Source organism: Tiliqua scincoides, chromosome 10 (genome assembly GCF_035046505.1).
Source record: "Tiliqua scincoides isolate rTilSci1 chromosome 10, rTilSci1.hap2, whole genome shotgun sequence".
In the NCBI taxonomy this organism is placed as follows: domain Eukaryota; kingdom Metazoa; phylum Chordata; class Lepidosauria; order Squamata; family Scincidae; genus Tiliqua; species Tiliqua scincoides.
In genome coordinates, this window is record NC_089830.1 from 8,918,580 (window position 1) to 8,989,056 (window position 70,477).

The 70,477-nt window shown below is 48.8% G+C and overlaps 2 protein-coding genes across 4 annotated transcripts; one reads left to right on the forward strand and one right to left on the reverse strand.

The window, feature by feature from the left end:
* Positions 1-7,073: 7,073 nt before the first annotated feature.
* FHL3 (four and a half LIM domains 3) lies at positions 7,074-30,516 on the reverse strand. Of its 3 annotated transcripts, none has more exons than XM_066638685.1 (6): positions 30,418-30,516; positions 11,626-11,808; positions 9,748-9,922; positions 9,402-9,571; positions 9,076-9,262; positions 7,074-8,491 (listed from the first exon to the last, which is right to left on the reverse strand). In XM_066638685.1, the coding sequence occupies exons 2-6, from the start codon at positions 11,779-11,781 to the stop codon at positions 8,340-8,342; spliced, it is 840 nt and encodes a 279-aa protein (XP_066494782.1). In that variant the 5' UTR covers positions 11,782-11,808; positions 30,418-30,516; the 3' UTR covers positions 7,074-8,339. The 3 variants fall into 3 exon arrangements, with proteins under 3 accessions (XP_066494782.1, XP_066494781.1, XP_066494783.1); XM_066638684.1 differs by having other exon boundaries at positions 30,363-30,505; XM_066638686.1 differs by lacking the exon at positions 30,418-30,516 and adding an exon at positions 17,739-17,973.
* Positions 30,517-41,423: 10,907 nt separating this feature from the next.
* Positions 41,424-54,983, forward strand: UTP11 (UTP11 small subunit processome component). Its single transcript, XM_066638637.1, has 8 exons — positions 41,424-41,516; positions 46,275-46,336; positions 46,985-47,087; positions 47,647-47,760; positions 49,832-49,925; positions 50,209-50,339; positions 52,589-52,699; positions 53,154-54,983. Exons 1-8 carry the CDS (start codon positions 41,454-41,456, stop codon positions 53,235-53,237), a joined length of 762 nt encoding a protein of 253 aa, XP_066494734.1. The 5' UTR covers positions 41,424-41,453; the 3' UTR covers positions 53,238-54,983.
* Positions 54,984-70,477: the final 15,494 nt, after the last annotated feature.

Below are 70,477 nucleotides of genomic sequence, written 5' to 3' on the forward strand. Positions count from 1 at the left end.
TTCTCCAAATGTGGGTCTGGACCTGATTTTTAGTGGGACCTAGAAGAGGGAAGTGTATTATATAACTGTGACCTACAAGAGGGGAGTGCAAACTATATATGCAGTGTATATATACTCCCCTGGGAGTGAGCCCCGTTGACTCTACTGGGGCTGACTTCTGAGTAGACAGGGAGAGGAGCCACTCGCAGGCTGCACTCCTGTCCATGCATCCCTGGGATGAAGCCCCGTTGACTCTACTGGGGCTGACTTACCTTTCCCCCTGTTTTTGCACTGGTATATATGGAGATCTGCCCCCCCCCCCAACTTCCATGTGTTGGTTTTGTGTGCAAGGGGTTTTGCAATGGTCTTGCTGTGATATCTATATAGAGATCTTCCCTCCCCTGCACCTTCTCCCAGTTTTTGCACTGGTCTGTATAGAGATCTGCTCCCCCCCCCACTTATATTGGAAACAGGCGAGCTACCCTGGAGGTGGGGTCCAGCAGGACTGCAGGGCAGAACCAGGGTCATTTGTTGGGGGAAAGGGGAGCTAATTTGCTTAAAGTGGGCATAATTCTCCAGGCAGAGAATGGCCTTGGAATCAGGCAAAACACCATAGAGGACCAGGCGTCTGAAAACACAGGACAAGAATATATGACAAAACTAACTAAAAGCTACAAGAGGGGGCTACATTATAAAAATGGGACCTATAAGAGCATATTGTATTGGCAACCTTCAGTCTCGAAAGACTATGGTATCGCGCTCTGAAAGGTGGTTCTGGCACAGCGTCTAGTGTGGCTGAAAAGGCCAATCCGGGAGTGACAATCCCTTCCACACCGGGAGCAAGTGCAGTCTGTCCCTGGTCTGTCTCCCTGGCTATGGGCCTTCCTTCTTTGCCTCTTAGCCTCAGACTGTTGGCAAAGTGTCTCTTCAAACTGGGAAAGGCCATGCTGCACAGCCTGCCTCCAAGCGGGCCGCTCAGAGGCCAGGGTTTCCCACTTGTTGAGGTCCATCCCTAAGGCCTTCAGATCCCTCTTGCAGATGTCCTTGTATCGCAGCTGTGGTCTACCTGTAGGGCGCTTTCCTTGCATGAGTTCTCCATAGAGGAGATCCTTTGGGATCCGGCCATCATCCATTCTCACGACATGACCGAGCCAACGCAGGCGTCTCTGTTTCAGCAGTGAATACATGCTAGGGATTCCAGCACGTTCCAGGACTGTGTTGTTTGGAACTTTGTCCTGCCAGGTGATGCCGAGGATGCGTCGGAGGCAGCGCATGTGGAAAGCGCTCAGTTTCCTCTCCTGTTGTGGGCGAAGAGTCCATGACTCGCTGCAGTACAGAAGTGTACTCAGGACGCAAGCTCTGTAGACCTGGATCTTGGTATGTTCCGTCAGCTTCTTGTTGGACCAGACTCTATATGCAGTGTTATCTTCATTTTAGGTGTCAAAAGGGTTTTGTGGCTCCTGAGGATTTTTTCCCTCTGGAAAATGGGTCCAAATGGCTCTTTGAGTGTTTAAGGTTGCCCCAGGGGATAAGAATAGGGGGCCATAGCTCAGTGGTAAAGCACTGTGACTTTACTTATTTCTCAAGGATGTGATCCTGAACGTCTACTCCATTACCTGGCCTTCAGTTTGGAGGGCTCCCCAAGGTTCCATCTTGTCCCCTTTATGCTGCTGAACACCTGCATGAAATAATGGAGTGAAATGGTCCAGAGATGTGGGATGCGGAATCATCAATGTACTGATGACACTAATCACTACATGGCACTTTTTCAGCTGATCCAAGGGAGGCACTATAACTTGTATTTGGCAGCTGTATGTGACTGGATGGGGGAGAACAGGTTGGACTGCAATCCTATAAGCCAGTATTTCTCAAATTGTGGGTTATGAGCCAATTTCAGGTGAGTCACATGACACCTAATATAAGAACATAAGAAGAGCCTAGCTGGATCAGGCCAAAGGCCCATGTAGTCCAGCTTCCTGTATCTCACAGTGGCTCACCAAATGCTTCAGGGAACACACAAGATAACACACACCACCTGCATCCTGGTGCCCTCCCCTGCATCTGGCAATCAGAGGCAGCCTACCTCTAAAACCAAGAGCTTGCACATACCTACTATGGTTTGTAACCCATGATGAACTTTTCCTCCAGAAATTTGTCAAATCCCCTCTTAAAGGCATCTAGGCAAGATGCCATCACTACTTCCTATGGCAAGGAGTTCCACAGACTAATTACCCGCTGGGTAAAGAAATATTTTCTTTTGTTTGTCCTAACTCTCCCAACACTCAACTTTAGTAGATGTCCCCTGGTTCTGCTGTTATGTGAGAAGGAAAAGAGCATCTCTCTATCCACTTTATCTTTCCCCTGCATAATTTTGTATGTCTCAATCATGTCCCCCCTCAGGCGCCTCTTTTCTAGGCTGAAGAGGCCCAAACACTGTAACCTTTTCTCATAAGGGAGGTGCCCCAGCCAGCTGCCATTGAAAATACAGAGCTGAAAATACAGGGTACAGAGCTGCTGGTTAAGGCTGGCTCCCAGCTGGAGAGAGGCTGCTTTGCCCTGAATAGGTGGGGAAATGGGATGCTGGAAAGGGGGGAGGGCTGTTTGTTTGGAGAAGGATCCAAGTCTGCCTTCTGTTTGACTTTCAAGCTGGAATGATTGAATTCCAAGCTATGCAAAATAAGTGCAGGAGAATGCTGTGCAATGGGCCCTATGGCTGATTGCGGCCTAGGTCTGAAGCCTGAATCGTTGGTGTCACTTCTGGTCATGACATCACTTTCAGGTTAATGACATCACTTCCAGTGGGTCCTGACAGATTGTCATTTTTAAAAGTGGGACCTGATGCTAAAAGTTTGAGAACCACTTCTATAGGTGCTTACCAGGGAGTAGTTCCCATTGAACCCACTGGGACTAGCTTCTGAATAGTCTTGTGCAGGGTTAGGCTATTAATCCAGGTAAGACATAGGTATTGTTAGTTGGATGTGCCACCAGACCAGGAGGCATTCAGTCTGTTCTTGATAGGCTTGATGGGCGTTCTCCCTGAAAGATCAGGTTCATGGTCCATTGGTACTTCTCAATCAATACCTTCTCCTGCAGGGACAGGTGACTGCAGTGACATCATTTTATCAGCTTGGTCTGATTCACCAGCTACAACCTTACCTGACAAGGGCTGATCTAGCACAGGGCTGGCTGCGAAAAATGATCAGAAACTTGCTTCTGAATCAGCAAGTGTATATCAGTGCAGCTGTCAGGCATTGAGGGTACAATCCTAGCCCCTTATGTCAGTGCTTTCCAGCAATGCAGTTCTGAGGTAAGGGAACAAATATTCCCTTACTTTTTTTTTAATATATTCAGGATTTGAGAGGACCCATTTAATCTGTTACTCATAAAAGCACCAATCAATATGTTCACTCCTACTATAAAAAGTTTACAGCACTGTATAAGAGCTACACCAGGTATGTGGAGCTTTGAGCAGGCTGACTCACCTACAGTAAGATCCCATGTAGATGTTTGTACAAAATTCTTTGTACAAATCCTCCTTACTTTGAGGAGGCCTCCGTGAGTGACACCCAACTGCAGGATGCAGCACATGTCCCATTGGATGCTGAAAAGCACTGACATAAGGGGTTAGGATTGCGCCCTTAATGTGCTTCCAGGCTCAATTGCAGATGCTGGGTATGACCCTTAAAGCCCTAAAATAGGGGTGTTAAGCATAAGGCCCGTGGGTCGAATGCAGCCCCACTGGAAGCAATTTATTCAACTCCTCTTATGATTGAGTTCTCCCAGCATAATTGGGCTCTCATATCTCGAAGATACAAACGAGATTTGCACGTTTTCTTCTGTTCTTTGCAGCTAATTAGTTATGTGAGAATAAAGTGCTTATTTCTGGCCATCATCTGCTTAATGATGTCACCTCACGAATGCTAACCTCTGTATGAAACAAGTTTGAGATCCCTGCCCTAAACAGTTTAGGGCCTGAGTACTTTAAGGACCCACACATGCCCTCCACTGGTCATCATTTGAGGCTTTCCTCTGAGTGCTCCACAAGAACACCATAAGTGGCTGCTTGATGCTGTGCCATTCTGCCCATGTGCTGATGCTATGGGGCTCCCCACAACACTATGCATGCACCAGTCCCTGAGACTGTTCAGTAGTGTAAAAGGTTGGAGACTGAAAAGTTTGAGACCTGCTTTTCTATGGGAAAGCGTCTGCCTAATCTGCAGAATTCCTTCCCCACAGAGCCTGTTTTGTCCCTAAGCTATAATTACAAGTGGTGTGTAGAAACTGGGCCTTGGGAGGGGGGGGCTGCCTAAGTGGTGGGTGGAGGTAATGTCCAGGGTGGCAGTGGCTGTTTTTATTCTGTCTTTTTGATGGTCGTGTATTGATTCTTTCATTTGTTATGTTGTTTTTCTGTTGCTGTTGGCTACCTTGGGTTGCCTTTGGCAAGAGAAGCAGGATATACTGTACATGGTTTGAAATCAAATGGAACCGCAGACCCAGGAGCACACACAGGTTGCAGCCAGTGGGTACTGGATATGCATTTCAGGGCAAAATCCTGCCCTTGGCACAAAAATGGCTGCAAGGTTTTCAGGACTGTGTGTAGACTGGCCTTGGCCGTGCTAGACTCATAGCCACTGCAGGACCAGACTGCACCTGTGGAAGTCACCTTGAATGTATTTTGAGATGGTGGACTCAGAGGCATCCCAAAGGTGTGTGACACCTGGTGTGGCACTTACCTGCATGAGCTCAGCATTCCAGAGGTTCAGGGGTGACATAATGATGCAATCACATCACCCCCGATCTTCCAGGCTCTTTCATTGCTTTTAATGTGATCTGCCTTCCTCCATTCAGCGATCTTCAGGTCCAGTTGCTTTGTTTTCTCATTGTTGAGCAGCAAAAACACAATTGCATTGAGAGTGTGAGGTGGCTGGGCCTGGAGAAGGCTAGAAATTGCCCAATGGAGGCTCAGGCAGTGTGCTATCACCCCATCCTGAGGGTGGCACTTGGTGTGGTCTGAACCAGTTGTACCCCTGTTGTGACACCACTTGGTGGAGTTTATGTATTTATATTTATGCTGCTCCTTTTGAAGGGAAAAATGTTCTTTTGATATTTTTGAATGCTTCTTCAGTGGGGGTACTGTGTTAGAACATGAAGCTCTCACTCCCCCCACCACAAAATAGCCAGAGATCTTTGTAGCCCAATGGAAAAGGAGTACCCCAGTCACCTTGGATGATGGTCTACTTGGACTAGAAGTTCAAGTGAGGCCTTAACAAGAGGTTGTTCAGATTCTGTTTGAGTGCCTGTATTGTAACGGCAGAAGCCAAGTGTCTTTTCTAGCCCCCCCCCTCCAAGCACTGGCTACCCCAAAAGGCTGTTGAGGGAGGAAGGGCTGCAGGACCCCAAGGCTCGCATTAGGTCTGCCCCTGAAACCCATCTGTCTTTTCTGGCAGAACTGCTTCCTGTGCAAGGTACAGAGAAGGCTGGCCTGGCTGGCAGGGCAGGCCGGCAGGGCAGTGACTGCACAGAAAACCAAGCTGCCTTCCCTTGAACCCTCTTTATGAACAGAGGAAGCTGCTGTTGTATGGAGTCAGAGCTTCGGTTCCTCCGGTTCGCCGTCATGGATGCCGAGTGGCAGCAGCAATGCTCCAGGATTCTGGATTGAGGCCTTTCTCAGACAAAGATGCTGCCAGAGATGTGATCTTCTGCATGAAAAGCCCCCCCCCACCCCAGCCCACCCTCTCCCCTGTGGCCTCTCAGCTCTGCTCAATCACTCAAGCTCCAGCGCCATTCCCACTCAGCTCCACCTTCCAGACTGGCCCCATTACATCATTCCCCTCCCCACAAAATAAATCAGGCCGGCCAAGCGAGTCATGACCCATTCAAGTTGGGATCGAATCCAGATGCTGCTGGCCCCATGCAGCTGGGCCGTTTCCTTTTTTGGAGAAGAGCACCACTAACAGGGGATCCCAGGGGCCCAGAGGTAACACAAGCTGGTAACTAATCTCCAGCTAGGGTTGGTGGGAGGGGAAGGGAGAAGAGGCTGGTATTCAGCTGGGTTGAGCGCTCCCCATCCTGCTCTCAGCGTGTGGGTGTGTTGAAAAAGCCCACTGATCAAGGACCACTATCTGGAGGATTAAAAACATGTTTCATGACAAAAGGGCCTAGTAGTTCATAGGAGGGAGGGAACAGGCAACAGGGAAGAACTCATTGCTTCATTGCAACCATTGGCTTTTGGACTGGCCTGAATCAATCTTGCAGCATGGCCCAGTGGGGGTAGGCGTGGGACTTCAAGAAGATCTCAGCTTCTGTTTACAAGAGAGGCCCCAGAGAAGCAGCTGCTATGATTTCAGAAAAGAAGCTGCAGCCACATGTTGAAGCCAGAATGCAGCAGGCAGCACCCGAATGAAACAACTTCTCTTGTTGTTTGAACATAAGAAGAGCCCCACTGGATCAGGCCAAAGGTCCATTTAGTCCAGCCTCCTGGATCTCACAGTGGCCCACCAGATGCCTCAGGGAGTACACACGATACCTGCATCCTGGTGCCCACCCTTGCAGCTGGTGCAGGAAGTTCTAAAACCAGGAAGCTGCATATGTCCAGCATGGCTTGTATCCTGTGATGAACTTTTCCTCCAGAAATTTGTCTAATCCCCTTTTAAAGGCATCTAGCCTGGATGCCATCACCACATCCTGTGGCAAGGAATTCCACAGACTAATTGCACGCTAGGTAAAGAAATATTTCTGTCTGTCCTAACTCTCCCAACACTCAATTTTAGTGGGTGTCCCCTGATTCTGGTGTTGTGGGCAAGGGAAAAGAACACCCTCCTATCCACTATATCCATCCCCTGCATAATTTTGTAACCTTCAGTGTTGACCCAGAGCACACATACACTGCACTGGAATAGGGAGGCATTGGAATGCAGAGAACAGCTTTGAAGCAAAGCCAGCAAGTTCTGAAAAGCCAGTGTTGGGGGTGGGTGGCGAGGGGAAGAAAGATGTCACCAGCTTTGTCCATATTTAGGTTCAGTTCAAGGAAAGAAAAGTCTGCAAATTCTACAGAGACCAAGGAAACCATATTATGCAACCACTCACAACTACAGTTAATGTATCAACAGTCCACTAAAAAGGTTTATTATACAAAGCCAGGAGGGAGGCAAAAAATGAGGGGTGTACCCTGACGAGCTGGTGGCAAGGATAGAAGAGTGCCCCACACAGACACACAAACACACAGCACTCAACTCCCCCACAGCAAAGTATCCACGGGACTGGCAGGTTGGCTACATGGTTCAAGAGGCACATGCATAACATTCGTTCAGGGGAGAAGGGGGAGACCCCCCCACCCGCCCCTGCCGGAAAGGCGAACAAAAGCAAAAAGTCTAAATTCAAGAGAAAGAAGCTGGAGTACAGGTGCAAGGAAACTTCCTGTTGGAGGGGAAGTGGGTCAGCTCTGTACAGTTATAGCAAGACCTGCTTGACAGAACGACTAGGGCTGGGCTGGGGGAAGGAGACCAGGGACAAAACTCCCTCCATGTCCACAATGGGGAAGAAAGGCCAGAAGCTGAAGCCTCGGAGGTCTCTCTCTCTGCACAAGTTCTACTCCTGTCTACCTGGGCCCTGCCCTCCTACACTGGGGAGGCTGAGAGGCAGGAAGGTCAGAGATGACAAGTCCTCCTGGTTTTCTGGCCCCAAAAAAATGAGGGAGGGGGAACGAGTGTCCTTCCTAAATGGCTGCTGGGGTAGTGACAGTGGCCTTTCCTCTTTCTCCATCTCTCTCACAACAGCAGGGGGGAGTATTACTGGCCTGTTGCTATTTAATTACTAGTGAGCAGTGCATGCTCCAGATGGGAAAGCAGGCAGCTTCGAGCTGCTTGCCCCAGCTAACAGGACGCATCGCTCTCCACAACCCCAGCTAGAGGCAAGGTTTAGGTCAGAGAGGGTCACTCTCAGTTAGGCCTGCCATCGCTTCAGCACCAGACACACATGCACACACCCTTGCTCCCTGTGGGACTGCAAAGAATAAGACCCCGCTCCCCTGGAGGGGGGGGCTCTATCTGCCAAGTGCAGTTTGTAGCTGGGGGGTGTGGGGATGGATGGATGTGCCTTTCACCCCACAACAAAACTGCTGAAGGGCAGGGGGGTGAGGACACATGGTCACATGAAAGCATAGGACAGAATGAACCCAAGTTGGCCATGGAGGGAAGGGGGAGCAGGCCAGCTTTGGCTGAGCTGTCTAGGTTTACTCTGGCCTGCCAGGAAGCAGAGGCAGGCTCCTTCATAAAGGGAGGGGGCATTGTTCCTGCCTTGCTGCTTCTTGGGGGGGGGGTAGTCTTTGGCACACAGAAAGCCTTGGTGACTTCAGAAAGACTTCAGAGGTCATTGGCACAGTCGCGACACAGGATCTCCTCGTTGTCAGGGATGAAGCCCTTGCCCACCAGAGAGGTGGCACAGCGGGAACAGGTGAAGCAGTTATGGTGCCAGTGGCGGTCCTCAAAGGAGACATACTTGCCCCCTCCAAAGCCTGGAGAAGAGAGGAGAAGAGTTGGATAAAGAGGGAAGGGCTTTTGTGATCTGAGCAGCAGTGGTGTAGCTGGGGGGCATGAGGAGTCAATTGCACCAGATGCTATGTCTGAGGGGTGTCAGGTGGGTGCCTTTCTGGGGGCTTCTGAGCCTGGGGAGACTGTATAGAGCCTTCTTAAGCCTCAGAAATCCTGCTGCAGTCCTTAGAAAGGCACTGTTCTATGAGAGTTCTATGAACTATGAATTCTGGCAGGCCTGCTAAGGCCTTCCGAGGCTCAGAAAGGCCATGCACAGCCTCCCAGGTTTAGAAGGCCTGCTGGAGGCTATAGAAAGGCACTTGCAGTTTTTGCCAAAAACCAGAAGTGCCTTGAGGAAGTGTTAAAAAAATTGTGCCCCTGGGTACCAGTTGGCATAGCTGTGCCATTGCTTGGCAGCTGCCATGCAGGCTGCTAGCTTAGCGCTCAGACACCTCCTCCACCTGAGGAGGACTGCAGTGACCAGACTTTCTGAGCACCAGGCAAGTCCCAGCTCCTGTTGCTTGTGTGCAACTACCTCCTGCTACCGGCTCAGGCCTGTCCCACTCACCTGTGATGGGCTTGGTGCAAGCGCTGCACTTCTTTGCATAAAGGCTTCCAAAGCACTTGACACAGTACGGCTGGTCGTCCTGAGAGGTGAACTGCTGCCCGGCCAGAGGTGTCCTGCAGCCTGTGCAGACAAAGCACTCCTTGTGCCATGGCTCATCCCGGTAAGTGACTCCACCCTTGGTCAGTGACTGTGGGACACAGGAGCAAGATTGGTACCCAGAGCTCATTGCAGGTTCCCCTCCACACACCCCCAGTTCTCTGAAAGGCCAACTATTTGTGGCTGGAATGTGTGCCACCCATTTGCCCTCCCCTCCCCTAGCACCTGACCTTGTTGCAGCGGGTGCAGCGAGGGGCAAACTTGCTCTCATAGCATGGGACACAGTAATAGTCCTTCTGGTCAGGGATGAAGGAGTGGGCACCGATGGGCTGCTGGCAGCTGCTGCAGAGGAAGCAGTGCTCATGCCACGTCTGTCCGTTGTACTCCAGCTTCCGGGAGCCTGTGGAGCAGGGGGCACTGGGGGTGAGCAGGCCACAGGGACGCAGGAGTAGATACCATGCTGGCCAGGATCACAGTCCTAGGCACTGCTGTACCTTCCCCCCCTCCCTATATCCCCTCCCTTTCCGAGATGCCCAGCTTCAAGTCAGCAGGCTGGGAGGTGGGGAGGCACCACACCTGGCATGACCACCTGCTGGCAAGCCACACACTGGGAGGAGAACTCCCGGCAGTAGCAGTCATTGCAGAGCAGCTCCTCGCCCTGGCACGTGAACGGCTCGTCGGCCAGGGAGCGGTCACAGCGAAAGCACCGAAAGCAGCCTTCGTGGTAATGGCGGTCTTCATAGTACAGCTCCTGGGGAACAGTGAGGGAAAGGACATCAGAGACAAGTTGTTCACCCACCCAACTATGGCAGCCTGTTCTAATGGACAGTAGAGGGTCCTCCTCAATACACTGCCCTCCAGCATTCCCTTTAATTAAGCAGTGTGGCTCAAAACCCTAGGAACCCAAGCTCTGCACAACTTGGAGCTATCAGAAGTCCAGTGATGACATATGATGTCATCGCTGTACATCTGGAAACATCAGAGGGCTCCAGTATGCTGTGGCGTCACTAGGGGTGCACGGACCGTACTGGGTGACACCAGTGGGAGGGGTGACACCAAAGGAAGTGAGCCAAGAATTTGCAGTTGGTCTCTCTCAGTCCCGCTGAGTGGTACCAGGGATTGAGCCTGGAGTCTCCTGCATGCAGAGCAGGTGCTCAACCGCTGAGCCACAGCCTCATTCCGAAAGGAAAAGAGGTGATGAAGAAGTCCTCTCTGGGCACACATGGGTAGCACTGGCCTTTGCAACAGCTTGGGCCTGTTTGCAATGAACACATATAATGTTTAGAAAGTATCAACAGAGCTTTCATGCACGAGGCTGCCCTGTGCAGGTTAGGGCGCAATCCTAACTGGCAGTTATGCCGGCATAGGTGGCCCTGGAGGGTCACAAATGTGCCGTAAAGCACGTTTGTGCCTCTTTGAGCAGGAGCTGCGTGAGCAGATGTGCCGATGCGTGGAGGGAGGCAGAAGCCTCCGTTGCGGCTTCCGCACAGCCGCTTGTGACAGCGCAACTGCGTCGACATAAGCTGCAAAGGTAGGCATGGGGGGCGTGGGGAGGGGGTGGGAGGGGGCATTACTGGGCGGGGGGAGGGCGGGCCCGGGCACACAGGGATCCAGGGGTAGGGCTGGGACCTGGCAGTTATGCCGGATCCCAACTCCCTTCCCCAGGGCGAACGGAGCAGCTTCAAGCCGCCCCGTTCTCCTCGGACTTGCGCCACCTCTGGCGCTGGTCCGAGAAGACCCATAGGGGCGCGCAGCCCTTACCCAGGGGTAAGGGGAAGAGCTTCCCCTTGCCCCTGGCTGAGCCACTGCTCGCTGCAAACCCGCGTTGGATGCGACCAAACAGATGCCTCTGGAATAGCCCACAAGCAGGGCATTTTCCACCATCCAGAGAGAGACTTCTCTTGCACATGGAGGCTCTATTCATCTAACACCATGTGCCAACTATCTTTCTCATTGGTCACTATGTAAAAGGGTCTTCTCAGAAAGCCCTGTTCCTATTTCCTCTCAGAAAGCCACCTGGACATCCCACCTCATCAAGGAGCTTGCGCGTTAGCCTGGTATGTCAGAAATACCAGGAGAGGATTCTGCCTCCTGGACCAAGCAAGCAGATGCCTGGGGGAGGATGTTGGGACAGAGAAGTTCCTGCCTCCCTGTTGCAAAGATCTGATCCTTCTGAGGAAGACCAGCCTTACATGTGCAGGCTTCTCGGGGAACAGAAGGACTTAGTTATGCATTAAACCAGGACTTTTCGATCTCTTTTTGTTGTTGTTGTTGGAAGAACAACTGCGAGGCTGCTTGGGGGTGGCTCCTATGTGCAGGTCTGGTGGCTCACCACATTAAATCATTGCTGCAGCTAGGAAGAGTCTTGTTCAGATACTGCACCCTCCTGGGATTGGGGGAACAACAGCCCACAAAGCCCTTCACAGCTCACTGTCTGATGCAAGCCAGTCTTACCCTGCAGTCATGTCCGATCGGTTCTTTACACTCATCACAGGTATTGGCAAAGTGGGTGTCATAGCAGGGGATGCAAAAGGGGCCCTCGTCCACCTGGATGTACTTGCGCCCATAGAGGGACTCCTTGCAGCTGGCACAGTCAAAACCCTCAGTCATGTTGCTGGCTGGGACTTTGTACACCTCCTGGGGAAAGAGAAGGAACAGTCGTTTGCTGTAGCTGCCAGATATAATTTCTGTCCACCTGCAGGTAACAAGACATAATTTCAGCCCAAATGGGCATTAGGACATCAGGTGCACTTTCACGCGCTCGTATGCACACACTTTCTGGGAGCAGAAACAGAGAGCAGGATTGGAGCAGGGTGGAGAGACATAGGCTATTCCAGTGTTTCTCAAACTGTGGATCAGGACCCATTAGGTGGGTTGCGAGCCACTCTCAGGTGGGTCGCATAACACCTTGCTTAGCCAACATTGATAAAATGGAGCTGAAAATACAGGGTACAGAGCTGTTGGACAGGGCAGGCTTGCAGTGTGAGAGAAGCCTTTTTGCTTTGCCCTGAATAGGTGGGAAGATGGGACATTGAAAAGGGGGGAGGGCTAGTGGTTGAAGAAGGATCCAAGTCTGCCTTCTGCTTTGACTTCCAAGTTGGAATGTTTGAATTGCGAGTTATGCAAAATTACAGCACAAGCACACTGTGTAATGGGACCTTTGGTTGATTGTGGCTTAGGTTTTAAGCCTAAATTGATGATGTCACTTCTGTGCATGATATCACTTCCATTTTAATAACATCACTTCCGGTATGTCCTGACAGATTGCCACTCTAAAAAGTGGGTCCAAAAGCTAAAAGGCTTGAGAACTATCCTCTATTCTCTCCCTTTTCAGGAGCTCTGGGCAGATATTGCCCCAAGATACAGCACATGTAGCAGGGAGAAAAGAGATTCCCTGCCCTCCTTCAACATTTGTGGTTAGGGATTAGGTTCCCAGCTAAGCAATCAGCCTCCCTCCACTGCAAGAAAGCTGAATGAGTCATGAGCCCCCCTGTAGCAGTTAAGCTGCAGCATGGTGCAAAAACAAAGTATTCTTTGGAGAAGCTGCTCAACTCTCCCCACACACCCCCCCCCCGACCCATCCACTGCCCACCTGGCCACCTGACCTCCTGCACCATCACCTTCTTTCAGCATCTTGACAAGGTCAGTGCCTCTTGCACATGAGCTGGCTGTTCAAGCAGGGAGCTCATGTGGCATGCCTGGACTAGCTGACCTGAAACTGGTGGAAGGTGAACCACAAGATACGACCTGCCATTGGGAATTCCAATGTTTCAACCCTTGGTGGGGGGGGGGGGGGCTAATAATAGGAAAGTTTGGGAAGAGGCCAATCTCACCTGCCCCAGTGCACTAGAGTGGTCTGGCATTCAAGGTGTCCTTCCCTCCCACACACTTCACTTGGCTGGCTGAATGCCAAACAGATCTCTCTGTGGCAAGAGAGACAGCTGAGTGTGGTGCAGGAGAAGAGATCCCAGGGCTCCAGATCTGCAAAGCAAGGCCATGACCACAGGGCAACACTGCCTCCCAGTACAAGGACCGTACCATAATTTTCTGCTTGGACTACAGTGCGCACAAACACATGCATGTACAAACAATATCTGGTGGTTGTTCTTGGGGAAAAATCTGTGTAAGGAAAGCCAAACAGCATGGGCTTTAGTGCTGCAACTTCAGAAAACCTACTCCCACTCCATGGGGATGATCCCCAGAGCCAGCAGCTATTTCCAAAGAATGACAGGAGAAAATGACTTCCCGGGCACTGGGACAAGGCATCTCTGTCCCAGCGGGGGCCAAGCCCTTTGCCAATGGAGATCTTGTCCCTCTGCAGCTGCTGAGGCACCGCTCCAAATCAAGGTCACAGGAAGCTTGAACTCCAACCCAGACAAACACGAGTTTTCACTTCTGCATCCACAAGCGCCTTCCCTTCCCTTGGACATAGATGTGACACAGTCCTCCTGGCCAGGCCAGCATCTGAGGGCAGCCTCGCAGTGGGGCTTCCTGTTCTGTTCTGCACACATAGCCACAGAAATGTGGGGAAATCATCCTGGGGAAGAGGTAAGCTCATCTTGCCTCTTCCTGTGTGCAGACCAAGGCAGTGGCGTCCAGTCGAGGACACTTGGCGAGGTGGAGTTTGCAGGTTTTAAGAGTGATTATGCCCAGGCCCCCTAGTAGTAGGGACAGGGCAGGAGGGCACAAAGTCTGCCTGGCCTCCACCCAGTACTCCAATGGTGAAACAACCATCACCCATGATGACACTGTTTCTTAAGCAATCTCACCAAGACAAGCAGGAAGCCAGAATAAAACCTGTTGCTTCCCGTGTCTCCATTTTTGGAAACATTCCCCCAGGCAGGCAGGGGTTGCGACTCGCAGGAGACAAGTTATGCCTGCAGGAATCGGTGTGTTGCAATGGTGGGATCACGCACATGGGTGTGACAAAAACAGCAGCTGCGGAAAATTGAGGGGCACAAGAAACAAGCAGACGCAGTCGCTCTCCGCCTTTCCAGGAGTGGCCTCAAAGGCTGGAGGGCACGATTCTCCCTTAATTTGGTCAAAACAGCTTCTCTTGCTGTGGCCTTTTGTTTTAAGAGCTGCAGCTCAGGAGGGACATAAATCAGACATCCCAAGGCCTTGTGACTTCTGGGCAGCAGATGCCTTCCATTGAGCTGGACAGCACCTCAGCAAGTGACTCAGGGCTTGCCACTGTGCAGTGTGCCATGCATGCAACCAAGATCAATGGGGATGCAATTTCCAGGTCAGAGAACTGAAGCCTTCATCCCCCTTTAAGATCTTGGAAGGTACCCGACACAATGAAACTGAAGGAACTCGGGTTACTATCCCTATTGTTGACTGAGAAATTCAGACCATTTGTTGCATGTGCAACAACACACACCAGCCCTGTTTTTAAAAGGAAAAGGCTCCGTCAGCGTGATCTAAGTGGGCTGCTGCCAGTGAGAGAGGAGACCACAAAGCACCTTTTCCTCTCTCCCCCCCCCATCAGAGCAGAGCTGGATTGGATTTCCATTCGCACAGCTGAGATTTTCCAGACCCAGTTGAGAGCTGGGCTCGCACCATCTGGTATGAATTACACTCCCCACACAAGCCCGAGCCAACTGCAAATCCGTCTCCATCATTGCAACATCTCTCCATGGGGACTCAAGATCCCTTCTTGACAATTCCTTTCCGAGAGATGGTCATGAAGGAGAAAAACAGTTTGTGGTTCCAGGTCCTGGGCATTACCTGATCCCCCAAGGCTGTTCTGAAAGCAGGGAGCAGAGCGTTCCCGTAAAGAATGGGTCCCTGCCTGACGAAGATTTTGACCTTTTGGTGTCATAACAAACGGTTGCTTGGTCCGAGAAATCAATCTGAGGCAAAAACATACCTTTCCTTTGGGAGATCAGGAGGGATGCCCCCAGCACCCGTCTCATTCAGCCAGGCTGAAAAGAGCAACCAGCAAAGATCTACCATGCAAGGCTTAGGCATATCAAGATTGCTCTCTGACAGCTTGTCCAGCTAAGACCCAGCTTGCCACAGCAAGCAAACTGAGTGGTGGTGTGGGGCATGGAGAGAAAAAGAGTTTTAGCCAAACTACTACAGGGCAATGCACTCTCCTCCATTAGGGGGAAAAACCCTTCGACAGAAAGTTCAGGAACTGGTGGAAAAAACATAGGGGGGGGGGAAGAGGAGGAACACAGGCAAGCTCTGTTGCTGCAAGAGCAACAATTGCAAAATCAACATTGCAAGCATTTCCCTAGAGCAGTGATTGCCAATTTTTCCCCAAGGGAGACTGGGGGCTCCCTTGACCCTGGCCAATGGCAATACTGGGCCATTGGCCTTAATGCCCCATCAGTGCTAAAATAATATATTGTATAGGGTAGTGGGGTTTTCATGAGTATTCCGCAGCTCCCCTGGCTGGTTTCCATAGCTCCCTGAGGAGCCACAGCTCAGTTTTAGAACCACTGTCCTAGAGAATATCTTGGGCACTCTGCAAAAGCCCAAAACTGTCTCTCACAATCCCATGGGGCAACCCAGAGCACATTTCCTCCTAGTAGTCAGAGAGGAGTGAGCCAGCCTGCTTGGCACACCCCACACTGCTCCAAAACACCCACCTTGGGTTTCAGGAGCTTAAAGCAAAATACTGTTAATATACTTATATACTACTTTTCAACAAAAAGATCACAGAGCAAAATAAATAAAAAACATGGCTCCTCCTTATCTCAAAAAGCCTCACAAGCTTTAACAAAAAACAAAACAAAACACATGATACTCTAGCAAATAGCTATGGGAGAAGATTCAAAGCCAGGATAAACAGGAACAGCTGTTCTTCCCTGGCAAAAAAAGATGACCACCACTTTTAAAATGTGCCTGAATGTACACTGGTTGAACTTACTCACAAGTAGACCATCTTGCAAGGTAGGCGGGACAAGGACACAGTTTTTAAATGCACTAACTGCTTGGCCTGGAACCCCCCCCCCGGAACCCCCCCATAGTTTCTCACCTATGCATCAGTAAAAAGGCAGGGCTTCCTAACAGAGAATTTTAAAACCCCTGCTCAACATGTGTTGCTTAAATTTCCAGCAACTAAGAAGGGAAGAATGGAACCCTGTACAATTACCTTGTGCAGGCTGCTCTTAGAATAGTCCTTTGCCAACTTCTTCTAGAAAGGAAGATTTTCTTGCACATTCCCTTATCAACCAGGTAACTCCAGTGGTGTGGCTAGAGGGGGTGCAAAGCACTAAGTTTTGCAGGGAGCCTCACCACAGTGTGCAAGGGACCCTTCCTCCTTCCCTTCCAAGCCATTCCAGGCTGGGAGAGCAAAACGGAGGCTCCAAAGGGGAGGAGCCCCTTGCACGCTTCAGTGAGGCTCTCTTCACCCCCTCTAGCTACACTACTGGGTGACTCTGGAAACCAGGTTGCAAAGAAAGTTCCTAGTGCTGGTGGTATAGCCCTTTGTCCGTGAAGAGGCTCTGCACTGTTTGTGGTTAAGTGAGTAATTCATGAAGGTTATAGTTACCTGGAAGGGCCGATTTCCTGAAAAGGGCAGGAATGCCCAACCAAAGGAACAGGCTGGTAGGAAAGCTAGTTACTCATTACGTGGGCATCTCTTTATGTTTACTCTCTATGGCAGTGGTATTCAAATTGGGGCGTTGCGACGTCCCAGCCTGTGGGTCCTGGCAGCCAGGAGACAGGGGGAAGGCAGCAGTGCGATCCGCAGGATTGCGCCACTCAGGGGGGCTGCAGGGGCTTGGGTGCACTTGCCCAAGCCTCCTGCAGCCTCCCGGGGCTGCGGGGAGCTCTGCCCAACCAGCTCCCCAGGTCAGGAAAAGCGAAAGCGGAGCGATCACGCCCCGCTCTGCAAAACCGGAAGCAGAGCACAATCGCTCTGCTTTCCCTTCTGACAGGACTGCAGGGACTGGGGTGCAACCTCCAGTCCCTGCAGCAGCCATCCCTGTGTGCGGGGAGCCCTGCGCGAGCACCTGCAGGGCTCCCCAGGTCAGGGAAAGGGAGAGTGGGGCGATCACACTCTGGATCCGCTTTTGTGGAGGCAGAGCGGATTGCTCCACTCTCCCTTTCCCTGTCCTGGGGCGCCCTGCAGGTGCTCGCGCAGGGCTCCCCGCACACAGGGACGGCTGCTGCAGGGACTGGTGAGTGCATCCCAGTCCCTGCAGCCCCCTGAGCGATGCGATCCTGGGGATTGCGTCGCTGCCTCCCCCCCACCCCCGCAAAGACTTACTGCGGGTTTCAAACAAAACCGCAGCTCTATGGGCTCTGGGCTGTGTATGATACAGGGAGGATACAATTCTGTGAAAGGCCTGCCTCATCAAGTGGCATGGAACAAATGACCTATGTTCTGCTCATGCCCTGAAAATAGCCAACCAACACATCAGATGAGTAAAGTCTACGAAAGTGGGTTATCTCCTGTGAAGGTCCAGGAAGGGCAAAGCACCCCCCCCCCATTCCCTTGTTATCCACCTGCAAGTAGAGAGGTAACCTCTTAAACTAAAGAAACCAACATCTCCCACCCACGCGCACATGCACGGATTGCAACATCTTACAGAACGCATTTGTGCCCATACATGCTAAACTCTTTAGTCACACATGCCATCAACTACAAACGAGTATTTTCAATGGGCCACTGGGATTTGTGTTCCCATAAAATGGCAACAATTGAAGGAGGCTGTTCATTCTGTTGGTTTCAAGAGGGGGTCGCTTAGCTGTTCTGGGAAGCTGACTCCTCCAGCAGATCCACTCCCTTTGCCACCAGGAATTCAAGAACACAGTCACAAGGACAGCAGCAGTCCTGGCACCAGCTGTTTCACTGCAAAGAGAAGGTGCAGCACGTAAAAGCAATCCCACATGCCTTTGCCCACTCTCCCCACTCAGGGCCCAGTCTGCAGGACCCATATGGTGGGTAGAGTTTCCCAGGATGCTCAGCTCTCTGCCATCTGGACAGCTAAATGGGAGTTAAGCTCCTGACATTTTGGTTCCCACCTCATTAGAAATCCCTGACCTTCACCGCTATCAAAAGAGGCTTCTGTCCAACTAGAAAGTGCATGCAAGTTTGAGATTCAACTGGAGTCAAAACCCAGATTAGCTCTCAGTTCTGACCCTGGCTGAATCACCCTCGTTTTTCTCCAAGGTCCCCCCAGCAACTCTGAAAGCAAGAAAAGTTGTGGTTTGTGCCTGTGGTCTCTTTCAGCCTCTGGATTCTCTGCCAGCAAGTCCTTGGCTCTCACTAGCTGAAGGTCCTCAGTCTCCATGGTGCTCCAGCAGCTATGAAATTATCCGTTTGCGGAGGGAAGGCTCTCCAGCCTCCACTGCGCTGCGGTTCAAAGAGACACCAGCCATTCCTTTCAGCCCAGAAAACTTCAGACAGTTTTCATTTTCTTAGCAACAAAGCATTTTTGCAGGGTGAGGTAAGCACTTTCCACTAGGATTGCTTAAGAGCATAGCTGCAGGAACACCGGGGGGGGGGAGCGAGAACAAAGGATGCAGCACGCACAAGGCAGGAAGCTGCACAAGCCGGCAGAGGTTGCCAAGGCATGTGCAAACAGCCAGCCTCAGTGGCTCCTATGTGAGCACAGTTGGGGCAGGAAAGCTTGCTTTCTTGCTGCTGGATTCCCCCTTCTGGCACATACAAAAAGCACTAGATCGGGAGGGGGAGGAAAGTGCAAGCCAGGGAGCATCCCCCAAATGATGCACATTTTATATTTGTCTCACTAGAAGCCAAGCTAGTGGGCTTGTGCACATGTGGGAAGTCCCACGTGAACTGTGCACTCGTGCTGTTTTTACAGTCCATCCTCTAAAATACACACTGTTGACAGCTGGAAAAATATCAGGGCCTCTTTCTCTCATGCTTTAAGTGGATCCCAAACTGTGAGTTTTGACCTGATTTTTGGTGGGCTGCCAAAGGGTAATGGAAAGATCAGATAACGAATTGCCTGAAACCCTGAGGCTACTGAGAAATCAGATACTGCAGCTGCTAATTATCCTGCAAAGAGCTCAGCTCCTGCAGTTTGCAAGACAGCTGCTAACTGCCCTGCAAGTAGCTGAACTCCTGCAGTTTGCAAGCATGACAGAGATAAAAGTTTCAGGGTATATTTTTCTGGTCATTATTACTAATAAATGTATTAAAATATTATTTCTTTCTAGATCTTTTATTTAAAAGGCTGGTAAACCCAGGTGGGTTCCAATAAGGTGTCATTTCAAAAAGTAGGTCCAGGTGCTAAAAAGTTTGGGAACCACATCTTTAAAAGGTGTATGATAAAAACCTGGCTAACTGGGCAAAGAGAGACTTTTTCAAGTGGTGCTCCTCTTACATTTAGGGCGCAATCCTAACTCCTTATGTCAGTGCTTTACAGCACTGGCATAGCAGTGCCAATGGGATGTGTGCTGCATCCTGTAGTTGGGTGGCACTCACACGGTGGCACTCACGGAGTGACCTCCTCAAAGTAAGGGAATGTTCATTCCCTTACCTCAGAGCTGGAAAGCATTGACATAAGGGGTTAGGACTGCACCCTTAGAAAGGGAAAGTAGCTGTCCCTCTTCACCCCATAAAGTTTCTTTTCTAGTGGCTGTTTGCAGGTGCTTCTTCTGCATCTTTTTGGGTTGTGAGCCCTTTTGGGACAGGGAGCCATTGCATAATTTTATTTTCTCTGTAAACCACTTTGTGAAAAGCAGTACATAAATACTGTTAATTAATAATAAAAGTGGCAAAAAAGATATACACATGGACTTTGCTGCTGATATACAACATGCACCCCCAACACACACCCCTTGATTCAGAGCAACCCTTAAGAGACATGAAACTGACACCCAGCAAGACAGGCATTTTATGAACCCGAGAAACAGGGTTCTGACCAGAATGCCAAGGGAAAAGAAGCTGTACTGGTCTGGACAACAGCAACTGAGCAGAGAACATAAGAAAGAGATCAAGATGGTGTATTATGAACTAAGGAGACAAACTCAGTGCTGGAGGACAGCAGGATCCAGCAGCTCCATGTGGAAAAGGAAAGAAGAGTCAATGCATAGGTACCCCCACCTCAGTCACTATGCCTGTTCCCCTACTGATGCCAAGAGGCTGTCATTTCTCCTCCCCCCTCCCACTCTAGGTTTCAGTCACTCATCACTCCAGACTCCAAAGAGCAGTCACATGAACTACGCTCCACAGTGAGAGTCCTTGGCGCCTGGGGAGAGGCTGAAGCAATAGAGGGTTGGGGGGGGGGCGTGCAAGGGCTGCCGAGAAAATTCCCTGGTCTATTTTTTGCAACACAATCCAGGCTTGAAAAAGAATGGGGAGGCATCTCCCAAAGGCCAGCCAAAGCAGCAGGCTAGAAAAGGGCAGCCTGAAACGTGGACAAGACACAAGACACAAAGGCAGAGGCCAGCTGCCTGTGCCATTCAGAGAGGCCATGTGATGGGGCACAAGGAGGACCCCAATTCAAGCATGGCAATTCTGAAGCCTATATTTTTAGTCTGGGAGATGCCAAGCATTCAACAAGGGCAGGGAAGACAGCAGAGACCTGGAGGGAACAGCTGCTCTTTTGCACAAGGCTGCAACGGGGGGGGGGGGTGTCGCCTGGGGTGCACACTGCAAGGAAGGTGTGTAACCTTGGAGAAATGGAACCCCCCAAAAAGAACCACTGCAACTACTGAGAGACCCGGCTGTTAGATCAATCTTGTACTGTTTAGCAAATGTACTGACTGACACCCACAGGGTTACCCTACAGATACCCCCTAATGAGGAATAGCTGTCAAATGCTGCCAAAGTAGCCCCCCCCCCCAAGAATGGGCTGTTACCCCTCCTGGAGGGGCAATACATGCCCTCAGTCACCTTGCCAGGGCACTGGCCGAAGCCACCTTCTGCAGAGACTCAAGCACCCACTGGGTTCAAGATGGCAGCTGTTCCGCACAGAAAGCCATTTGTGTTATTTGTGTCAACCAGCTCTCTGACAACAAGCTGGAAACTGAGAACAGCAAGAGGGTGAACAGTGACAACTGCGCAGTTCACCACAGAGCACAGCAACCATGCAGGGGGTGCTTGGCTGCACAGAGGGGGGCCTTGAGCCCCAAGCACCTTTGATTTGTGAGCACAACATCCTTCCATCAAAAGGGAAACTTCAATCACTCGACAGGGACATGTAGGAGCATTTCGGCAAGTCTGCCTCAGACCTCTGCAAGGGATAAAAGAGACCCAGGGCACACACAGAAACCTTATTGACAGCAAGCTTACCTTTCCTGTCAAGGAATTCTGGAAATTCCCATTCTGCGGGAGGGTAAAGATCTTGCAGAGACACTCCAGCAATGCTAAATTCCCAGGGATCTTCGAGGCAGACAGTTTGGTTTGCTCCATAGGGTAGAGGAGAAATGCACACACACACACACACACAAAGGGAGTTTTCAGCAATACAAAGGGAGTATGGCTTAGACAGGGCTCAGACCTGGGCAGTATGGAAAATTCCCAATTCATTCCCATGCAGGGGGACAGCCAAATTGCCATCTGGGGACCAGGCAACAGGCTGACCTGGAGTTGCTGGGAACACTAGCTTGAGATCCTAATCTCTGATAAGATAGCTCTCTGAAATCAGCAGTTTATGCAGTTGCAAAATCTACGCCCCGCAGCAGGATACTGGTCAAACTATTGCCTCTCAGGGCCACAGCAATCAGTCCCTGCTCCTTACCCGTTCCTCAAGGACACGAGACTGGACAAGGCTGCAAAAGAGAAGCAGAGCAGGCTGGGGCAAAAAATCCCCCAAATGCCCAACTTAATCAATAGCATCCCAAGTTTCTGGTGGAAAAATAAGCCATGCCATCCCCACTGGGGCAGGAGATCCTCTGGGTCATGACCAGGACCTTTGGGGAAAAGGTGGGGGCCAAGCATTTAACCCTGTTGAAGGAACCCCCAATCATGTGGTTCCCTCCCACTTGTCTTAGGTCACAGGAATGATGGCTTCTTCTGGGAAGGCCCTGGGGAAGGGGTGGGTGCTGCAGTTTCCTCACTGCAAAATTGCTTACAACAATTTGCCCAAATTGCTTACAGCACCCTGCTGTGGGCTCAATCAGGAGGCACCCCCAAGATCACAGGAGGACTGGGTGACAAGCTGGCTGGAGCTCACTGAGACATGGTGTCAGGGTCGGGAAGTGGGTCTAAACTTGAGGCCCTGCCTGTGGAATTTTCCAGGCCCTTGGCTGCTCAAAGTCCTTTTCAAGCCAGCAAAGAGAAAGGATTCCCAACCTTTTCATTCTCATTTCCCTAGAGGATGCTTCAAGCAGCTGGAGGAGCCATCATTCATAACTTCAAACCAAGCTAAAGCCAGCCAAACATCAACGCTGTAGCAATCTGCTGTTACAGTGGCAGCTTTTGCAGTACTCTGTGAGAAACTGCCAGAGCAAACAGTGCCTTTTGCAACAGATTTTTAGTCTTTCTAGGTGCAGGGAAAAACCAGCCAATGCGACCCCACCATGACCTGCAGGATGCTGCTGCAGCAGCACCAGAGGACAAGGCTCCCAAGAGGGAGGGCCAAGAAGACTGACTCATTAGTTCAGCAGATCAGATCTGGCCATCTCAACCATAGCTGCATGTTTGGGCAGACCCACAAGCGTTTTCCACCCATCGAGTCAAGGGGGAGTCCCTCTGAGAAATGACAAGGTCTGCGTCATCCCACTGCAGCTGCTGCATTTCCAACTACGGAGCTCAGGACTGTCCAAACTATGCCCATTCTCAGTGGATAAGGGGGGCTGAGGATGCCATGACTTCATCCCAGAGGTAGTGACAGAGTAGGGCTGGCCTTAGGATTTGCAGGGCCCAATGCAAAATATTTGTGTGGGGGGCACCCCTGTAGGACAAGCAGCAACTGCTGGGGGGGAGCAATTTCAAGCCGATCAGACCCAGGGGCAATGTTCTGCTTGCTGTGTTCTGCTTGTGATGCATCGGCATGGAAGATTCCATTCTGGAGTATCAGCTACAGAGCGAGGTGCCATCTGAGGCTGTGGGCGCTCTGCACTCCCAGTGCAGGCCCAATTTGGCCAAATTGCCCTAAGCCCGGCCTTGTGATAGAGCAAGCCTAGCCTGGCTTGCAACAAAAGGGAGAATGCCACTCCCTTCCATGCTGCTCCATTGCTAATGATGACTATTACTTGGAGATGATTAATCTTCTCTGAAGTCTCATCAGCCAATCTGCCAGTCACCCCTCTCCCTGCCTGACCCACCCAAGGATGGCTGGCTATCCTATCGGAGGACGAATCACTGAACTCAAGCTTTTCAGATGGGAAGTGAATTCCTGCATGGGGAAAGAGGTGCCCAGTTCAGGCCAGCAAGCACCAAAGGCACAAGGGGGACTGGGCCGTCAGGAAGCCTTCCTAGAGCCACCACCCCTTCCATTTCTCTTCCAAAAGCATCATGCTTGCCTGAGCAGCCTGTGTGGCCAATTTTCACAAGGTTCTGATTGAGTAGACAGCCAGATAGTTGACTCATAATGGACTTTCTGCACTCCAGAGTCATGGCCTGTGTCTTCCATCTGAAAGGATACACATGCAGGCCAATGGGATCCTTGTAAGAGTTGCTCCAGAAACCAAGTTGGATTTCAATAAAGGGAGCAGTTCTGAGGCTCCAGCATGCCAGGCATATACTCCAATCTGAAAGTGGGACCTGTTCATTGATTTCAGAGTGGCAAGGAGAAGGCAGGCTGTGTGTCCTCTGTGGGGCACTTCCCCTCAACATCATCCATGCCCAGGCAAGGCCCTTCCACAGGAGACAAGTTCCAGTGCTAAGCCCCATCTTGAATAAAGTCCTGCCCAATGGAGAACGGGTGCAGCTTTGTCATCCCAATGCACAATGGCGCTCTTCCAGCTGCAGGTGGTGTGCTGGTCAGCCACAAAGTTGCTCCCTGCACCCAAGCTTCACTTTTCAGGCCTTGCAGCTGCTCCACTTTGGTTATCGCCCCATCTTTATTAGTTCCTGTTTGCTTTGGCTGGACATGTTAGCAGCCATGAAAGCAGAACAAGGGGAGAGCCTGGCCTTGCAACAATGGAAACACAATTGAATTGGCCACCAGAGACAACTGTTTGGCTCTAGGAGGCACTGGCCAGATCATAAAGAGCAAAACAGTGTGTGGGGATAAAAGGCGGGCAGAGCTGCGGCTCCTTGTACAGGAAGGACTGGCCAGCTGCTTCAGCTTCCAGCTCCATGCCTGCCTGCCCGGAAGCTGGTCAAGCTGGCAGCCCTTGGATGGGCAAAACCCTTCCAGTCTGGGAAGTGTGGCAGGCAGTAGGGGTTGTTCAGGTTATTTTGGGATGAACGCCTGGATTTCAAGCGGGAGGAAGAAAAGAGAGACAGTGAGCACTTGGGACTGGAAAGCACTCAATTTGTCCTGCCAAATTATGAAGAATATTTATATACCACTTTTAAACAGGAGTAGTTCACAATAAGATATGCAAAAGTTTCTTCCAGGTGATTCTCAAACCTTTTAGCACCGGGACCCACTTTTTAAAATGACACTCTGTCAGGACCCACCTAGGTTTACCAGACTTTTTAAAAAGGACATCTCGAAAGAAATAATATTTTATTTATAAGTAACGATAACCAGAAACAAGACTCTCAAATATTTATCTCCCTATATTTACGCATGCTTGCAAAACTGCAGGAGCTGAACTCTCTGCAGGGTAATTAGCAGCTACAGTATCTGATTTCTCGATAGCCTCAGGGTTTGAGGCAATTCGTTATCTGATCTTTCCATCACCTTTTGTCACCCACCAAAAATCAGGTCCTGACAGTCCCCAACCCACAGTTTGGGAACCACTGTTCTAAGCAGCTGTTCCAAACACAGCACAGGAACCTTAGGTTTGGCCTGGAGATACCTGAAGAATTTCACTGGGATACAATTCTGAACATTTGATAAGAGAGTGGGGGGGGGGAGGAAGTGCAAAAACTGGGGGAGCCAAGGACCCCGCAAGGTGTGGTCCCAGGAGCATTGCTGGGCTATTTTCTCTTGCCATTTAGATGTGCTTTGGATGTCTTCTGGCACACGAAGTACAGAGTTTGGAACTTCCTCCTTGACATCCCTCCAGGGATGAGGCACCCTTAGAGCATGATGAGTCACTGAGCACGAGTACATTTTAAACACTGGTTGAATAAATATTAATAAAAAATGGGGAAACCAGTGACGCTCTTTTGTGACATCTTTCCCTTCCCTTCCCTCTTTTCCAATCTGATCCCTGACATTTTCTACCACAGGAGGCCTCATTCTGCAGCTGGCTCCTTGCAAATTGCTGAAAGCCACATTCTACATGCAATTAGGTTTGTAGGAAAAAGAAAGACACAGACTCTCAACAGGAACTGTCCCATTCTGCAGAGGGCATGGCCTAATGATTCTCTTACCCAGAGTGACTCTTTCTGGGTCTTGCACCAAGTCTTGGGTGCAAGTGACACCACAAAAGACACACACACATCTGCAAGTAATTTTCATTAGAACATATAAGTACCAAATCATGGAACCCGATTCCCCAAATTGAAATATCACCTGACCCAAACCCCGCCAAGATCACCACAAGTCTACCAAATGCCACTGGGAGAAATACAGGGCCAAACTGTGTGCCCCATGTGAAATATCTCCATTTTGCAGCCAGCACCACTGTTAGAGCTCAAGCACTAAATCAACAGCACAGACAGCTATCACACAGACTTGCCAATCCTCCAATTACAAAGCAGCACTCCCTGTTTCCAAATTAGGGGAGTCCTGTGCCAAAAAGCCACACCTCAGAGAGGGGGGAATCTCACCATAACTCACACATTCTTCATTACAGCATGGACACTTTGTGCAGGTTCCCTTTGATGCCAGTCTCCAAGGCTCAACATATTTACCTGCTCGTCTTCGACAGGTTTGGTTTTCAAGAATTTGCCAACTTCTAGGTGATGCAAGCGGCAGCAAGGAACAAGAAGTGATCTCTATTCTCTCCCAATCTGGGTCTTCTACATCAGATGACTGCTAGCCAGTCTTGGCCCTCTTCAAACCTCTAGAAGCTGACTACTCCAGAGGTAGCATTCACGGAGTCGCTGTCAGAAAGATAGTCAGCAGGCTAGCTGCCAAATTGGTATCTCCAGTATGAGACTGGCACCTGCCCAAATGGATTTGTCAGCCTTATATCATTCACAATGGACTCCTCTGTTGGAGGATCTCTCAGCCTGATAAGGCAACGTTGTGATACAAGACTGATGCAATGGCAGCACCAGGATGGGTATGGCTTCCAGCAAGCCCAAAGAAGTGGCAGGAAGGCAGGAATAGTTCCAGCCCAGACAGAGGGCAGCTTGGCTGGGTGTAGCCAGAGGCTCCCATGCTAATTACAGCAGCACTTTCCTAACCAAAGGAAGAGTCCAAATCCTGCTGTGGTACATCTAACACTACATAGGGAAAGGCTGCTTTAAGTTCTAGCTGTAGGTTGAGTGCACAGCAGGATGCCATAAGCCTCCAGGCAGGGAAGGTTCACACCTTACTTGCCACTTAATTACTCAGCTATCCACTGAAACTCTTATGTTTGATGCTATCACCATAAAACAAGCCCAGAGACAGTGTCTCGGAGTCGAAATGAAAAACGGTTACTCAGGTTCTCTGTAACCTGGTTTCCAGCTTACTTCAGCAACTCCCGAGCAAATGGAGAAGGGAGTTCACGCATTGTAGAAGCGGTTGCAAAAGGTACTCTTTCGATTCAAGCCATAAGAACCTGAGAAGAGCCCTGCTGGATCAGGCCAAGGGCCCACTAGCCCAGCCTCCTGTATCTCACAGTGGCCCACCAGATACTTCTGGGAGCACTCAGGACAACAGGATACTTGCATCTTGTCACACTCCACTGCATCTGTTACAGCTTTGCTCCAGGGTAGACAACCTTTAAACAAGAGCACAGCTTCATTGCTCCTAACTCCTAGGGTTTCCCAGAAGCCAATAAGCAACCCCACAATGAGAGGATGGTCCTTTGGGCAGCTTGTCCATAATGGCCAACATGCTTGTTAAACAAGGCCGGAGTTTCCACAGGGGTTCCTGCAAAGGTTACCTCAATGGTAGGAAGCTTAAATCCTCAGTTCCAAGGTGCAAGGGCACTGGAGTTAAGAGCAGTGACCATCTCATTTCAGATTGAGGGCCAATGCTATTGGACAAAACTTAGCAGGAGCAAGGCCTTCTCTTATGTGGAATGCAACTAAGCCTCTGCAGAGCCCCTTTTCTGGGACCCACCACCAGAAGAAAGGTGGACAGTGACCTTCTCTAGTCTTTTCTGCAGCGGTGTTCTAGTCTTGGAACTCTGTCCCCAGGAGGCTGACTCTGACTCTCTCGGAGATTCTTTTGACATTCAAAGTTTGACAAACCTTTAGTTTTCTGGACAGTTTAGACTTCTCTGTTGTATCCCTTAGTCAGTCTGAAGGCTTTTTTCTATGCTGTGCTGCTTCTACGCTGTGCAGGTTTAACTGTTTTTCTTAAAAATAAAAGCTGTTTGCAGCTTTATTGCTACTTGAAATATTGATATTGTGTTTTAGCTATGTACTGTTGGCTGTCATGCTGAATTGTTTACACGTTGTGCATCACTTTGGCCACAGATCCTTGTGGAAAAGTGGGATAGAAGTTTTAACAACAGTATCAATGTAGGCGGGAGAAAAATCAATTGAAACAACTTTGTGTGACTCAAGATTAAGGACTTCGATGAGGCAGCAGGAAAATGAACCCTTTGAATGTTACACACACACACACACACACACACACACACACACACACACACACACACACACACAACCAGATTTCCTTGTGATTCATTGTGAAAGGCCAGGTTGGTACACAACAATCAAGAGGAAGCCACCTTTTCTCCTCTGAACTGTGCTCAGCTTTTGTGCCTACAATGACTAACCATAGAAGCTTTGTCTCCAGGCAGCAGAAAAAAGCCCAAGAAAATAAAGGGGGAAGACCTCCCCCCTTTCCTCAGGAAGCTAAAATATCCCTTGGAAAAACAAATGTGGAAGGCCAGATAAAAGGATGTCCTGTCAACTGAGCACATCTGCTGACCCTGAAAACCTGAGATAAAGGGCAAGTTTTGAAAGGCATTCTGGCTGATGCACAAAGAATTCATTCATGGGTAGGGGAGAGTGTGGCGGGTTTCTAAACCAAAAATTAGCAGTCAAAACATTTTAAGAGACCAATATCAAGGAGCAAAGCACTGAAATCAATGCAGCAGTGGATCAGTTTATAAAATTGGGGGGGGGGGTGTTATTCAGAAAGCAGGGGTCCAAATATAGAAAGTTGTAGAAATACATTTTCCATCTAGGTAGCAGTGTGGCACTCTGGAGCCCTGTTTGTTCTCATGCTGGAGCCCCTACTTTTCAAGTAGTTCATGGAGGTTGATGGTTCTAGAGATTGCCAGCTGGAGTCCAGTGTGATGGGGGAGGGGTTATAACTACTTTGGAGTTGGGTTTTGCCCAGTCCTATTTAATTTTCCAGCACTGATGCAACTCGGAGGGAAGGGAATAAGTGTTCCCTTACCTTGAGGAGGCCTCTATAACTGCTCTCCCACTACAAGATGCAGCGTACCAACCCACTGCCTTCATGCACACACTCCTCGAGAAACCCCCCCTGCCTTATGAGAAAACCAGAAGAGAAGCATTCCCCCCCCAGCCTAGAGAAGAGAAGGGTGACATTCAGAAACATTTCAAAAAGACAAACCAGTTCAGCGAAGATTGTGACCCTTGGCAAACATGTCCAAAGACAACCAAGAGGGAGAGGCCCATATCACATTCAACTCCTCAGATACAGCAGGATGAGACATCCTAAAAAAGCACAGCCCACACCAACCAGCCTTTGCGAAAAGGGGAAAATTCAGAACTTTTGCTGGAACCAGGAAAGAGAAAGCAAGAGGACAGGGAAGGTGGGGCAGGCAGTTAGCAGCAATTCCTCAGGGAATTTTGAGGGGGGGGGGGAAGGCAATGGCTGGTCCAATCACAGGCAGGGCAAAATAGCTGCCCCAGAGCGTAATCCTAGGAATGGCTACTCAGAAGTAAATGGGGCTTACTCCCAGGTAAGTGTGGATAGGATTGCAGCCCCAGTCAACAGATACTGGGACACTTAGAGGCCACCAGATTGTCAGTTACACTTCCCCATTGTGATTTTCCTTTTTTACCAGCTTGGGAGGATTTTAGCTTCAGGCACAAAAAAATGTGGCGAGGAAAGGGAAGGAACAGACTACAATCCTCTAAATATCCCCCAACAGCCCAATCCTATGCAGGGCTACTCAGAAGTAAGTTCCATTGTATTCAATGGGGCCTAGACCCAGGAAAGTGTGCATAGGATTGTAGCCTTAGGCTGCAATCCTATGCACACTCTCCTGAGAGTAAACTCCATTGAAAACTATGGGGCTTACTTATGAGTAGACAAGCATAAGATTGTGCTCTTAGTCTTTTATACAGAGTCTCAAGGCCCCCCCCCCTTCTCTCCACCGTGCCCACTTTGGGGTCCTCTCACTCCACAGCCGAAGCTACTTGAAAGGTACGCTCGAAGTGCAGGTTCACACGTTTGATGGGGGAGGGCTATACCACCTCACCACACGCGGGGCAAGAAAAAGAGCTGGAAGGCAATTCTCTTCCCATCCCCATTCCCCCCGTCTGGCAATAGATCGCTCTGCCAACAGATCGCTCTGATCCGCGCTTCAGGCGATCCACTGGCTGCTTGGGGCACACTACCGACGCAGGGGATGAGGCTCGGGATGCCAGCGAGGCGGAAGAAGGAAGCGCACAAAGAGCGCAGCGGTCACCCCGAGTCCGGGGGGTTTGTGCTCGGTTCGTGGCCCCGATCCAGCTGCTTCTGCCCACTTTTCCCCAAAGGGGGGCTTCCACATCCGCAGCCTCCCCCTGCCCTCCAAATCCCTCCCCCCCCCGCGATGGATTCCTGCTGGTCCTTCTCTCGACTGGACTTTCCAGCCCCAGAGAAGAGGGGACGCGCGCAGGCTTGGTTGGCCGCCCCCCAGCCGCCCCACTCCCCCTTGGATCCACAGAGAGGATCCACAGAGTGGATGCCTTCCGGAGACCCCACCGTAGCCCCGTCCTGGGGAGCTTGGAGAGGCGGGGAGGGGCGATGTCCAAGACAAAAGGCAGCCCGGAGGCGCCTCCGACCCCCTTCCTCCCCCTGTCCGGGGAGAACCCACCAGCCGTCCCGCCTGTGCCGCGGAGAACCCACCCGCGGGGGGCAGCTGGAGCGCCCGTCGCGCTGCCACCGCTCTCTGGACGCCCACCTGTGCGCGCTCCGCGGCCGCCGCCAGCCAGCGCTCGCTCGAGGCTCTTCTCCTCCCTCGCTGCGGGCAGGCAGCCTGCCCAAGACGGAGTGGCCGCGCCCTCCTCCGCCCCACCGTGGGCGGAGTCGCTGCCCACGAGGGCCGGGGAAAGGGGCAGGAGGGCCGACCAGGCGGGGCTGAGCCACCATCCCCAGAGCCCCCCCTCCAGCTGGCAGGGGGTCCTTTCGAGGCGCACGCCTGGCACGGCTGCTGTGCCACCACGGGGCGGGATCTTCCAGGCAGTTTGGGGAGACTTCTCCCCACTCGCGGGTCTTTGGGGGGTTCACCCCATGGCAGGGCCTCCCAGTGGCATTTGATAGGGGGCGAGACAAAGTTTCTTTGGGGCCTCTTCGCAAAGGAGGGGGTGAAACAGGGCAGGGGGAGGGGGGTGACAAGGGTTAGGAGGGAGAAGGCAAAACAGCAAGGGAGGGGGTGGGCAGAGCAGGGGTGGGAACGGGGCAAAACAGGGCAGGGGGGTCATGACAAGGGTGGGCAAAACAGGGCAGGGGGAGGGTGGTGACAAGGGTGGGCAGAGCAGGGATGGGGAGGGGCAAAACAGGGCAGGGGGGTCATGACAAGAGTGGGCAGAGCAGGGGTAGGGAGGGGGCAAAGCAGGGCAAGGGGAGGGTGGCAACAGTCAGAAAGTTTTTTGGAGTCCAGGTCTACCAGGCTTCCCAGTGCAGCTTTAGCAGCTAGATACAGAAATATGGAAAACCAAACACACTCCTAAGTCACCCTAAACTCTTTTAAATAAAGAAAATTGTTGCAGAAAATTAGTATTGCTGGATTTAGGCTCAGACTAGAATAGAAAGTGTCCTGTGTGTACTAAGACATGCTTCTGCAGCCACTGTAGCTCTGCAGCTGTGTCCCTGAGCTGCCATACAAGGAGCAACTGTAGCAGGCCAGTTTCCTCCCGGATTTGACACAGTGTGAAGGAGTGTCATGTATGCATTCCTTGGCCCAGCACATACGGCTTCTGGTAGCAGCAGAAGCCACACACCCAGCATCCCACATAGGCAGCAAGTTCAGATGAGATAGGAAAATAAAAGTTTGCAAGAAATTTCTGGGTCCCCCTCTTTTGGCTCTTGGGTCCCCTTTTTGACCGTGGGCCCAGATACAAATTACACCCTTTATCCCCCTCTCATGGGGCCTGCCCTCTCTGCATCTGAAATGCGAAGTTGTGCCTTCCTCAACCTCTTCCATCCCCAACAGATGGCCATCACCAACCAACTATTCTGCTCTGTAAATGTCTGCTCCTCCTGTTCCAAGTCAGCCTAGAGAGGAAACAGTTTTGGCCAAATGCCAGACTGTATCAAGTCTGAAAATGGCAAGAAGAGAGGAACCCTTGATTGGCTATGTGACCAACAGACAGGGCTGGCCCATCCATGCGATCAACTGAGACAGTTGCCTCAGGTAGCACATTGGTGGAGGCTACTCATTTCTGTCCATCCACTTGCTCCACTACTCCTCCTCCTCCTCCTCTTTCCACTCCCTGGATTGGAAAAGGAGAAAGGGGACAAAGAGGAAGAGGAAATCTGGAGGGGAGGAGAGTGCTGAGCTACAGCCTTAGGACAATTTGGACAAATTGGGCCCCATGCCTGGAGGGGCCTTGGGGAGCCTCCCCAGGAGAATAAATGGGGGTGTGTGAAGCTGTCAGCAACTTCTCCTCCAGGGAGAACCTGGAAGTGACATCACAGTGTCACGTGACTTCACTGTCCTGGGCTCTGGCACTTCTAGTTACACCTCTGCTTTTCCAATCCAGAGAGCTTGACGGGGGGGGGGGGGGAAGTAGGCAGCAAGTAAGAGGTGGTAGCATAAATCTTGTTTATCAGGAGTCATGCACCAACCCTGGCCTGTTGGGCTTGAGCAACACTGCCTCTGCTCCTTGTCTACTCCTCTCATGCGCCATTTGATGCATCTGCTCAGTTGTGTTGATAGGCAAGGTTCTCCTGCTTTAGCAAACTGAGCTGGGTTCTGCATTCAATAAAAAGGGCATGAAGAAAGGACTAAACTGTCTCACATTAAAAACAAACCTTATGTTAATATGAACAGTAAGATTAGAGCAGCAATATCCAGTGTATATCTATGTACATATCTACAGTGTATATTTATGTACATAGTTACATAGATATTACTATCTACATACTAATATCTATGTAACTGCAGAAACGTCAGCAAAGTGAAGTTGGATCATGCAAATTTCTCCTTGTTAGAGGCATCTGCACAGCAGAAAACTGCATCCTACCCTTTGTGACATCCCACTGCATCATACTCACATCTTTCTGCACCTGGATGGTGGTAGCAGCTTACAATGTTCCTTTCTTCACTGTCCTTCCCCCCAACCCCTCTCCCCAAGACTTCTGCATTCAGAACTGTGCAGCCAAATGAGAGTGTCTCTAAAACAGATAAACACAAAAAGAACAGGCCAGAGTTTCTGGCATTTCCTTGGCAACTGAGGCAGTCCCACTTTCTTTGTCAGCAGCCCTCATTGCATTGGGCCTGTCCCTGTTGCGTCACTGTCTTCCATTTACAGTAAATATAGGAGGCTGGGAGACAAGGGGGCCTCCTAGACATTCCTGGCATGGTGGAGGGGGTGGATTGTGCAATTCACCTTCCCAGATGGATTTCTTTGCAGATAAACATGAGCTTGGTGAGCTCCAAGCAGCTTGATCCTATCATGGCCCAACTATGCTGGTTACGCCACAGTTTTAGTGGGTATTGTTGTGGCATCTTGTCATGGCAATCTTGTGCCTTCATAGCTGCCAAGCAGAAAGCAAAGAAATCATAGTGGTCACAAAAGATTAAGTTGTAAAATTGGCAGCATCCAGGGCATTTTGGTTGCAATCAGAATGCTGTGTACCAGTGAGGCCCCCACATGAGCAAGGGCTAAAGGCCCCAATTCGCATGCAGCAAGGGCAGAGCAATCTCATGAATCCTCCTACCAAGTGCACACCCACCACACACCCAGTGCACAACCAGTCAGGCAGGTTGAGCAATGGCATAGCTAAGGGGGGGTGAAGGGGGTACATTGTTCAGGGTATGATGCCTTCAGGGGCTGCCAACTCATACCCCCCCAATGGTGGATCTTGAAGTGTAGGGGGGGGGTGCAGGAGAAGATACAGCAGCAGTAAGGACACTTCCTTGACTCCTCAGTACTTTCTCCTGCACTCCCTCTCCTATGCACTTCAAGCCACTCTGAAGTGACTGACCACTAAATAATGATTGGCTGCTCAGAGTGGCTCACAACTGCTCCAAGTGCACTGTAAAACTGGAAGTAATTGACAGTGAGGTCATTACATCACTACAATTACTTCCAAGTTAGACGTTTCTGGATGGTGATGTCTAATGTCACAGCCCCAGGTGACAGGTGCCTTAGGTACGTCACTGAGGCTTAGTCTGCAGTTTCTTCTCTTGGCAAACTCCAGGATGCAGTGGACAGGAGGGTGGCATCAGACACAAGCTCTAACCCTCCCTCAGAGAGAAGCCCGAATCTCCAGGCAGCCCACATAACTGCAGCCTGCCAAGATCCATCCCCTTTGCCAGGCAGGCACCAAAGGAAGAACATTCCAATCATAGCAGGCAGCGGCCTCATAGCCTACTACATAAGAGGAGGTCGGACCAGAGAACCCGTGTCCGCCACCGTCTCCTGCTAGGAGAAAGGCTTGAGTCTGACCATGAAAACAATGGGTCTGCACAGGGCCGGCCTTAGGAGGTGCAGGGCCCAACTGGAAACATTTTTTGCAGGTCCCCAGGTTCGCAGACAAGCTTTGCAGAAACTTAGAGATATCAATAACATTTAATATAGACTTTATATCTCCATGGTAGAATGGAAAGCCATTAAAATGTGCACTTTAAAACACACGTGAGTTAATGAACCAAATTGATCTAAGAACATATTAATATAAAACTTCATACAAGAGTAGAGTATGTTACCCTTGTGCAGGGCCCCCTTAGGTGCGGGGCCCATTTGGAAACAATTGGTCCAATTGACATAAAGCTGACCTGGAAGCAAAGGATAGGTTTGTGCTGCAAACAATTTCATGGAGACCTTAGAGCAGTGTTTCTCAAATGGTGGGTCTTGAGCAGATTTCAGGTGGGTTCCTGTTCATTTCAATGTGTATTTTAAAAAACAGATTTGATGCTACCATGGAATGTGACTGCATTTGGGAAATGTTACAGATCTATACTTTTAATAGGTTACTATGTATATGCTATGAACAATGGTAGTCAATGGGGCTTACTCCTGGGATAGACCAAACCTGTTACCCTGCACGTGCCTGATCTTGTCTAATCTCAGAAGCTAAGCAGGGTCAGGCCTGGTTAATAATTGGATGGGAGAGTGCCTGGGAATACCAGGTGCTGTAGGCTTATACCATTGTCTTTCGAGATTGAAAGTTGCCAACCAAGTGTGGATAGGATTGTAGCCTTTGGGACATTTGGGGAATATTTTCAGCAACCAGTTCAGCAATTGCTTGGGAGGGTTCTTTGTTATTTTAAATAAATTTTTTAACTTATTGTAGACTTTTAGTTTATTTGATTGATTTGATTGTCAGGGAGGTGCTTGCTTTGATAATATCACTTCCAGCCATGATGTCACTTCCAGGTTAATGATATAAATTCTGGTGGGTTTTATAATTCTAAAAAGTGGGTCCCAGTGCTAAAAAGTTTGAGAACTACTGCCTTAGAGAGTAGAGATCATATTTAAGGGACTTGAGGTGACTCGGGGCCTAAACCTATCTAACTTTCCAGCACCGTTGCAGCTGCAGTGCAGCCAACAGATGTTCCCATACCTTAAGGAGGCCTCAGTAACTGCCCTTCCACCACAGGATGCAGTGTATGCCCCATTGGCACAGCTGCACCAACACTGGAAAACTGGATAGGACAGGGCTCTCAAGCAGTTTTTTCACAACTTCGGGTTACTTTTCTACCTAGATGTGGTATAAAACAGGCACTTTTGCTGAGTCCCTGGGATTCAATAGCTCACACTCAAGCTCTCTGAGGCAAGTTGCCTTCTTCTGGATCTCAGATTTTAACGAGGCATATATATTCTTTGGTTACATGTTTCCCTTGTAATGCTGGGGCAAGGGTGACACAAATGGATTGTAGCATAGCCGGAACAGTTTTTTTTTTTCCAGGTTGGCATCTCGCCTGAGCTCCTCTGTTCCAAGTGTTCTGCTTTTTGAATATTAAATGGTAGATGCATTAACAGGAAGCTCCCCCTCAAAGCCCCTGGTCCATGCTGCTGGTATGCTCCCCATTACTCTTAGCCTGGGTGTTCTTCATGCCTTCACTCACTACTCGATGCAAAAGGAATAAGACTTCAGAAATTACAGCTAAGGAACCCACCAGCTGGGATGTGTCACTGATTCCACAGCATCTCTGGTGATTCACTCTTTGTTTAGACTGATATGTATGAATTTACCAAAAATAGGCAGTTTTTTGTTTAATAAACATCATGTTGGATTTTGCCCTTGTGAAGGGTCATTCAAAATATACATAAATGACAAAGAATCTTGTGACAGCATCACTGCTGGACCTAGCTGAGACAAGCAGTGCAATCCTAGGCATGTCTACTCTGAGCTAAGTCCTACTGAGTTCAATAGGACTTACTCATAGGTAAATGCATATAGGATTTAGCCAAAGGGTGTTCTTTATCACATGATTGAGGGCCCAATCCCATCCAACTTTCCAGCAATGACACAGCCATGCCAATTGTTCCCTTACCATTTGTTCCCTCACCTCGGGGCTGCACTGCAGCTGCATTGGTACTGGAAAGTTGGATAGGATTGGGCCCCGAGGCTGCAATCCTATGCTCACTTTCATAGGAGTAAGCCCCATTTACTGCAATGGGACTTGCTTCTGAGTAAATGTGCCTAGGATGGGGCTGTGAGTTAATTAACTTAGCATTGCTAGGAGGTTATCACTAATTTTGAACAGTCACTGCACTGATCTTGTATGCTTGTTGCAAGAGAAGGGGGGAGGGAGAGTGAGAGAGTGAGTACTTGCCTACTGAATGTTACACATCATGTATCTGATAAAGTTTCACAAAAAACTTACACTAAATTAAGTGTGTTACCTTCTAATTTTATCCTCGAGATACACTGGCATAGAAGTCAACCTGCCAATGGACATGCCACAGACACTGGTTCAATGCCAGAAAAATGCCACACCAATGTAGCTTGGATGTCACTTGGATGTGGGTGCAACTCTGCTGGTGGAGAGGTTAAAAAGAAGAGGAGATGGGGGTGTGATGTGGGAGAAATGAGAAGGAATCCCAACTCTCTTTCAGACACAACCCTGATGCTGGGAAAGTGTTACACCAACAACAGAGCTGGCATAGATCAGAGTAACCCTATAAGGAACAAGGGGGAAGTGAAAACAGCAGAAAATTGCACTTTCCATTCTCTGTCCATGCATTTTCTTATGAAGGCACATAGGATACAGACTCCATATGGCAGCCAATCACTGGACATCAACACTAGTACTAAAGCCCCTGCCAGGGAGACTATAGCCGATTGGATGTGTGGCAAAGGCTATACCTCTCTAGCCACTCAAAGGGGAACTTTAGTGATAGGAACCATGGTGAAAGGGCACTTGGTGCATAGGGAAAGGCACTTGTGCACTTTTGCACAAACAGTCTTTTGTCCCTCAAAAGAAACATGGCAAAATAACACTTGCCTTCTCAGATCTTATTGCAGGGACTCTGTACTAGGAGAACTTCATGCACAAACACCCAATTGGAACCACAAAGGAAGAAAGCAAGCAAGTGCACCCCGAAGGGATAAACAAAGCAGGGGGAGGGAATTCCATGCTGCAATGTATCCTTCCTGATCTCTGTCTGATGTTGAACATGGGATAGTCCTAAGGTGATAGGAGATAAGAAGTGGAGACATCAAGGTTGCCCAAACTTTTTTCCTTGTAACCACTAGGAAAATGTAGTTGTCTGCTTCCTTTTGGCATGTACCAGGGGCTCCAACCATTGCTACCACTGGTCAAACATTAATTTGTAGAATTCTACTGCAGTGCCCCCCCCCCCAAAGAGAGGGAAAAGTAGAGTAGAATGCTGAAACAGCCATGCTGAGTGGCCGACTCTGTATCCAGAGCAAGGTAGGTGCTGGCTGGAGGTCAACTCGGGGTAAGAGGATATTTTCCCCCTTACCCTTTGTCAAGCCATGGGGCTACTAGGATCTGCACTGGCAACTTTGTGGGTGCAAATCCAAGTAGCCTGCGTGTTTTGCCAAATTCCTGTTCCACGTTTGTCTGGAGAACTTATACCCACTTTAAGCCAATTAGTTCCCCTGGCTCACACCTGGCTTGCTCTAGCAGCATACAAAGCTACTATTGATCCTCCACACTAACAAAGTAACCATTAGGTAGCTTGTCTGTAGGGTCCCTCCTGATACTCACAGCAAAAGCTCTTCTAGGTACAGCAACACCTCCTCAGCTCTCCACCACCCAGCAGTCTCTAGCTGTCCCCATTCCAGCAATCCTCAGTCTTTTGTTCATCCATCACCCAGTCCTCTCTCTTTCCTCCTACTACTCACAAACTCTCCTGCCTTCAGGTGCTGCTTTTATCCCTGAAGGCCTTGTTGCCTCTATGTGGCTGCAGCTGTGTAGCACACCTACATCAATCCATCCTCCTGGTGTTAATCCCATGCTTCTCAGACCTGTCAGAGCAAGGGGGCCACGGTTGACACCATATCTTGTCTTGTGCATTTCCATTACACCATGTAAGGCTGATCAGGCCACGGATGGAGGTTAGGATTGGCCTGTGCTGCTGCAGCTAGTCCTGCCCCCCCCCCCCCCCCGCCGATCTACCTCCTGGTCCCACTCTCCTGGGCCTGATCTGCCTCCTGGGCTGCCCCCCCCAAGAAACACCCTCCGCTTCTGTTCTGCTCTTCCGCTACCCTCTACCAACCCCCACACTGGCCAGCCTCAAAACTCACCAGCACAGGATCCAGATTCGGCCTCGGAGCTGGTGTGGGCCTCTGAACCGGCCTTCCCAACTCACAAGGTGGTGTGAACGTGCTTTATGGCATGTTTGCGACACTCAGAGGCCAGTGCAGGGTGGCTGCGCCAACTCCATGTTTAGATTGCACTGCCCATGTTGCAAGTCACCATGATTTTGCCACCCCTCCCACAGATCACACTGGATATATACTCTGGTGGCAGCACTCTCCCTCACCATTACTGAATATGCATCTAAAGCCAAAGACCAGGTGTGACTGAAGCTGTTGTCAAGTCTTTGTTACTCTGTGTCTCCTCTCCCCACAGGCAGCTGTCCCACAGATGAAGACACTAAGCAGACCCCAAGGGAAGCCTATAGCCTGCCTGCCTGCCTGCAGTGACCAGTGTGAGCCCTGCTGCTGCTTGGCAAGAACTATTTTGTTCCAGCAGCGACCTGGGGTGTTGCAAACTCCTTCACAGACAGTGAACTAAGTGGTGCAATCAGACCTCACTAGTACCTGTGACTTGACCATCTGTTTGGTTATTTGCAGAGGAACAATAGCCCTGCTAGGAGAGATGATTGGCAACCACACTTGTGTGTTTCTCTTTCAGATGCTTCTCTATTGCTGATACAGGTCAATGAAAACTTTGACTTGATCACACTTGTTGTCTCTTCGTTGGCAGACAGAGATCGTTCCCATTTTGGTTGATTCTTACCTCTGTTGGCCTCATGGTAGGACGGGGGAGGGGTGGCTCTCTGTTCTCAGGGTCTGCAGCTTCCTCACTCCATGATTTCATGGGCTTTGAGGAGCAGCCAATATTGGAGCTGGTGGATGCAGTGGTTGGCTCATTCGGTATCATGCCCTTGACACTTGGACGCCACACTGATGATGCAGGATGCTGCTTCATGGGTGATAGGCTGTCAGGGTTTCCGTGGATGCTGGGGCATTATTAAAAAGGGCTGTGCCGGTGTTACTGGGAGGGCTGTACCTGTATGGCATTGCCTGGGTGGATTTAGGATATGACTGACGTGGTGTGTCTGTGTACCTTTGGTGCAGCATCTGAACAGGATTGAGGCATGGGTCCTACCAGACTATTTTTGCTGGTACAGTCTAACATGTTTAACATCTAGAGGGCTATATGTGGAATAGGCAATCTAGTGGTGATTTGGATCTATTCATTCCATCAGCACTGGTATGTGTAATACTTCCTTAAAGAAAACAACAGATGTTCACCTGTTTGCTGCTCCTCAGAGTAATCAATGTTCTTGTATCCTGCAAGACATACAATAGTTCTCAGAGGTGCAGCACGATCCCCCTTTGTCACAGGCAGAAGTGGTTCTTTCTTCACCCTTGGCATGCTGTGATGGGCTCTCAGCTCATCTAATTGTGAGGTGGACTCTGCCTGTGCATGGCTTAGTGGGCCCACCTAGTGTCCTTGGTTTCTCTTTGACCAATTCCACCCACGAGGTCCCTAGTACTGGCCAGGGGCTGCTCTCAAACTCTTCAACTAGCTTTATTCTTCAACTCTCTGAATACAGTACTATACTATACTACTCTCTGCATTCAGTAGATCAGTGTTTCTCAAACTGTGGGTCGGGACCTACTAGGTGGGTCACAAGCCAATTTCAGGTGGTACCCCATTCATTTCAATATTTTATTTGTAACATAGTAGACTTGATGCTACCATGGTATGTGACTGCATTTGCACAAGTGTTAGAGATCTATACTTTCAACAGGCTATTATACTTTTAACAATAATAGTAAATGGGACTTACTCCTGGGTGAGTGTGGGTAGGATTGCAGTTTAGGATTGTTAAAAATTTTCTTGCTTGATGATGCCACTTCTGGTCATGACATCACTTCCAGTGGGTCCTGACCAATACTCATTCTAAAAAGTGGGTCTCGTTGCTAAAAGTTTGAGAACCACTGTGGTAAATGGTTCTCAATGTTGTCCTATAACCATAGCGGAAATTAGGAGGGCTTCCATGGGGCAATGTGACCAGATTGCAAAAGAGGCACCCCAAAATGTAGGACACCCAAGAAAAATGTAGGACACGATAAAATAAAAGCTAAAAACACTTGTATGGTATATGGATTTCATGTGGTTAATTTAAACACTATATTACTTATTATTCAATTTAAAACTATTATTATTATTATTATTATTATTTATTAACAGCATTAATATACTGCTTTTCAACAAAAAGTTCACAGAGCAGTTTACAGAGAAAATCAAATACTTAATGGCTCCCTGTCCCAAAAGGGCTCACAATCTAAAAAGAGACAAAAGAACTCCAGCAGACAGCCACTAGAAAAGACACTGCAGGGGTGAGGAGGGGCAGTTACTCTCCCCCTGCTAAATAAAAGAGGATCACCCTCTTGAAGTGCCTCTTCGCCAGTTAGCAGGGGCTGAGATATAATAAATGTATACTATAACTCTATGCCATACAGTTTACGACAAGGAGCGGATGTGCTGCCGGCGGGGGTCTGCTCAGAGAGGAAAGGAGGACTTTGGAATTCTTTTCCAGGACGCAAGACTAAAAAGAGGACACGCCCTGGAAAAAGAGGGGTCTGGCCGCCCTTTCCCGGGGAACTGGGGCTGGGAAACCAGCGGGTGTTGCTGCTCCCATTTCTTTGGGGAGGGCCGAACAGGCTGCAGCAGAGCTGCGCTGACGCCGTGCAGTTCCCTCGGTGCAAACTCTGCACGTGAGTGAGTGTCTGCGAAGGTTTGCAACTCCCTGGTCTGATGGGGGCACCTCCTTTTGCGACCTGTTGCAATCTTTTGCAGCCTGTTTCAAAGGTTTGCAACGGTTGCAAAGGTGTGCAAACCTTTATGCAAAAGTGTGCAAACTTTGGCAGAAGTTTGCAAAAGTTTGCAGCTCCGCAAAAGGAAGCGCCCGCCATCAGACAATGCAATTGTCAGTCTAGCTTTCTTATCAGTTTATGGTCCGCAGGGGGAGGGGCAGCAGTTTAGGGAGGGTGGGGGTTACAACAGGAAGCTGGGCCTGGGAACCGACCCGGAAGCGGCTTAGCTGGGTGCCTGCAAGCATGGCTGCTGCATTCAAGAAAGCAGGCAAGGCTGGGCAGCGTCAGCATCGGGAACGGGCTCAGGTAGGCGCTCACTTGCCTGGGGGCTGGTGCCTCTGCCTGAAAGGGCTGGGGGCAGCCTTTCTCTGAACATAAGGTAACATAGAGCCCAATCCTATGCTTGTCTACTCAGATGTAAGCCCCATTATAGTCAATGAGGCTTGCTCCCAGGAAAGTGTGGATAGGATTGCAGCCCGGCAGCCCAATCCTATGCTTGTCTACTGAGAAGTAAGGCCCATTAGAGCCAGTGAGGCTTACTCCCAGGTAAGTGTGGATGGGATTGCAGCCTGGCAGCCCAAGCTTACATATGTCTACTCAGAAGCAAGTTCCATTATGGTCAGTGAGGCTTGCTCCCAGATAAGTGTGGATAAGATTGCAACCTGACAGCCCAATGCTAGGCATGGCAAATATATTAAATGAACACCCTTAGTAAATGACTGTTAAGTAGAGGTGTTTGAAAATTGTGGTGTTTTTTGCTCAGAAGTAAGCCCATTGTGTTCAGTAAGATTTATGCTGCAATCCTGTCCAAGGACTGTGAAAGGAATTTTATCAGGGAATACAGTTTTTCTTTTGGGCCCCTTCCCTTCTCCATTGGATAAGAACAGTGGTGTCACTAGGGTTCATGTCACCTGGTGCAGGATGCTAGCCTGTCACCTCCATGCAGTGGGTGGAGCAACATCCCAGGTGGTGGGCGTGGTGATGTACCATCACTCCACCCCCAATGGTTTTTTTGGCTGTAGCATTTGATAGAAGATAGAATACATTCTGCATGAAATTACTTGTTCCTGACCAAGGAATTCCTGACTGAGGAATTAAGTCAGATAGAGGTTAAAAGAGAAGATGTTTCAGACCTCATTGATAAATTAAAGATCAATAAGTCACTGGGCCCTGATGGCATCCACCCAAGAGTTATTAAGGAATTGAAGATTGAAGTTGCTGATCTCTTGACTAAAATATGCAACTTGTCCCTCAAAACGGCCACAGTGCCGGACGATTGGAGGATAGCAAATGTCACGCCTATCTTTAAAGAGGGGGGACCCGAGAAACTATAGGCCGGTCAGCCGAACATCTATACCCGGTAAGATGGTGGAATGCCTCATCAAAGATAGAATCTCAAAACACATAGACGAACAGGCCTTGCTGAGGGAGAATCAGCATGGCTTCTGTAAGGGTAAGTCTTGCCTCATGAACCTTATAGAATTCTCTACACGAACCTTATAGAATTCTTTGAAAAGGTCAGCAGGCATGTGGATGCAGGAGAATCCATAGACATTATATATCTGAACTTTCAGAAGGGGTTCGACATGGTCCCTCACCAAAGGCTACTGAAAAAACTCCACAGTCAGGGAATTAGAGGACAGGTCCTCTCATGGATTGAGAACTGGTTGAAGACCAGGAAACAGTGAGTGGATGTCAATTTTGACAATGGAGAGGTGTGAAAAGCCGTGTGCCCCAAGGATCTGTCCTGGGACCTATGCTTTTCAACCTCTTCATAAATGACCTGGAGACAGGGGTGAGCAGTGAGGTGGCAAAGTTTGCAGATGACACCAAACTTTTCCGAGTGGTGAAGACCAGAAGTAATTGTGAGGAGCTCCAGAAGGATCTCTCCAGACTGGCAGAATGGGCAGCAAAATGGCAGGTGTGCTTCAATGTCAGTAAGTGTAAGGTCATGCACATTGGGGCAAAAAATCAAAACTTTAGATAGAGGCTGATGGGTTCTGAGCTGTCTGTGACAGATCAGGAGAGAGATCTTGGGGTGGTGGTGGACAGGTCGATGAAAGTGTCGACCCAGTGTGCAGCGGCAGTGAAGAAGGCCAATTCTATGCTTGGGATCATTAGGAAAGGTATTGGGAACAAAACGGCTAATATTATAATGCCATTATACAAATCGATGGTAAGGCCATACCTGGAGTATTGTGTCTAGTTCTGGTCACCACAGCTCAAAAAGGACATAGTGGAAATGGAAAAGGTGCAAAAGAGAGTGACTAATATGATTACAGGGCTGGGGCACCTTCCTCATGAGGAAGGGCTACGGCGTTTGGGCCACTTCAGCCTAGAAAAGAGGTGCCTGAGGGGGCACATGATTGAGACATACAAAATTATGCAGGGGATGGACAGAGTGGATAGAGAGATGCTCTTTACACTCTCACATAACCCCGGGGACATCCAGTGAAATTGAGTGTTGGGAGGGTTAGGACAGACAAAAGAAAATATTTCGTTACTCAGCGTGTGGTTGGTCTGTGGAACTCCTTGCTGCAGGATGTGGGGATGGCATCTGGCCTGGATGCCTTTAAAAGGGGATTGAACAAGTTTCTGAAGGAAGAATCCATTATGGGTTGTATGTGTATGTGCAACCTCCTGATTTTAGAAATGGGCTATGTCAGAATGCCAGATGCAAGGGAGGGCACCAGGATGAGTTCTCTTTGTTTCTGGTGTGCTCCCTGGGGCATTTGGTGAGGCCGCCGTGAGATACAGGAATCTGGACTAGATGGGCCTATGGCCTGGTCCAGTGGGGCTGTTCTTATGTTCTTGTTGATTGATAATATAACATGATGGTATTATTCCTCCAAACTGATTTTTAGTGATTTTGGTCACTAGTGGTGTCACACCCCTCCCCCAGGTGTCAACTTACTAACACTTTATTGCAGCAGTTCTCAAACTTTTAGAACTGGGACCCACTTTTTAGAATGACAATTTGTCCAAGACCCAACAGAAGTTGACATCAGAAGGCAAATTAAAATAAATATAAGTAATTAAAGTAAAACAAATAATTAAATAAGTGGAAGCCGGTCCTGTTCCACCAAGTGAATTTCCTCTGTAGCCTGCCTGCAATAACACCCCCTCTCCAAAACAAGTAAGGTTTTCAGCCCTACCCAGTGCCGAGTTCAATTTAAGAACTTCTGTTTAAATCAGATCACTGCCAGGATCCACCTGGCTTTGCAAGTTTCAAAAAAGTTCACATTATCAGCTGAAGCCTGTTTTGATCCTTCTTAGTGGGGGGGGGGCTGCCTTCTGGAGAACATGTTTAGCTCCAGGTGCATAGGATCAGGACCATTCTGGTAGCCTTGCACTCTCCTTCACCTAATCTTCCACAGCAGCTGAGGCACATTTGCTTATTCACGAGTAAACTTGACTGTGAGGTTTAGTTTCACTTTCCATAGGGTTCTGCTTGGAGGGAGGGACTTCCTTCTCAGGTGTTTTTGGGGGCTGCAGTCATTGGATCAGGACTGTTCTGGTGTAGTTGGATTCCTCTCAGCCTGCCCTTTCCAACAGACTAAAGGCCCAGTCCTATCCAACTTTCCAGCTCTGGTGTAACCACAATACAGCCCTGTGGTAAGGGAACACATGTTCCCATCCCTTGAGAAAGTTGCAGTGACTGCCCCTTCTCCACAGGATGCAGCACATACACCCAACTGGCACAACGACACCAGCACTGGAAAATTGGATAGGATTGAACCCTAAGGCAAGTTTGCCTACTTGTGAGTAAACGCACGATACAGCTCACTTTCACTTTCCATAGGGATCCATGCATTTTTTGTTCTGTTTTTTATCCATAACTTTTGATAGAAGATATTTCACTCTGGTTTTTTGCATTACATTCTGCTCGAAATTCCGCATCCAACGGTATATAACATGATGGGGTTACTCCTAACCACTGCAATTTTAGCGTGTCACCTCCCCCAGTGTGCGTCACCCGGTGCGGCCCACCCCCCGCACCCCCCAGCGACGCCACTGGAACAGAATTTCATACAGTCATTGGATCATACTGTGTAGGCTTACACAAAACATGAGTGCTAGTCTTCACACAATATATGCAGAGATATTCTGAATTCCCTATAAATTTCTGGCTCCCCTCCCTTTGGCTCTCATTTCCCCTTTTGACCTCAGACTCAGGTACAATTTACCCCCTGCTCCCACCTCTTATGGGCCCTGCTCCTGTCTTATAAGTACCTCTACTTATAAGTCTGTCCATTTCAGTGCCAAGGTGGGGAGGAATTGGGCTTGCCTCTGTGGTGGTGGAGGGATGGTATGGCTACTGTTCTCAGTTATGGCTGTCTGCACCTTTGGCTAGATGTGTGTTAGGTAAGAGACTTTATTCCATGATGCACAAACAAGAGTTCTGATTCATATTCTGTGCTATCCTGGAGATCAGAAACACTGCTGTAAGTGTTTCTCCGACTGTGAGTTGGGACCCACTAGGTGGGCTGTGAACCTAATGGATTGCATAGCACATTGAAAATACACATTGAAATTGAAATACACATAGCACATTGAAAATACAGAGCTGAAAATACAGGATACGGAGCTGCTGGGCAGGCTCCAGTGGGAGGGGCATGGTAGTTTGCCCTGAACAGTTGGGAAGGTGGGATGCTGGAAAGGGAAGAGGGCTGTGTGGTTGGAGAAGGATCCAAGTCTGTGTTCTGTTTTGCCTTTTGAGCTGGAATGTTTGAATTTCAAGCTATGCAAAATAACAGCACAAGCACGCTGTATAGTGGGACCTTTGGCTGATCATGGCTTAGGCTTGAAGCCTGTTTAAGAGCTCAGATGTTCAGTATGTTCATGCAAAATGTGTTTTTTGGCTTTATTTTGTAAAAGGCTTGCTATGTAAGCTTGTCAGTGGATTAAAAAAGTAATAAATTAAGGGAATTTATTGCATAATTACAAACATGTTTTGTTTTGATAAATAATAAACCACCACATGCGTTTTAGATCTCTCTCCACTGTGTGTCTGCCTTCTCTCATTATTGGATTTTCTTCTGTATCCCATCTCTTCCCTCTCAGCCTGGTTTCCGGAAGCACCTAGGGCTTCTTGAGAAGAAGAAGGATTACAAGCTCCGTGCTGAGTGAGTTGCTGTTGCTTTCCTTTCCATGTTGTTTATCACTCAGCTGCTGTAGCAGGATCCATAACTTGTGTTTGGGTCTGCCACCTTGAGCAAAAGGGAGACCCAATGTGTTTCTCATAAGGTTCACGCCTGGTGGAATCTGACAAATTGTTCTAAAAAGTGGGTCCTGTTGCTAAAAATTTTGAGGACCACTGTGTTAGGGTATCCCTTGCAAATTTCAGCTTACTTTATCATATGCAAAGTGAGAATCTGCCTCTTCCTCAGTGCCAGGGCAGAACCCTTGGAGACCACTGAGGGAGAGAGGGAGAGAGGGAGAGAGAGAGAGAGAGAGAGAGTCTAGAATGCCCTATGCACAAGGCTGGATTTTCTTGGCATCCTCTTCTATAGCTATTGATGAGTTCTGGGCATTTTGATGAATCTGCCTTGTACTTTGCTAAAATTGTGAACTATGACTACTTTGCTGGAGACAGAATTCCCAAAGCCATTGCTTTCACTTCTTGGTCTTAACATCAGCTGTGAACGTTCATGGCAGCTGCTTGGTCACTCGTTCTAGTATTCTGTGAGAGTAATCCAGGATACTGGTGTTTTACGAGATAATCTGCTTTGCTTGTGTGGAAAGACTGCTCATACTATGCTTGTCCCTTTCAGTGACTACCATAAGAAGCAGAATGCACTCCGAGCACTTCGTAGGAAGGCTCAAGAGAAGAACCCAGATGAATTCTACTTCAAGATGACCCGTGTGCAGCTCCAGGTAAGGATGTGGCTTTATGTAACTGTGTATGGGTGGGGCTTGGTTTCCTGATGTCTTGCCCTACAAAAAGAATGGACTAGTAAGTAGCCTTCACAATTGTGGACCTTTGCGGCTGAGCAGGATTTAAACTTGAATTAACCCTGGCTTAATCTATATCAGCCGTTTTCAAGCACTGTGCCATGGCACATTGGTGTGCCATGTGTGGTCAACAGGTGTGCCACAGGAATTTGGGGTGGTGGTCATTTATTAGTAGGGTCAATGGGGGATGTGAGCCCCCCACCAGTAGCATGGTGTGCCCTGTCAATTGTCAAAAACCTGAAAGTGTGCCTTGACAATTTTAGTGCCTTGTCAGTGTGCCATGAGATGAGAGAGGTTGAAAATCACTGCTCTATATTATGTTTGCCCCTTCCCAGCGTTGGCTCTCATAATGTCCTGTCATTGCTGAGAAATCAGGAATATTGCAAAGTTGAGTGTCCTTGTGAATCTCCTTGATCCCCACCCCCGTACCCCAGCAGTTTTTTTTCCTCTGAGCTCAACGGATGTGTCTACTTGATACTAGGATGGAGTTCACGTGATTAAACACCAGGAGGAAGAAACCACACTGGAGCAGCAGAAGTTGATGAAGACCCAGGATCTGAAATACATTGAAATGAAGCGGGTGGCTGAAGCCAAGGTCAGAGCTGCTTGCTGGTATCTGATAGATAAAGTAGAATTGCTTGCTTGCTGTGCAGGCTCAGGACCAGCCTTGTGCCTGCTTCTCCCTGATGTAAGATAGCAAGTATGCCTGGTGCTTCCAGGCACCAAGCATTTGAATATTTCAGTGTGTGTGGCTCCTCTTTCCACCTCCGGCCTCTATATTTTTTTGTATAACAAAATGAGCCCTGTTTTAAATTGCTCAGATATTCTGGGTGAGCAGACGGGCAAGGTGTGATGACAATAATGTCCCATTTGAGGGGTGGGCAGGTTGTCCTCCATGGGTGTGTGTGTAGGATTGGCTGTAGAAAAGAGTGGTCTCCATGTATTCTTGGCAGAGGGAGACTGTAATGCATGGGAGGTGTAAATGGTGGCTTGTGTGGAAGCTTGTTGGGAACTGCTTCTAATCAGTTCCTTTAAGCCAGGGGTGTGCAAACTCCAGCCTGGGGACCATTTGTTAGGGACCCCCAATCTGGGGACCATTTGTCAGGGACCCCCAATCTGGCCCGCAGGGAGTCCCCAGTCTCCAATGAACCTCTGGTCTATTGGAGCCCGCTACTGCTGCTTGCGATCACCAGATGCAAACTGCGGGCTGAGTTAGGGCATGGCCTTTTATAGTCTCCATGTGTCTTATGCTTTTCTCTGGCTGTTATTTTAACCACCACCCCCCCATGCCCCCATGTGTTTCTGGCTTCGTCCGTATGTTTTCGCTGTGCAAATGGTGTTTGGCAAACAGTTCATAGCTCTCATGTGGTTCTGCATGCCTGTATTATAGTTCTCGTGTATTATAAATAAGCTCAGTAAAATTCATTCATATAAGTTCTGTCTCTAATGTATTAATTTATGTAAAGTTATTCAAATTTGAAATATAAATTCTTTTTTTCCTGACCCTAACACAGTGTCAGAGAGATGATCTGGCCCTCTTGCCAAAATGTTTGCCCACCCCTGCTTTAAGCAAGTGGCTCCGGCGGGCCTTTCCGCAATTCATGTGCTACTCAGTCCTTTAAAAGGAGGCCTGCTATCTTTAAATCAGTGGAAATGTCATAGGAGAAACTGTGATCTTGCACATGTTATGGAGAGGGCAATGTTTCCATTGTTTCCAAAACTTTCCCAGTTTCCAAAACTGGGTTTCCAAAACTCATCCCAGCCTTGTTACTCAGGTGCTGGAGGTGCTCCCTGGCCTCTGTATCGATTTTAGAGTGTTATGAAATAAAAGGAGCAGGTGGTGGTCCAGAAAATGCGATAGGACCAGGTGTATTAATAATAGTATTAATAACAGTATTTATATACCGCTTTTCAACTAAAAGTTCACAAAGCGGTTTACAGAGAAAAATCAAATAACTAAATGGCTCCCTGTCCCAGAAGGGCTCACAATCTAAAAAGATGCAAATGAATACCAGCAGACAGCCACTAGAACGGACAGTGCTGGGGTGAGGTGGGCCAGTTACTCTCCCCCTGCTAAAAAAAAGGAGCACCCACTTGAAAAAGTGCCTCTTACCCAATTAGCAGGTGTATGAGCTGATTGTAGGGCAATATATGCATGAATCAAGTAATTGCTTGCTAAGTGGCTCATCCTTCATAAACAGTACCTGTGCTCAGCCAGGCCAGGTTGAATTTCTCCCTCTTTCTCTGAGATGTAGGAAACTGTACCAGTGAGGGGTGAGAGACTATTGAGCTGCACTTATCTAACTTGTCTGTGGGATGATGCCATTTTTTGTTGCATTTGTCTTTAAGTGATTGCTTGCACTTGCAATTTGGTTGACTGCCACATCTAGGGCTGGGAAGGATTTGTCCCCTTAGGGTAGAGTGGGTGGCTGTTCTCTGTGTGGCATGGCTGACTTGCATGAGCTCGTTGCTCCTTAAACCTTAAACCCTGCATAAGGGCCCCCATGTTCTGAACTGGGCAGGGATCCAGACAGAGGAAGCTGGTAATTGGGTAGTCATGCCTTGGGCAGAGAGAATGTTCTAGATAACTTCTGCATTCTGCCCCGGTATGATTTTGTGGTCTGAGTTCGAAGTGATAGAAGAATTGAATCCTTTCTGTCTCTCAGAAAATCGAAAGGCTGAAGTCAGAGCTCCATCTGCTGGAAGCTGAGGGGAAGCAGCCCAACAGGCACACCTTCTTTTTTGACACAAAGCAGGAAGGTGAGAGCTCTGTCAGCTGTACTGAATCGCTTAGCGGTGTCTGTCCTGCATTTCAGCTCCTTCCTCCCCACCCCTTTATCTTAAGTAAATTACCCCCCCTCCTCTGGCCATAGCATGCTTCCTCTGCACTGAGCAGACTTTGCTAGAGGAAAAAGCTGAGAAGGGAGTAGGATGACTACCTGCTACTTTGTTGTTTTGGGCCTTTGATAAAACTCTCTGGTTGTAGTCTTCCCCCCCCCCCCCCAAGAGAATGAAATTCCTGAACTGACTTTTCCTGTTTCAGTGCAAAGATTTGACATTGCCACCCAACTGAACACGGCCCCTGAGCTAGTGGGGAGAGTGTATAACCGACCTACACTTGAAACATTGCAGAAGGCAACCATTCAGGGGGCGACCAATCCTGCCCTGCTAAAGGTTTGTACAGCTGCTGCCACTTTTGAACATGGTACTTAATGGATCCTTAAAGTTTTTGGTTTAATAACTGAACTGAGCATTCAGAAAACAAGAATAGCAATCTTTGAAAAACCTGCAGTTGGATTCCATCTGGCATTGAAAACAAGGATTGATTGTGTGTTAGAATCACAGGGGCTGTGCATGATATCATTAAGTTCTTACTGTCACTCTTGGATTGTGGGGGGGCAGACTGATAGAAATAGGATAGGAATAGGGCAGTGGTCTCAGGGTGTAATCCTGTGTACTTTTCCTTGACAGTAAGTCGTATTGGACTTGGTGGAACTTGCTTCCAAGTAAACATGCATTGGATTGCAGAGTCAGCTTTTAATCCACCTTGAATGTAGATTGTTCTTGAATGATAGAAAGTATTTGTAATTGTAAACCCCCCCTGGGGGGGGTTAGAGAAACTCTTCCTGTGTGAAGTGCCTTGAATAAAAGTCAAAAGGAGCAATCCAATGACCAGAAGGGAAGTATATAAATACCTGTTGTTGGTTGTTGTTGTTGTTAATCTTAACAATAGTTAGTAAGTGATTCCTGATTCTGAAACGCACAGACTGCTCAGAAACTTGAGACTCTTCTGAGTTTGGAAACAACCCAGAATACTGTAGGCTTTTCTCTGGTGCATTTGAAAGAGGTCGTTCCTCCTCCCTCTGATGTACCCTTATTGCTAGCTGATATTCAGGGACGCAGCAGCACAAGGCCAGTTTTTAAGTTCTCCTGGCTAGGCTGAAGCCTTGTCTCCTGCCTGGGGGTAAGCTTGACTTGTTGCAGAAATGCCTTCGCCAGGCACTGCCTGTTTGGCAACCTATGGAAGCATGACTGGAGAGGAACGTTGTGGTGTCCAGAACTGCTGAGGTGGAGATGGCTGCCTAAGATTCAAGATAAGGTCCCCACCCTCTCTCTCTGACTTCGTGCTGAAGTCGCTGGGCTAGTTCAGACTGGTGGGTTTTCTCCTCCTCCTTTTCCAGGAGACTTGAGTCATCTCTTCCAGGCGGGACAAGTCGGGATCTGTCCTCTTCGATAGTTCTAATTAGCTCACACTTGCTGTGATACGGCCATGCTTAGTGAAGCTCAGCTGGGCTGGGGTTAGCAGCCTGGGGCCTGGGTGCTGTGGGAAGAGGCAGCCTGTTCCCTGGGACTGGCATTTGGCCAGCCCCAAGGGAGAGGCATGAATTCCTTTGGCACCTGCTGGGGTAATACTGACGCCTGCCCTCTCCCCTGCCTTTCTCTCCCCTGCCCCATGCTTTTGATGCTCCAGGATCAACCCACTTGGGTTTTCAGACCTTGTGTAGGTTCCACACTTCCCTGAACATATGGTTGTCAATTGGCAGGTGATTAAGAATTTTATTATTAAGCATACTTATACAAGCAGACCCCTGTATCCACAGGAGTTCCATTTGGGGGGGGGGGCGAGGGCTGTGGATAGGGAAAATGTGGATACAGGGGAATACTATATGAATACTGGATCCCCTGCACCCTCCTTCATGCGTCCATTATATTACCTTATTTTTTGTGTAGTCTGTCCTGCTTCCTGTTATTTACTATTAATTATTTATTAATCACATTTTTATACTGCTCTTCTAAAGAGCTCAGGGCGCTGTACACGGCTGCTCCCCTCCTTTTTTTCCTCATGACAACCCTGTGAGGTGGGTGAGGTTGAGAGAAAGTGACTGGCCCAAGGTCACCCAGGAGGCTTCGTGGCTGAGAGGGGATTTGAACCTGGATCTTCCAGGTCTAAGTCCACCTCCCAAACCACTACACCACCCTGGCTGCTCCTGTTAAAGCTGGTTGCCTGCATGTAGCTTTGCTTTGTTTAAGCAAGTTTAAAGTAAAACAAACACATACTTCCAGTGTGACCACACGAAAAAGAAGGTAATATAATGGGTGTGCACAGGGGGGCACCACATAGCTGTTGGTAACTGAATCTGAGGATACAGGATCCATGGATGTGAGGCCCTGCCTGAACTGGTTTTCTACAAAACAGTTCTTAAAGTGTTTTACAGCTAAAATCAATTTATTAAATGGCTTCCTCTTTCAAAATCTAAAAAGTTTTCGATAGGAGGCTTATTTCAAGTTGGAAACTGTCTTGGGCAGGCAGTAATGCACAACCAGCCTAGGAACAATTGGATAGTGGCATTGCCCTGAGAGCATGTCCTCCTGCCCTTTTCTGCTCATACAGACAAATAAAACCACCCTGTTTCTTTTTCTAGAAATTAGCCCGGCAGAGGAAGAATCAGTATGACCTATTGAGGCAACGCATCGAGCGGGAACGGAAAATGTTTGTCATAGCCCAGAAGCTCCAGGTTCGGAAGGATCTCTTGGTGAGATACTTTGCTTTGTCCTTCCTCCCATTGACCCCTCTGATTTTGGCTTGTAGTTGAGATGGTCTCCCTGTGTCCTGAAGCTTATGCTCTGGGTCAGAACCTGCCTATGTATGAATTCAGTCGTCTTGCTGGTGAAATGCAGTATTTGTTCCTGCTGCCTTCTAGGACTCTGATTTAAAGGATTTGTGCTTTAAAGAGGGTGAGGAGCAGCCTTTCTAGATAATAAAACAAGGCACAACCTTCTGTCTTCAGAGTTGGTGGTCAGTTTCTGGCGTCACGCTGGTGACTGGAGGGTTGGCTCCCTAGTTAATGAACGAGGCAGAATAACTGGGTGTGGATAACTCCCTGTCTCCTTGCTGGCTCCAGAGCCCTGGTTGAGTGGGTGTACTGATGCTTTGGGAAGAGTGTCTTGCTTTTCAGGAAGGCTTAGTTTCTGCTCCCCTCCTTCCAGGACAAAACTCAGAAAGTGAAGCTGAAGAAAGAAACTGTGAACCAACCAGCTATTTACAAATTCCAGTTCAAGCGGAAACGCTGACTGCTTCGTGCCCACAGGTATCCAAGAGATGTGGGACCAAGAAACATTCCACCCAGATGGCTCACCCAGATGGCTTTTGTTTAGAAGGACAAACTTTGTGCAAACTTTGTTTCCCCATCTTTCTCTTTCATCATAAATATCATCTTGTAACTTTTTTTTTAAATAAATCCAGCAGAAGTAATTTAACTTCTGCTTGCTTATTTGAGAGGGGGGATTGAAAAGGATTCAATTTCTGGGGAAATACAGTGACCTGCCCCACCTCCCACCTTTTTAGAACAGTGGATGTTACATTCTCCTCTTAGGTAGATGGAGAGCCAGACATGATGGTGAAGTGAATGGAGTCTGGGGGGCCCCCAGTCAGTCCTTGGCTACACTGGTGGGAGAAAGCTTAGGTTGGCAGCAGTGGTTATCTGTAAAGACATTGAGAGGGGGAACAAACAAGACAGTCTCTTGAACAGCACAGCGAAAAGTTGGAGCAGAGTGGACTCTTCCCTGTCTTTATTTTTCACATTTTTATGCCGCCCTTCTTCCAAGGAGCTCAGTGCACATTTCCTTCCCTCTTTTTGTCCTCACAACAACCCTGTGAGGTAGGTGAGGCTGAGAGATAGTGAGTGGCCCAAGGTCAGCCAGGAAGCTTCATGGCTGAGTGGGGATTTGAACCTGCATCTTGCAGGTCTACATCCAGCTCCAGAACCACTTCACCATCCTGGTGAAGTTAGGTTTCCTTAGGAAACCTACTGAAATAATGAGGAAGTTCTCTGTGTGTGGGCTGCCAACTCTAATAAGGCTGCTTCCATCCCTTTTTGGATTCAGAATGCCATCGTCACCGCTAACGAGGAACAGAATGTCGCCTTAGAGTGGCTGTAGCACAAGGTGTATGTGTAGCACAAGCTAGAGTCAGAGGCGCTTCCTGTTTTGCTTCTGAGGAGGTCAGTCTGTTCATCTTGTACCCTGTCTGTAGTCACACTGTTGTGCATTATGATACAGTGGGAGAAAAAAGAGCGAGTTTCCCAGAGGATCAGGCAAACCTGGCATTGCTACCCAGAGCATTATGTTTTTCTGGCCCTGCTGGCTCCTGCTCTTTGGAGACCGTAAGACATTGAGCATCCAGTAGGTGGCAGTGCTGTTTCGTGCCTGTATAGCACCCAAGCTCCTGCCTGTTTCACGGTGCTGCAATTCTCCTTGCGGCCTCATAAGAGGCAACATTTCCAGAACAAGTCTACCTTCCCCATGAGCTTGCTGGGACTTCCTTCTAATAAAGCCTTGGACTAGTCTGTTGCAGTTGCTGCCTCTTTATGTGTACAGACTCCTCTTTCCCGTCTCTTTGAGATGGAGTATTGGAAGTTTCACTTCCACAAAGTTTTGCTATTATCGGCATGGCTGTGCTGACCCTCTGAGAGATGCATGTTAAAAGAATTCCTGGTACTTATTTCATTAAAACTGCTTCTACCCTATCTACTACCCAAATAGAGCATACCAGAGCTGCATGCTTTACAACATCAATAAAAGCTGTTAATGTGCAATCAATAGGACAAATTAAGACTCTTGAAACTATTCAGCTGTAAGATAGCAAAAAGTGTAAACAGCAACCAAAAAAGACTTTAGGAAGCAGCATAGTAATTCTGAAAGCACTTTTTAAAACTTGTTCTCCAAAGGTGCTCAAGGCATCATTTTAATACATTTATATAGCCGTTTTCAAATATCACAATGCAGCTCATAAAATAGAATTAAAACAAAAATAGTAAAATACCAGTTATAATAAAACCTTGTCTCAGAGAGAAGACTGCTTTTATTAATTGTGACTTCAGATGTTTCTGAAACACTGCAAGTTGGGGGGGGGGGGAGAGACTGTCCCTTGCAAAGGGGTTTCATAGTCAGGGAGCAACTCCCTGAAAGACACTGTATTTAGTCCCTGGCAATGAAATCTTAACTAATGCTGGATGAGAGCGAGAGAGCAAGCAGGGCCACTGGGAGATTTTAAGCTGTTTCTGCCCAATGTTGCATATATGCAACAGGGACCAAATGTATACACCTGTTTGCAGGGCAGAAATGGGTTAAGGTAGGTGGGTTGATATGATAGTCCTTAAGGTAACTCAGTCCCAGGTTGGAAAAAGCTTGAAAGGTCAAAGCCTGCATTTGAAGTGGTCCTGGGAGTGCCTTGGTATTTGTTTGCCCCAACTAACATCCATGCAGTAGAATTGTGGACCAATGAATGCTTTCAAACTATCTTCAAGGGCAGCCTTCTTGGTACAGTGCATTGCAGTAGTCTAGACTGGATGTCACAAGTGCATGGATAATTGTGACCATGGCACTAGGACACCTGTTGAAGCTGGTAAAAAGGACTTCTACCCAAGACTCACCTCTGACTGTGCTGCCGCCTTGATCTTTCAGGGAGAGTGCAGTCTGTCCAAGGGAGCCCAAATTCAATCCAGAATGTCAGGATTTCTGACCCCTGGCATTTCCATCTGGATTCCACTGCAGTTTATTTGTCCCAGATTTACCTGGATAGTCTGCAGACATTAATTCAGGGTTTCTGCTGCCTCTCTAGGATTACATGGCTAGAATGAGGAATAGAACTGCATGGCCTCAGCATAATGCTGATATCACAGCCCAAATCCCTAGATGACCCCATGCAGTAGTTTCATATTTGAGAGCACAGTGAGCAAGATGGAACCATATGCAGTAACAGCAGCAGCTCCCAAGCACCACTGTCTAGGAGTGTCCTTCAAGGGGGGATTAGAGCTGCTGCAAAATGGTGCCATGGTCAATGGTACTGAAAGCTGCTGAGATCTTCAGGAGAACCAAAAGACTTGCATTATCTTTCCCTTTCTATAAGGGAAAAAGATCACCTTTCTACTAGGGTGATCAAGCAATCTCAGTTGCATTGCTGGCTGGCATTTAGATTGAAACATGTCCAACTAATCATTCTTACCCAGAACTGCTTGGAGGTTGGTTTCCAAAGAATGGCAGACTGTGGTAATTGTTTCGGTCTCCCTGGCCTGAGGGTTTTTTTCTTCAAAACCACTGCCTCCTTCATCAGAGCAGGGACAACTCCCTCTCAGAGAGGCATTTAGTACCTCACTTACTTGGCAATTCAATTTGCCAGGAAAAGGCAAGGATCCACGGAGCAGGAAGTGGGTTTCAAATGTCCAGGTGGCCTGGCCAAAGGCATGGGCCATACAAACTGATATAAATGTATAATTGTTTGGACAGGGCATTGAAACACCTGTACAGTATAGTCCCTTGTAGGTACACTGGTGAGCCATTTTATCTGAAAAATTGTTGCCAAACAGCTGCAGTTTTGTGAACCGGTAGCAGATGACTAATGCCTCATGGTCATACTCCTTATGGCAGAAATGTAATTGGCCAACAAAAGAGAAAGAGAGGATTGGGGCTTCTGTAATGGATACTTGAGAAAAGAACAGCTGTCTCAAAATGGTATATGCCTTTATTGATGTCCCTGATACGTTTTGAATAATTCTTTCACCAGGGAATATCAGCAATACATAAAGCAGGAGCAAAACTAAAAATTGTACTCCTTTAAAACTCAAAGCAGATTTAAAAGGTGTCAGCCCAGCCATTTCAGTTCTCTCAGTTGCTCGATACAGCAAGGTGCCAGTTTGCCTCTGCAGTAGAGGTAAGGATGCCCAGAAGCAATTGTATCCACAGCCAAGTCTCACCTCCTCCTTCCAGAGAATGATTCAGGGCAGCTGCAGGAATGCCAAACATGTCAATGGGAAACTCCCTTCAAGACGGAAGGAATCTATCAGAATCCACAAGTCTCTGGGGATGGACTATCTCAATAGCTCCTTCACCCCTACAAAGACACACCTGAGCAGCTTGACCAGGTAATGATTAGTCCATGACAAACAGGTCAGGACAGTTTCCCTTCCCTACAGATCACCTTCTTTTGTTCAGCCTGGAGCATAAGAACATAAGAACAGCCCCACTGGATCAGGCCATAGGCCCATCTAGTCCAGCCTCCTGTATCTCACAGCGGCCCACCAAATGCCCCAGGGAGCACACCAGATAACAAGATACCTCATTCTGGTGCCCTCCTTTGCATCTGGCATTCTGACATAGCCCATTTCTAAAATCAGGAGGTTGCAAATACAAATCATGGCTTGTAACCCATAATGGATTTTTCCTCCAGAAACTTGTCCAATCCCCTTTTAAAGGCGTCCAGGCCAGGCGCCATCACCACATCCTGTGGCAAGGAGTTCCACAGACCAACCACACGCTGAGTAAAGAAATATTTTCTTTTGTCTGTTCTCCCAACACTCAATTTTAGTGGATGTTCCCTGGTACTGGTGTTATGTGAGAGTGTAAAGAGCATCTCTCTATCCACTCTGTCTATCCCCTGCATAATTTTGTATGTCTCAATCATGTACCCCCTCAGGTGCCTCTTTTCTAGGCTGAAGAGGCCCAAATGCCGTAGCCTTTCCTCATAAGGAAGGTGCCCCAGCCCTGTAATCATCTTAGTCACTCTCTTTTGCACCTTTTCCATTTCCACTATGTCCTTTTTGAGCTGTGGCGACCAGAACTGGACACAATACTCGAGGTGTGGCCTTACCATCGATTTGTACAACGGCATTATAATATTAGCCATTTTGTTCTCAATACCTTTTCTAATGATCCCAAGCATAGAATTGGCCTTCTTTACTGCTGCCGCACATTGGGTCGACACTTTCATCAACCTGTCCACCACCACCCCAAGATCTCCTGATCTGTCACAGACAGCTCAGAACCCATCAGCCTATATGTGAAGTTTTGATTTTTTGCCCCAATGTGCATGACTTTACACTTACTGACATTGAAGCGCACTTGCCATTTTGCTGCCCATTCTGCCAGTCTGGAGAGATCCTTCTGGAGCTCCTCACAATCACTTCTGGTCTTCACTACTCGGAAAAGTTTGGTGTCATCTGCAAACTTAGCCACCTTACTGCTCACCCCTGTCTCCAGGTCATTTATAAAGAGGTTGAAAAGCACCGGTCCCAGGACAGATCCTTGGGGCATACTGCTTTTCACATCTCTCCATTGTGAAAATTGCCCATTGACACCCACTCTGTTTCCTGGTCTTCAACCAGTTCTCAATCCATGAGAAGACCTGTCCTCTAATTCCCTGACTGTGGAGTTTTTTCAGTAGCCTTTGGTGAGGGACCGTGTCAAACACCTTCTGAAAGTTCAGATATATAATGTCTATGGATTCTCCTGCATCCACACTGCTGTTGACCTTTTCAAAGAATTCTATAAGGTTCGTGAGGCAAGACTTACCCTTACAGAAGCCATGCTGATTTTCCCTCAGCAAGGCCTGTTTGTCTATGTGTTTTGAGAGTCTATCTTTGATGAAGCATTCCACCATCTTACCCGGTATAGATGTTAGTCTGACCAGCCTATAGTTTCCTGGGTCCCCCCTCTTTCCCTTTTTAAAGATAGGCGTGACATTTGCTATCCTCCAATCTTCTGGCACCGTGGCTGTTTTGAGGGACAAGTTGCATATTTTAGTCAAGAGATCAGCAACTTCATTCTTCAATTCCTTAATAAATCTTGGGTGGATGCCATCAGTGCCTGGTGACTTATTGATCTTTAATTTATCAATGAGGTCTGAAACATCTTCTCTTTTAACCTCTATCTGACTTAATTCCTCGGTCAGGAGGGGCCGTTCGGGCAGCGGTATCTGCCCGAGGTCTTCTGCCGTGAAGACAGATGCAAAGAACTCATTTAATTTCTCTGCCATCTCTAAGTCTCCTTTTATCTCCCCTTTCCCTCCCTCACCATCCAGAGGGCCAACTGCTTCTCTGGCGGGTTTCCTGCTTCTAACATATTTGAAGAAGCTTTTATTATTCCCCTTAATGTTGCTGGCCATGTGTTCCTCATAGCCAAGCCTATGCTGGCCATACGCTTGGCCTCCTGTATCACCTTCTTACATTTCTTTTGCCACAGTTTATGTTCCTTTTTATTCTCCTCATTAGAGCAAGACTTCCATTTACGGAAGGAAGCTTCCTTGCCCTTCACAGCCTCTCTAACTTGGCTCATTAGCCATGCGGGCACCCTCCTGGATTTAGTAGAACCCTTATTTCTTTGTGGTATACACCTCTGCTGGGCATCTATTAGTGTTGTTTTAAGCAGCTTCCATGCACTCTGGAGAGATTGGACTCTTTTTACCTTCCCTTTCAACCTCCTTCTAACCAGCCTCCTCATTTGAAGGAAGTCCGCCTGTTGGAAGTCAAGGGTTTTTGTGAGAGATTTCCTGGTATTCTTCCCCCGACGTGCATGTCGAAACGGATTGCAGCATGATCACTGTTCCCCAATGGCTCCGTAACATTGACATCTCTAACCAGGTCCTGTGTACCGCACAATATTAAATCCAGAGTCACCTGTCCTCTGGTGGGCTCCATGACTAGCTGCTCTAAGGCACAGTCATTTAGCATGTCAAGGAATCCGGTCTCCTTTTCGTGACCGGAACACAAATTGACCCAGTCTATATGAGGATAGTTGAAGTCCCCCATGATTACAACCCTGTCCCTCCTTGTCACCTCCCTGATCTGTTTCCTCATTTCAAGGTCCCCTTCCGATTTCTGGTCTGGAGGACGATAGTACACCCCCAGTATTACATCGCTCCCCAGGCCTGGTAATTTAACCCACAGAGATTCTACGGTGGAGTCGGGCCCGCCTTCAGTCTCTACTTTGCTGGATTCTATCCCTTCCTTAAAATAAATGGCCACCCCACCTCCAACATGCCCCTGCCTGTCCCCCCTGTAGAGTTTATAGCCCGGGATTGAGGTATCCCACTGATTCTCCGCATTCCACCAGGTTTCCGTTACGCCCACTATGTCAATGTTTTCCCTTGTCACCAGACATTCCAGTTCTCTCATCTTTGCTCGGAGACTTCGGACATTCGCATAAAAGCATTTGTACATGGAATGCCCCAGGATGGGCTGCTTATTCGCTCCTTTGTCTCCACATCCTCTCATTGTGCCAAACCATCTATCACATCCCATCACGCTACCATTCCCAATTTCTTCTCTTACTCTGCCTTTGTCTTGTTCTCTAAACTCCCCATCCTCGTCCCATAGGGATGAGGAGTCCTGGATCGGATGCCCCTCAGCTCCTGTCGGCCTTCCCCCAGGGATCAGTTTAAAAGCTGCTCTGCCACCTTTTTAATGTTATGCGCCAGCAGTCTGCTTCCATTCTGGTTCAAGTGAAGCCCATCCCTCTTGTACAGGACCCGCTTGTCCCAAAACGTTCCCCAGTGCCTAATGAATCTAAACCCCTCCTCTCCACCGTCTCATCCACGCATTGTGACCCCTGATCTCCACCTGCCTAGCTGGCCCTGCGCGTGGAACAGGTAGCACTTCAGAGAATGCTACCTTTGAGGTTCTGGCTTTCAGCTTCCTACCTAAAAGCCTAAATTTGGCCTCCAGGACCTCCCGGCTACACTTGCCCTCGTTGTTGGTGCCGACGTGCACCACAACCGCTACCTCCTCCCCAGCACTGTCTACCAGCCTGTTTAGACAAGAAGTGATGTCCGCAACCTTCACACCAGGCAGCCAATTCGCCATGTGGTCCTCACATCCGTCGCAAACCCCCCTCTCTATGTTTCTAATAATCGAATCCCTTGATCCCCCTCCCGCCGAGGAGTATCCTGAGTGTGTTCAGATATGGGCCCGTTCCCTGGAGAAGGGATCCCCTCCTAGGGGATTGTTTCCCTCCTCTCCAGGATGACGTCCTCCAACCCCGAGACTTCACAGCTGAGGAGCTGCACACCTGAGGTTGGGACGAAGCCTGATTGTCCCCGGAAGTCTCCCCACAGTCCTTCTCTGCCTGCCTCTGCTTCTCCAGGTTGGCCACCAAGGCTTCAAGGGAGTGGATGCGTTCCCTGAGACCCTGGAGCTCCTTGCACCGAGGTCACACCCATGACTTATGCCCCAGAGGCATATAGTCATACATGTGGCACTCGATGCAGAACACTGGATAGCCCCCGTCCTGCTGCTGGCTGTCTGACTGCATAGCTTTTTTTTGTTGTTTTAATTTAGGGGTACTTAAAAAACCCTTCACTGGTTTGTTGCCCTCTTCTCAAGGGAAGAGAAGGGTGGTGTCTGGGGCCCTGGCTTCCTCGCCCTGCTGCTGAACTCACCCAGATGCTAAACTCGCGGTGCCTTACCTGGCACTTTGTTCCCAGAGGCACTGGGTGTCCTAGAGGCCACGCATGCTCCTGCAGAGCACTGCATCAAGCCCATGCCTGGTTAAATGTGTTGGATGAAATATAATTTGAGACAGGCCTATGATTGCCATGTTGGACTTGATGTTATGTGCATGGATTTTGCAGGAAGACCAGCTTAAGCAGGGCACAGCCAGAGCCATCCTTTGCAGAGGTGGCTGCCCTGGGGTGGCCGTCCTGAGCCCCATCCTTTCATGACCAGTATATGGCCATAATGGGGGAGGCTGCACTGGTTGGGTTGCCTTGGTCCCACACCTTGCCTGCCCCCTTATTGGGACTGATCTGGACACAACACTAGGTACAAGCACACAAAGGTGAGGGGGCTGCTGGACTGATTATCAAGGATCCTGAGAGAGATAGGAGCTTATGGACTAGAGCAGTGTTTCTCAACCAGTGGTATAGGCACCACTAGTGGTACTTGTGCAACCCCTGGACACCTTCCACCCAGTAGCGAGACCAGGAATGCGACACAACAAACAGCAATAGGAGGCCCCAAAGCATGCTTTTCTGTGCTCGAAAAAGCCCTTCTGTGCACCCTAAGCCTCTTAATGGTGTTTGTTGCATTGCATCTGGCCTCCCAACTCAGAAGTAACTCGCAATGATGTCATCGCCATTTACTTCCGGTGCTAATCTGAATAGGTGGACCATGTGAAGTAGTATGGCGGAGGACAAATGTTGAGAAACACTGGACTCGAGCTATCCCACCTCTCCATTCCTAGATTCGTGTTACACCTGGAAACTAGAAGTTTGGAATTCATTGGATTACAGTTCCAAAGGCTTCCAAAAACCATAATCGTGTGTCTGTGTACTCCACGTCTCACTACACTGAAGGAAATAAAATCACACCTCTAGTTCAGGGCTAGCTCAAGGCCTCCCAGGGTTGAGGTGTCTTACTAAAGGCCACCTTTTCTCACCCAGAAATGTGCCAGCTGTTGCCTCTGCTGCTTCTCATCTTCCCTTCTTGTGTTTAAAGTTAGCTTATCTCTCATTGCCAGAAGCAAGGAAGTGCTACAGCAGCGATTTTCTTCAGCAAGTGACCTCTTGCTGTGATCCGGAAGCTGGGCATTGGGTGCATGCATGAGCAGCAGCAACCAGCAGCAGGGTATGCTATGTTCAGAGATGGGCTGGTGGGTGGTGGAGAGTATTGGTTCTTTTCTTTTTGTTTGGGCTTAAAACTGTAAGCAAAAGTAACTTTTGCAACTTTTGCAACAGTAACAAGTTTAGCTGGGTGGATAACTCCACGCGAGGGTCCTCCACATGTCAAGAACATGGGGGAAGCAGACGCTTCGTTTTGTCCCCTGGACCATCCGTTGGATGGAGGATGTGCTGATTTTGTGTCTCTGCGTGAGGATGAGAAGTCATTTTTTGCCATTGGGACAAGTGGGGGGCTGCTACTGAGAAGGCCCCATCCCATTTGCAAGCAGGGATGGGGTGAAGCTGACAGGGAGGCACTTCCTGAAGTGATAGGAAAATAACCACCCATGGCTCGCGTATTCATTGCATTGCTCACTCGCATTGCCCCGTCCCCTCCTGCCTTGCCAAGCTGGGATGCATCCTCCCTTGCTCCTAGCCTAGCCTGTAGGGTCTCCCTGACTGGTGTGTCCAGCCTACCTAGCTGACCTGTGATATCAACCCTGACCAGGATACTAAGGACTCATGCCCTTCTTCAAGAAACTGCCGACACTCTGTGTTTGTCAGTGGAGACTCTGCTTCATGTTTCAGTACTGTCCAAGGTGAAGCAGCTGGGGAAATGGGACGGGACCTTCGCAGTGGCAGCCCCCCAGCTATGGAGCTCCTTCCCCTAAGAGGCCCAACTGTGGCCTAATGCTGCCTGTTTGAAGTGGGGAATGAAAATGCTTCTGTTTGGTTTGGCCTTCTCCTGTTCTGTTGGGTGATATTATTTCAGTTGTTGCTTCTTTCTGAACATGGCTGTGTTGCATTTTTGTGATGATTGTTGAATTGGTATCTTCAAATGTTCTTAAACATGCTGGCTTTACTTGGGAAGGCTGCTTTGGTGAGCACTTAGATGGGACTGAAAGATGATAGATCATTTAAAAATATATAAATCAATAAAATGCATCATCAAAGCTGTCAGGAATCAAGTCTTTGCCGGACCCCCGCCTTACCTGGCAGCTGGCAGCAACCAAAACGCCAAGACGCCAAGCCACAGAGCTGCCACTGCCTCACCGGCTGACCAGGTGAGATGCAAGACGGCTGGGTGGGAGAGACAGTCTCCCCAGGGCTCACCTGATCAGAGCAGTGAGCAGGGCAGGAGCACCATTAGCCACTAGAGAGGAGAGTGCCAGGTGATTTGCTTACCACCTTCTCTGGTGGTCCATGGTCTGCGAGACCCTGGAAGTGCCGGGTGAAAGTGATTTGCTTTCCACCTTCTCTGGTGGTCCATGGTCTGCGAGACCCTGGAAGCTACAGAAGGCGATCACTCTCTTTTCTCCCCCGGGACCTCCTGGACCACTTCTCACAGTCTCGTGGACCACCACAGGTTGGGAGGGAACCACTGCTTTATAACAAAGGGCAGGGACAGTGTTTCCCTGTTAGGGCCTAAGCCAGTGGGCCAGAACCTGCTGCTGACCATGGAATGTGAGAGGTGTAGTGGGTGCAGGGTGACCAGGTACAATGGAGGACGAAGTGTGTATACCAGGGGTGCTCACACTTTTTTGGCTCGAGAGCTACTTTGAAACCCAGCAAGGCCCGGAGATCTACCAGAGTTTTTTTACAATGTTCGTGCCATCATAACATATAACATTTATGTGTACAATGTATGTTGGTGTACCTTGCATAACCGAATGAGCCAATATTGCACAACACAACATAATTAACTATAAACATTTTTTGTAATTACTTGAGTTTACTTTGATGACTTGCACTGAAGTGAATCAGCCAAGGATGCATAGTCGGACAGTAGCTGCTGACAGCCAGCCTCAAGCACACTTCCAAATGTTCATCAGTCATGGTGGAACGGTACTTGGACTTAATGATCTTCATGTAGGAAAAGGCTGACTCACATAAATAAGTGGAGCCCTTCCTGCCTCAGGTGCTCTTATATCCCTGAGGGCCCTATTGCCTTCAAGTGGCTGCAGCTGTGCAGCACACCCTGCTGGATGCCCAGACCTTACCCTTAAAGGGGCCACTGCTGACACCACATCTACCTCCTCACCAGATCTTCCTCGATTCCAATACAAGTGTGTGTGTGTGTGGGGGGGGGGGCAGATCTCTATATAGACCAGTGCAAAAACAGGGGAAAGGTGTGGGGGAGGGAAGATCTCTATATAGACATCACAGCAAGACCAGTGCAAAACCCCTTGCACACAGAACCAACAGATGGAAGTTGGGGGGGCAGATCTCCATACATACCAGTGCAAAAGCAGGGAAAGGTGTGGGGGAGGGAAGATCTCTGTATAGACATCACAGCAAGACCAGTGCAAAACCCCTTGCACACAGAACCAACAGATGGAAGTTGGGGGGGGGCAGATCTCCATACATACCAGTGCAAAAACAGGGGAAAGGTAAGCCAGCCCCAGTAGAGTCAATGGGGCTCACTCCCAGGGATGTGTAGATGGGAGAGAAGCCTGCCAGCGGCTCCTCTCCCAGGGAGGAGCCTGCCAGGTGCTCACTCCCTGGGCTCACTCCCTAGGCTCCCTGGACTCACTCCCTGGGCTTGCTCCCTGGGCTCACAAGCCTGCCAGGGGCTCACTCCTAGGGATGCGTGGACGGGAGAGAAGCCTGCGATCGACTCATTTCGCCTCGAGATCGACTGGTAGCTCGCGATCAACATATTGGGCAACCCTGGTGTATACCATTATGTACAAGAGGGAATTTTGGCAGGTGCAGCTCCACATGGAAGGGTTTAAAAAGCTGCACCTGCAAAATTCCCTCTTCTAGATCAGGGGTCTCCGAACCCCGGCCTGGGGGCCAGATGCGGCCCACGGTGAGCCTCTATCCAACCCACGGTCAGCCTCTTGTTCCCTAAAAGTCTCTGGCCCACTTGGCTGAACATGATTGGAGCTGTTCTCTGGTTGCATCTGGAGGGTGTTCTAAGGGCCAGAGAGGTTGAATGAATGAGCCAATTCATTCATTTATTCACTCATCTAAGTTCTATAATTTATTTATATAAATTTTATATTTAATTTTTTTTTTCTGGCTCTCTACACCATGCCAGATATTTGATGCAGCCCTCTGGCCAAAAAGTTTGGAGACCCCTGTTCTAGATGATGGTTAAAGGTACGTGCACTGTGTCCTCCATTGTATCTGGTCACTCTGGGTGGTGTCATAATAGACTATAGGAGAGCCCTTGCCACAATAAATGGGTTATTAGTCCTTAGGGTGCTGCAGGACTCTTTGTTTGCTTTTGACAACATGCTTGTGCTTTCTTGTCAACCACACATGCTTGCTTCTTCCAAATCAGCATTCCTCAACACTTGTCCCCTGCTGTACCACTTCACATGGTCCATCTTTGGAAATACCAGCAGAAGTAACTGGCAATGATGTCAGGATTAGGAGGCCAGACACAATGAAGCAAACATTGGTAAGAGGCTCAGGGCAGATAGGAAGGCTTTGTCGAGCATGCAAAAAGTGCATGCTGGAGATCTGCCCCGTGCCCCCTGAGCCAAGCCTCCTACTGTTGCATTACTTTGCTGGTCTCATTGCAGGCATTGGGGGTCTGGGAGTCCCACAAGTACCATCGGACACTACCAGAAGTACCACCAGTGGTACAAGTACCACTGATTGGGAAACACTTTTCCAAACCAAAATCAGCCACATAAGTGCCTGCCCACATCTATCCCTTTTTATTCCGGTCCCTTCTCACTGTCTTCTTCTCACACTGCACTATCAAGTTTTGATCTGCAAGCTACTTTGAACAGAACTTTGTCTTTTTGTTTATGCTACAGAATGATGTACGGTTGATACTCGCCTATAAGTTGAAAAATTTCTGCCAATAAATCAAGTGTAAATCATCTGCAGGTAGGTCAGGGCTGTTCAGGCAGCCAGAAGAAGTCCAGAGGAGAGAGAGGACAATGCAGAGATAATTAAGTGCTATTAGTCTTCAGGGCAACCAGGGCATTAGTCTCTGCAAGCTGCAGCCAAAGTTAACCCTCTCACTCCTTCCTCCTGAGATAAAAGTAAGCCAGGGCTCAACACTTCCATTTAAGTCAAGCAAGCCTTGTTCTCTTTGGCAGGCGCACACCTGACCCTTCTACATCCTGGTTCCATTTTGCAAATGTTTGACAGAGGACTAGTTTTTAAACACCAGGATGAAATTCTCATTTCCATCTGAATCAAAGTCCCAGGCTACAATTCAGTGCACCATTACTTAAGAATAATGCCCATAGAAAGCAATGGGTCTGAGTGTATCTGGTTGCAACTATGTGCAGCTGTGCTTGCTCACACTCAGTCCTTGTTGCTTGTCTCTCTGCTGTGAACTGAATTGCACACTCCCAGTTATGTGTTATATGTAGAGCCTCTGGCTTAACACACCAGTCACTTTAAAGAAGGATTTGATTAATGGTTCTACTGGTATGTCATTTATGGAGCACTTATTATGACAGTGTTTACAAAAAGGTTGTGTAGCCCAGAATTTAAAAAGTAAATGAATAAAAATTAACTTATGAACTTCTATTAAATTTTTAATAAATTAGACTGTACAGTTCTTAGGTAACAATTACTGATAGGTTATTTTTCAGGATCTGTCCTCAAGTAGAACCAGACAAAATTATAGTCAGACACCCCCCACGTTACCCCTCCCCACTTATCCAAAATTCCATGATTTTTGGCTCAAAACCCGCCCTCATTTATCTGTAAAATGGGGGAGAATTTTGCTGTTAGAGGGCATGAGAGGGCAGTCTCTAGTTTGTGGAAACTGGTGATGCTGCATAAATAATAAAAATGTGAAAGCTTAAGTTCTCAAGAGTTCTGTATTCCCTGCCATATACCAAATTCTTGACTTTTGTGGTGTGTGATGATGGCTGCATAAACTGTAATCTCCTTTATTATGACCTGCCGGCCCCTTTACATGTTCACTGCTAACAAAGCCAAGTCTCAGTTGCGTTTTAGTCAGTTGGCAAGTCCAAGATAATCTTTGAGCCCCCAGCTCCTGTCTGCCTGGGGATATCTGTGGGGAGAGAAGCAGCTGGGAGATAATTATAGCAACAGGGACTGAACAGGCAGGTTCCTGAGCCTCCTCCTTGCTGCCTAGTGGTGCAGCCACATCCCAAACCAGCCAGGTTCCAGGCGATTCAGAGCATAGCGGAAAAGAGTGAGTCCTTGTTGCATTTACTGGCCAGAGCTCCTTTGGGGAGTGCAACCCAGAAGATGCTGTGCGCATGCCTCAGCTTTGTCAAAAGTGAGCCCATTACTGGCTGTGTACTGACTTGCCCGACTCCCCTGGGTGCTGTGGGATAAGAATAGGCCCTCAGTTTGGCGGTACTTGTGGTAAGAAGCGACTAAACAGCCACCGGGTAGATGGGACTCCTTAGCCTGGGAAGGCAGCTCATCTGAGAGAAGGAAAACACTGATCCCAAACCTCCACTGCCTTGTGGCTACATCCAGTTATGGAAAAGGCTTCAGGGGTCAACCTCGAGGCAAAATCCAGAGCTGGAGTCCCTGAGGCAGTTCATGGCTGAACACAGTCACATTCTGGCAACTCCTACGACGCCGCTGGAACCAACCGTATTGGCTTCTGCCTTTCCACTGGACCATTTCAGCGACGTGGAGAGGGGGATTTGCTGCATGGGTAACAGTCTATCCTCCATACCTACTTTACCCAGGCTTCGCACACTGTAGAGGACACTGTTCCAGAACCACCATTCAGAGCGCGATACCATAGTCTTCCAAGACTGAAGGATGCCAACATGGAACTGACTTGCCATCACCAGCTTGCCACTATGTGCCCCTGGGTCTGCAACTTCTCAGGCAGGCTTCTTGGTGGCAGGGATGGGAACTCAAGTCAGGTGAGTCCGAGTCACAAAAACAAAAACAGGTGTTTTTTGCTGACTCATGCAGACTCCAGTCTGCAATGACTCGGGCAATGACTTGGGCATTCACTCAAGTCCAAGGCCGCCAACTTGGCACTCGGTCTCACACATGCAGACTTGAGCCTGTCTGTGTCTGGATGTGCTTGCTTACTTTTTTTGTGGCATGAAAGACCTCGTGGGGTCATCCAGCTTGGATGAGCAGCAGGGAAGTTCCAGGGAAGCAAGGAAGGGTTACTGTTTTGCTTTTGCATCAAGCAGGAAGAGGAGAGTCGGGAGCGGGCTCTCTTTTCTCTCTCTGAAGGAACTGATGATCATTGGATGAAGGATGGGTGGTCTGATTTGTTTCAGATGAGGTAGGACAGGAGAAGGAGCCCAGGGGAGGTTCTTGCCTTATAATTGGCTGGAGAAGCCCAGGGTGTGAGAGGAGGAAGGGGGGGGAGAAGGTGATTCATAGTGATGATGTTTTCCAGCCACATGGCTCCTATGAGCTCCACTGTTACTGGAGAGGAGAAAGCCTCATTGAACAACCAGCACAAAAGGGTCTACTTCTGAGTAGAGCTACAAAGGATCAGGTCATACTGATAAGCCTCCCATCTGCTGCGCATGACTTTCCTCCCTCTTGCTGCTGTGAGTGGGACAGCACCCCACTCTCATGCAGTCCGTCCCACCCCCTCTTGCCTTGTTTACAGATGGGATGGGGACATCAGGGGAGTGTTTAAAGAGTTCAACACACACACACACGCACACGCACACGCACACACACACCAGCAGCAGCTCTGTTTTTTCTACTAAGTTGCCCCTGACACATGCATAAAAAGACTTGAGACTCGAGTTTTTTTGAATCGCAAAATTGCAGACTAGGAAAGTTTGCCCATTAGGACTTGTTTTTGAGTCGAGTCACAGGGATCAGAGACTTGTGCCTCGACTCAAGTCAAGCCACGCTGGATTTGTCCACCCCTGCTTGGTGGCATATCAGATCAGAAACCAGGACATATCTCCAAACTTGCTCTGCCTCAGAAGCAGATTAATCTGTAGAGCAGAGCAGAGCAGACTTAAGGCTTATCTTTAATAATGCTTATCAGTTTACAGATTGATCAGTCCCAGAGCTGCAGCAAAATAGCCACCCCATCCTCAACCTGCTGCTGTTTTGACTCATTTGCCCCTTTTAGGATGCAGGTAGCTTGTGATCATGTGTGCACCCTAAGGCATCTGGTGGGCCACTGTGAGATACAGGAGGCAAGGCCACACTTGGTCTCATCCAGCAGAGCTCTTATGTTCTCTAGCTTTGAAAAAGAAGAAGGAAATACAGCAGTGTAGAGGAGAGTCCTTACTGGAGTCGCTAGGGGTGTGTGGGCTGCACCAGGTGACGCACTGGGGGGGGGTGACGTGCCCTGGGTGGGAGAGGATGTGCTAACATCACGGGGTTAGGGGCTACCGTGTCATGCCACACACCGCTGGATGCAGAATGGCCAGCAGAGTGCAGTGCAAAAAAACAGAATGGAAATTGCTCCTTTCGTTCAAAAGTTATGGCCAAAAAACCAGAAGGAAAAAATGCATGGAGCCCTATGGAAAGTGAAAGTGAGCCATATCGCGCGTTTACTCATGAGTAGGCATACTTGCCATAGACCGTCGGAAAGGGCAGGCTGAGAGGAATCCAACGGCACCACAATGATCCCGATCCAGTGAATGCAGCCCCCCCAAAACACCAGAGAAGCTCCCCCCTCCCAGCTGCGAGTCTGAGCCCAAAACAAAGCCATGTGGCCGTGTTTACTCGCGAGTAGGCAGACTTGCCTTAGTCGAGGCAGGCTGAGAGGCTCCAAGGTCATCAGAATGGTTCTCATCCAATGAGTGCATTCCCCAAAAACACCGGAGAAGGAGGTTCCTCCCTCCCAGCTGCCTCCCTCCCAGTCTATGGAGCCCTATGGAAAGCAAAGCCACCTCACAGTCACGTTTACTTGTGAGTAGGCAGATGTGCCTTGGCTGGTGGTCAGGTCAGGCAAAGGGGAATGTGAGGACATCAGAAGGGTCCT

What these genes read in the sequence shown, in the direction of transcription:
- FHL3 (XM_066638685.1), bottom strand. Translation starts at nt 11,781, where the DNA reads ATGACTGAGGGTTTTGACTGTGCCAGCTGCAAGGAGTCCCTCTATGGG. An exon ending in GCTGCACCCGCTGCAACAAG is followed by an intron (nt 9,263 to 9,401) that starts GTCAGGTGCTAG and finishes TGTGTCCCACAG; the next exon opens with TCACTGACCAAGGGTGGAGT. An exon ending in TTGCACCAAGCCCATCACAG is followed by an intron (nt 8,492 to 9,075) that starts GTGAGTGGGACA and finishes TCTCTTCTCCAG; the next exon opens with GCTTTGGAGGGGGCAAGTAT.
- UTP11 (XM_066638637.1), top strand. Translation starts at nt 41,454, where the DNA reads ATGGCTGCTGCATTCAAGAAAGCAGGCAAGGCTGGGCAGCGTCAGCAT. An exon ending in GATTACAAGCTCCGTGCTGA is followed by an intron (nt 46,337 to 46,984) that starts GTGAGTTGCTGT and finishes TGTCCCTTTCAG; the next exon opens with TGACTACCATAAGAAGCAGA. An exon ending in TGACCCGTGTGCAGCTCCAG is followed by an intron (nt 47,088 to 47,646) that starts GTAAGGATGTGG and finishes ACTTGATACTAG; the next exon opens with GATGGAGTTCACGTGATTAA.